The 72,089-nt window shown below is 40.0% G+C and overlaps 1 protein-coding gene across 2 annotated transcripts; it reads right to left on the bottom strand.

The window, feature by feature from the left end:
* Positions 1 to 34,254: 34,254 nt before the first annotated feature.
* Positions 34,255 to 37,489, bottom strand: LOC147420355 (uncharacterized). Of its 2 annotated transcripts, XM_086504644.1 has the most exons (3): positions 36,690 to 37,489; positions 35,187 to 35,284; positions 34,255 to 34,937 (listed from the first exon to the last, which is right to left on the bottom strand). In XM_086504644.1, exons 1-2 carry the CDS (start codon positions 37,392 to 37,394, stop codon positions 35,219 to 35,221), a joined length of 771 nt encoding a protein of 256 aa, XP_086360770.1. In that variant the 5' UTR covers positions 37,395 to 37,489; the 3' UTR covers positions 34,255 to 34,937; positions 35,187 to 35,218. The 2 variants fall into 2 exon arrangements, with proteins under 2 accessions (XP_086360770.1, XP_086360769.1); XM_086504643.1 differs by having other exon boundaries at positions 34,255 to 35,284.
* Between the last annotated feature and the right edge of the window lie 34,600 nt (positions 37,490 to 72,089).

Raw genomic sequence — 72,089 nt, 5'->3', positions numbered from 1 at the left:
TCTCTCTCTCTCTCTCTCTCTCTCTCTCTCCTCTCTCTCTCTCTCTCTCTCTCTCTCTCTCTCTCTCTCTCTCTCTCTCTCTCTCTCTCAATTCACCCCCCTCCACATACCCTCTTCCTCTTATCCATTCCCCCCCTCACTCACACACTCTCTCACTCTCTCTTCCCCACGGTGTAGGAACCCGCCATAATATCTCTCTCTCTCTCTCTCTCTCTCTCTCTCTCTCTCTCTCTCTCTCTCTCTCTCTCTCTCTCTCTCTCTCTCTCTCTCTCTCTCTCTCTCTCTCTCTCTCTCTCTCTCTCTCTCTCTCTCTCTCTCTCTCTATACAACCACTCACCACCCCCTCCCCATTCTGTTGACCTCCCCCCCCCCTTTCTCGCGCTCTGCTGAATAGGTGGCGGGCCTGAGCCACAACTCCCTCTCTTGCACTCTCATAAGCCCGAAGGCAACCCGGCGGGCACGCTCGTCCACACACCCCATTCTCCCTTTCTCGCGCTCTCTTGGTGACTAAGCCAGCTCGACGGCGGCGCCTGCAAGCAGCCCTTCTTCATCTCTCTCTCTCTCTCTCTCTCTCTCTCTCTCTCTCTCTCTCTCTCTCTCTCTCTCTCTCTCTCTCTCTCTCTCTCTCTCTCTCTCTCTTTCTCTCTCGCACCGAGCCCACAGGCCGCACAACACACAATTCTCTCTCTCTCTCTTATTCCACACACCCACCCACACACACACACACACCCTCACACACTCCCTTCCCTCCCGAGCCCCCCCCCCCCCCCCCCCCCCCCCCCCTCTTTCTCGCTTTCATCTCCTACTCACCCTCTGTGTCGTCAGCTCGGAGGCGCGCATCCAATCAATAGGAGCTCTCCCTCTCTCTATTACACACACACGCCCTTTCCGTATACCCACACACACACACCCCATCCCCCCCACTCACACACCCTCCTCACGCCATCTCTGTGTGGCAGGCATCGCGTAGAAAAAAACCATAATATAAAATATATAGATATATTATTTAACTTATACCCCCCGTTCCCATGCACACCTTGCCATACACACACCCATACATATACGCACGCACAAGTATAAATCTTCACATACAGAAGCACGCCATACGCACCCACAAATATATATATATATATATAAACGAAGGACATCGACGTCATCAACAAAAAGAAAGGAGGCGGCCAAGTCGGGCATCGCCAACACCAAAACAAGCAAAGGCGCCGAAGGCATGCCCCAGCCAACCCTGAAAGTGACGAATCCGCTACACCGATGCACCAGCTAGGCCGCCGTTCACCGGCATTGCATCCACGACGCCCTCTTCAGTCAAATCCGTAGGTTGTCGTCATTTTTCCAGTTTCAAACCAAATCTTGAAAAAAATCCCAATTTTATAAATTCTCATCTCTCTAGGTGATGGTCACAAAGGCCCACCTAGAGGTTTTCCTTATAATATTTCCCAAGACAAAGCAAGGGTCAACCACCCAGGGCCCACCGCCTTGCTTTGTCTCCTCTAATTATATTACCCTAATCTAAAGCAGCTAGCACCTATAAAAAGGCATTCAGAGGTCACTATCGGTGGGGGCAAGTTCATCAAAGGTCTACACTTAGTAGTATTTTGGTGGGAGGGATTGGCAACATTTGCATCACAAGAGAGGGGACTTAGTGTAGCGATTGTCTTTGAAATTTGTACTATGTAAAAGAAGCTATGTCTACATCTCGACTCCCATGGTCGATGCACACACACACTCACGTTAACAAGGTTTTTGTGTTGGTGAGTCATCTCTAGAGAACGCACCAAGTAGGCTCACTATCTCTCTATCACCATGATTTTCCACCTTGCCAGAAATAAGGTTGCTGTAAATATTGCAAGCAAATAATTCTCCCTCACACCCCCGAGGGTTTTCTTATAGCCCCAGCTATCCTTGGTCTTGATTTTCTTGTACTTATCATCTTCGTCCATTGCCTCCTCATCCTTGGTGCAATATGGAGTAATTGGGGCCAAGTTATCTTCGGGCTCTGCATCAACACATCCTGAACTAAGTCATATGGTTTAGCATACTCACCTAGTGAAAAATCCACGATGTCTATCTTTCGTCGCGGCTTAGATGCCTGCTTGCTAGACTCTCCTTTTCCTTTCATTTTCTCTTCCTTTTGAGAGGTTTCTTTCTGCCTGGCACGCTTCACTCCCATGGCATCCAATTCTTCTACTTTTGCTTTCCCTTTGTGCTTCTCTTGAACTGGTTCTTCTACCTTTTTCTTCCCTTTTAATTTGCTTCCAAGCTAATAACACTCACTGCTTGGTTTATAGCAGGTGGTGGGGGTAGCGGTGGAATAAGCGGTGGTAGTGGTGGTTGTTGTATAGGTGGTCGAAGGATTTGGGTCGGTGGAATTGGCCCTGGTTGCCTGAGTGGTGGTGGTCTTGCCCTTGGTGGAGAGATCTAATTCTGTCTCCCTCCTCTATTGAAATTCTGTCTTCTTGGATGTGGGTAGTAGTACATGCCATTGCCGTCTTTCCCACAATTATAGCAGTGGTACTCTTGGTTTTGCCTTCGTTGTCCTCTTCCTTGTTTTGGATTTCTGACAGGTGCATGCCCTTGTTGTACTAGATGCACGGATAAACTCTCGAGTTGGGCAGTGATGCGACTCAGTAGATCTTGCTGCTCTTTTGATTCCTCTTGTGGTTGGGCTCTATGAACGGTTGTTGTAGTCACTGGGGTTAGTTGGACTGAGCTGGATTCCTTTGACTCGTTGACTCTTGCTTGCATGCACAGCTTCTTGTCTTTAAGGCGGTCTACTTCCACTGCCAACTCATATGTTGCAAGAAACCTTCCTGTCACCTTCTCCTTAAGCGGCAACCACAGGCCAGAAATGAAATGGTCCTTCTTCAGGAAATTAGGCGCTCCTTCACCTTCCTCCAGTGAGGCAACCCATCTCTCCCACAAATCCACAAACTTGGACTCGTAGGTGGCATACTCTAGCAGACCTCCCTGCTTTAATTTTGTCAGTAGATGCCATAGATTTTCTGAGGTTGTGCCTCCACCAAACCTCTTCACAAAGGCAGCACGTAGTACATCCCATGCATTTTTGGTAGCTTGGGGCAAAGCATTGTACCAAGACTTGGCCTCTACTTTCATTAGTAGAGGAAAAATTTGTAGTCGTGACGCGTCGTCATCCTTGTTGGAAACCACACAAGCGATGTTGAAATCATCCAGAAAGTCGGTGGTGACGTCTTCTCCCTTCTTTCCATTGAACGTGGGGAAAGAAACACTTGCCATAATAATAACTCAGGAAATTACAAACCTTTTTTTTTTTTTTTTAACATTAATGACATTAGCGGCTCATAGCGACTTTTGAAAGGGTTGGGTGAATAGATTAAAACATGATATATCTGGATCACAAAGCTAGAACATAATAAAGATGCTTACATCAAAAGAGTGGTAGTAATCTAGAAGGGAAAGATGATGGGAAGTGGAGATCTCAGGATTTCATCAAGCATCTTGGCTCCGAATAGGAAAACAATCTTTTGCTGGTAGAATGTCTTCCTATCAATATACACGATTACATGCATGTGTTGCAAGAAATGGAAAGAAAATACTTCTAGCCTATTGTTATTATCCATGTCGGGTGTAGGGCAAGGATCTTGACCACTAGGGTTGCGTACCTCAGGTGTTGACGAGGTGACACCTTCACCACATGCTTCTAAATCTTGTAGAAGTCCGCACAATCCTCCACATTAGGTTCAAAACAGACTGGGCGAGAAGAGTCTACCTCAATCGGCTTTCCATTCTGCATGTGACGATGGCGCTTGGGTGGTTGAACTTCATTTGAACTCTCTAGGCCTAGAGAGAGTGTAGGCCCACTTGCGTCTACCAAATGCTTTAGGCTTTTGGACTTAGAGTTTGTGGTTGATGTAGTTGACGACTCCTCTCGGACCATTAGAGAGAAAACACTTGGTGCTACAAAAAATCTCATTGTTGGGAGAGTGTTGCGGTTTTCAAAAGCAAAACTCACCGTTCTTTTTTACTTCCTCTGTCGGCACTCATTGACAGAATGCTTTGGTTGACAGCAGTGATGGCACTTCATAGACTTTCCACCTGATGCTCTCAATTTGCGGTTAGCATGAGCAATACGAGATGGAGAATTTACCTCTTGGATGTTTATGATAGTGTATTCTGGGAGCAGCACTTCGATGAAGGTGGTCAATGCTTCTCCAGTCTCCTCCTCCTTCGTTCTCTAGTTGGAGAATTCCTTCAGCCATTCGTCCATAATTAATGATGTGCGTTGCTTTTAGCATTGTAAACTGAGGGTTTTCGAGAAGCCCTCCTCAGTGGGGGCACCAAATGAAGAGCGCAAAGCGCGACACGAACCCTGACGGCCTCGAAAACGCCAGGAGCCGATGCACGTCGCAAGCTGGTCATGGTGAAGCGAGCAAGGGGCAGACAACGGTGATTTGAAATACCACAGACTCTCCAGAGAGAGAGAGAGAGAGAGAGAGAGAGAGAGAGAGAGAGAGAGAGAGAGAGAGAGAGAGAGAGAGAGAGAGAGAGAGAGAGAGAGAAATGATAGGTGACAAATCCTAAAGGCACTCAGCAAGTACGATTACTTCCAAGCTACCTCTACACAGCAAAAGACAACAACCTTAAACTATGCGGTTTCTAAAAGAAAGTTTTGAAATCTAGGTGAACCTAGAGGAATTTAAAGGACAACTACACAAGATGCTCGTGTTTTTTCTTAGTTTAGGTCTCTTCGATCCCCGGCAGTGGCGCCAAATGTGGGACGCATGTCTAACCTCACCATTCTATCTTATTGCAGTATTAGCGAGAACCACGATTAATTTGTCAAACCATGGGATGAAGCTGACTCGACTAGTGCATAGAGGCTACAAGAGGTTGTCAATCTCTCGGAAAACAACTAAGAACTCGCATCTAACTCAAGATACACTCAAGTGACTGAAATCACCAAAAGCCAATCGCTCATCTCGACAAACAATTCACATCCGTTACAGCATCAAATGACATTCAAACATAACGAAACTTTTAGGACAAGTTTATAAGACCTAAGCACACATGCTTATGGTCTCAAACCCCACTTTAGGTCAAGTTCCAAAATCGTGATTATTAACAGCAGTGGATTTTTGACCTAGTCGTTTCGACCCAGAGTGCATCTAAATGCTTAGCAATGATGCCCCAATACCCCGCCTATGCTTAGTTTTTTATCTAAAAGTGTAAATTCCTAGTTATGATGAAATTAGGCCGCAGGTCGGTGACGCCAAAATCTACGAAATATTGTGAACTGCTTATGTCAATGCGTAGAGCTCTTACCTGCGGTTACAATGCAACAAACGCAATCACAATGTGACAACTGGGGAGGGAGTAGGAAGCGCGAGAAGGAGAGAAGTGAGTACCATTAGCTCACGCTGTGTATTTTTTATCCAAAACTTATTAAAAACTTACAAAAATTGGCTTTTATACCTTAGCCAAGGTTTTTGGGTGGTCAAAACTAATAATCTGGAGTTCTACCAAAGCTGGGAAATGACTGGCTGATACAATCTGGAAACTTGTAGCCCCGGCTCATTAATTACAAAGTTTATCCGGAAAAATAGGAGTTACAATACTTGTGATTTATCAAAATAATAAATTTTTTACAAGATAACTCCGAAAAATGGTGTCCGTGTTAGCTTGCTGCTAACAGCCTCAAGGAGATGTAGAACCCCCGCTGCAACCACAAGCAACCGCTACAAAACTACCTAAAGAGCCACAAACCAAAATGGCTAAAACATCAAGGTAGCCTACAGAGCCTGAAGATTGGCAAACAAACGATGAAGTCATCATACAGATGAATGAATATGCCAAGAAGATGCAGGAGATGATTGAAAAAATGCGAGAAGCAGTACTTAGCCATAGTGCTAAGGCAAGGGAGTTGAAAATGGTCATCAATGCTCTACAATGAGACCTAGAGGACAGGATGGATGTCATCAATGCTCTACAAGGAGAGCTAGAGGACAGGATGGATGTCATTACAAATCTACAGAGACAAATCCAAGAACTGAAAGCTGAAGACAAACAACACGAGCTAGCCAAAGAAAAGTAGCAAAAGGAAATGGAGGAGCTGGGAGAACTTTTAACAAAGTTATCATATGCATGCAAGACCAAAGACCAACAGGTGACAGAGGTAACGAATGAGCTCTTAACCACAACTCTGTCAATACAGAATGAATGCTTCACTGCAATACTTAGAGCAAAGGATCAATGATCAGGCAACATTTTTGCGATAGAAAAGGAAAAATCCCGCAGTTGCCTCGATCAAAGGTACAGACAAAGTCTACAAGGATTTGGAAAAGAAGAATAAGGATATCGAGCTAGAGCTAAAGCTAGAGCAATCACAAAGAAGAGACCTTGCACTGATGCGGGTACAACGCGAAGAGCAACTGCTCAAGGAGATAGCATAGCTAAAAAGAGTCAATCAACTGCTGTGAGAAGGACAGCCAGAGACACAAGAAGGGGTTGGTACCTCAAAGCAATCAAATGTTGAAATTCCATCAGTCTCTTTTGCTGAGCTGGAAACACAACCAACAAAAGGGGTAGGAGGAGAAGAAGAGTTTCAAGTACCACTCACAGATGCTGAGCAAGTGCCCATGGTCCAACTTTCTAAAGCTGAGGAAGATGCACTCAAAGAACAGCTTGCTCAGGAGATAGATGAACAATGGAAAGCAGCAATGGATTGGGATTTCCAAGTTCTCCATTCAGTCAACGTCACTCAACTCACTCCCAACCAAATCAATGCACAATGGCATCAACAATCATTTCCATATCCCTTAATCAAGGTAGAGCTTTTATAGGTCAAAGAAAGATTATACAAAGATATGCAGGTAGAAGGCATAGAGGATGTCCACCCCAAGTGGAGAAAGAGTTGGTTGAACAAGAATCCACGATATCTGATTCTGTTCACAAGAGCACCTACCGCACATCAGAAAGACCCAACCTTTTGTCCAGTACCACGGATAAGGACATGGCAAGCACTTGAAGGTCTGACTAAGAAGCGGCCTACATGGCTGAACTATCCAAGATTTCCAGCTCTAGAGCAGGGAACATCGACAGAGGAATACATGGTGAAAACCCTAATGGGCGCCATGACATTCTTCAAAAGCCTTCCTGATCTTTCATGTGCTATGCTATACAAGATCTTCCAAATGCTGGTCACGTGTATTGAAGCTTTTCACGAGCCAGAGTAAGCAGCCAGGTCTGACTAAGAAGCGGCCTACATGGCTGAACTATCCAAGATTGCCAGCTCTAGAGCAGGGAACATCGACAGAGGAATACATGGTGAAAACCCTAATGGGCGCCATGACATTCTTCAAAAGCCTTCCTAACCTTTCATGTGCTATGCTATACAAGATCTTCCAAATGCTGGTCATGTGTATTGAAGCTTTTCACGAGCCAGAGTAAGCAGGAGCATCATGGATGTCATTACTTGAAGATAATAAGGGTCACTGCTACAAGCTAAGTGGCCAGCTTTCCGAAGAATTTCTCTATCGCTTCTACGCCCGATGCATGTTCTTGCCATCTAGCAATATGTTGGCGTTTGAGGAAGCATTTTATACAGGGTTCTTCACTTGGTGAACGAAGGTATTTGGGCCAGTTATAAGCAACCTAATCTCCAGATTTGTTGGCTATTCAGCCATTGAGCTTAAAAACAGAGTTACCATAGAGTTCTTGCAGGTCTTGACAAAGAGAGAAGACTGAGATATGAGAAAGCACTCCATGCGCTTAAAGACCCCCTTGCCAACCATCAACCCAAAGATTACTTCAGCCCATAAAGCGTGTCAAGGGACGACACATGCAAGGAGGGGGGGAATGTTAGCAGCAAGCTAACTCGGATCACATTTTTCGGAGCTTTCAGTGTAAAAACATTTATTATTTTGATCAATTAGGAATATTATAACTGCTATTTTCTGGATAAAGATTGTAATTGATGAGCCAGGGCTACAAGCTTCCGGATTGTATCAACCTGTCTTTAGTTAGAGCTCCCAGATGATTAGTTTTGACCACCAAAACGCTTGGCTAAGGTATAAAAACCAATTTTTGTAAGTTTTGGTTAATAGAAACACAACGTGAGCTAACGACGCTCACTTCTCTCCTTCTCGTGCTTCCTACTTCCTCCTTGGGTCACATTGCAGTTGCGTCTGTTGCGTTGCAACCGCACGTAAGAGCTCTATGCATTGACATAAGCATTTCAAGGTATTTTGTAGCTTTTGGCGTCGCCGACGCATGGCCTAATTTCATCATCAATAGTAATTTAAGCTTCAAAATCATAAAATAAGTATAGGCGGGGTATTGGGACATCATTGCTAAGCATTTAGATGCATTCTGGGTGGAAAACGACTAGGTCAAAAACTCACTGATGTTAATAATCGCGATTTTTTCACTTGACCTAAAGTGAGATTTGAGACCATAAGCATGTATGCTTAGGTCTTATTAACATGTCCTAGAAGTTTCATAATGTTTGAATGTCGTTTGATGCTATAACGGTTGTGGTTTGTTTGCCGATGAGCGATTAGCTTTTGGTGATTTCTGTCATTTGAGTTAGATGCGAGTTGTTTGTTGTTTTCCAAGAGATTGACAATATCTTGTAGCCTCTATGCACTAGTCGAGTCAGCTTCATTCCATGGATTGACAATTATATTCGTGGTTCTCACTATGTCTGGAATAAGATAGGAATGAGGTTAGACACCTGTCCCACAGTCATGTGGAGGGGTGACTCTTGTGGGGGGGGGCGTGGGGGGGTGTTCTCTGATTCTCCTAGATGTAGGGCTAGCCCCCTCCTTTGTAGTACTTGCGTTGACTTTTGGCTCAAGCACCTCAAGTTGGCCAACGCCTTACCTAAAGGTTCTAGGCCTAAGGACTTTTTAACACTAAACTTTGGAGGCTTTAATGAAGCACAACCTTAGGTCTTTTAAAGCTCCATTAGGTGAACATTTCTCTTTTGTGGATCTCTCTCCATTTGGACACTTATTGAGATGCTTTTATCTCTCCTCTTGGTCCCCTGGCTGCTAAGAATGGGTCTAGCAGCACGTATCCATATCCTAACTCTTGTTCCCATTTTTCTACCCATATTAAATGATCATTTCAATATGAGAAAATCATTTGGGATAGGTAGATATTAGATTTTACGACATTACCTCTCTCTTGAAATCATAGTCGTCCTCAACTATGAGGTACAGAAGGTAAATCCTAGTCATTAATCCATGGTTTCCTAGAAGGTAAAGGATCCCTTTCTACCCTAAGAAATCATCCCAGAATGTATGACTAATTGTTTGGTGCTTGAGAGACTCAGTTTCCACAAGCATGTCTATTAATTAGTCCATATCATACTTTTGAAGTAGAGTGACAAATTCTACTTGGTGTTTGGGAGACGTCATCGCGCCACAAACATGATTCTAAGCATGCATACTTCTTAAATTTCTGCACAATAAAAGAAAAAGAGAAGAGTCTTACAAGTCAAAACATTGTTGATATAAATTTCATTTACATTTTCTTTTTCTAATGTTCATGTTATCCTCAACCTATGTTCCTTGCATCCATCTAGCATTTTCAAAACGATAATTATTGAATTTAATAAGATACTGTCGGATAACATTACCATGTCTTAGTACCTTGTCTTCATGTTGAGGGATGGATTCGGGTTGAAAAACCTCTTCTTGATCCTCGATCTCTGGAGGGTATTCAATTATTGCTTCTATTGGTGGATCTCCTTTGTCAGGACACCGGCAAGGCCAGACTAGACGAGGCAGGGCCGGGCTAGGCGGTGTGGAATGGGGAGTCCAACTAGGGCAAAGGGCCAGGGGCATGCCTATATAAAGGGTGGTTGGGTGGTGGAATCTCAGGCTCTAGTCACCCCTGTCTTACATCCTTTGTAAGGCTTGAGTAGGCTCACATGAAAAGCATTGTGTACAAGCCAATGATTGGGAAACTTGAATTGATAGACCATCTTGTTGATTGGCTTAAGAATTTGAAAAGGACCGTAGTATCTTTTTGCTAACTTAGCATAATACTTATGGTGGCCCGTAGGATTCTTGCTTGTAGTTTGCCTTAAATGAGCCTTGGGAAACTTTAGCAAGACCATATTATTTTACTTAAAATCTAAGGCTCTTCTGTGCTTGTTAGTAGCAGCTTTTTGCCTTTGCTGTGAGATAGATATAGCCTCTTTAATATTTTGAAAATATTCTTGTAGATCCTGGCTATACTCATCAGCAGCAGCGAAGATCTTCCCATGTAACTTTAGTAGCAAGGGACTTTTAGATCTTCCCTCGATGACTTTGAAAGGTGTCTTCCTTGTAGAAGTATGTACGGTGTTATTGTACGCATACTCTACAAGGGGTAAGTACTTCTTCCATTGTGAGCATTGATCTATTTCCGTGACATAGGTTTTTAGTAGATCTAGAATCATAAGGTTAGCTATCGCACTTTGGCCATCCATTTGTGGGTGATAGGCCAAAGAGAAATTTAACCTTGTACATAGGTTCTCAAAGAGACCCTTCCAAAAATTAGTGGTCATTCTAGGGTCTCTATTCGAAACTATGAATGTTGGGAAGCCATGGTATTTGAAAATCTCAGATATGAAGAGGGTTGCCATTTTGTCTCACGAACTTCTTGACAACGTTAGTGAAGCAACACATGGTTGATCCACTCCTCCATAGTCAAGAAAAGATTTCTCAATGCCAAGGCTCTAATACCATATCAAAGTTGATGATGCGGGGGGGGGGAGAGAGAGAGAGAGAGAGAGAGAGAGAGAGAGAGAGAGAGAGAGAGAGAGAGAGTTTTGAACCAACCAACCTTGGCATTGAATTGATATGAAGTACATGGGGGGCATGTGGTGCTTATATACTAGCCTTGGGGGCCATAACTACCCCCCTAAGCAAATTTCCCTACCCAAGATTTGACAAATAAGTAAGATGCATACCTATAGCCAAAATGAACAATAGGGACTACATTGGGCTATTCACTTGATATTGTATAACTTCAACAAGAATGAGCTTACAATCCATAACCAATGAATTGGCCATCACCATTGAGATATTTATCTAGACATAACAATGCTACACCCCTGCTACACCAAAAACTAAGAAGCCATTAATAGTGTTAGGATATCAACCTCCACAACCAAATGACAGTAAATTGCTATTGCATTCACTCAAAAAATCAAGCCACATGAAAGCCATGCACTTGTGCCCATTATAGCCTTTTACAATGAGCCTCCTAATATTCATGAAGTGGCTCTAGAGACTATTCCATATAGGGGAAAATCATACTCTCCTTGCAAAGTTTTCAGCCAAATACTCATGCATCATATATGTCACAGCCTACTAGATATCACTATTTGACGTGTGAGAAAAATTTGATGTTCATATACAATTCAAACTTCAAATCAAAGACATATGCACCAAAATGAGAACATCTATTGTTCCCAAAACGACAACCTCAACATGTATGTTGGACTTTTAAGCCAACTAGGATGAACACCCACTAACCCATCACTAAAATAATTCACTTTTCATTTAATAGACTAATAAGGAGTGGCTGAGGTTACTTCTCATCTTGTGCTCCACCACATGCTATGTGTGTCTTCTCCTTTCCACACTCATTGGATGCATGTTCCATATGCACTCACACATGATATTACAGATCGGAGCAGAAGGCTTGTGGAGAGCTCATCGCAAGTCACACACACACACACACACAGAGGAATTTTGAACCAACCAACCTTGGCAATGAATTGATATGAAGTAAAACGCGGGCCTAGGGTGCTTATATGCTAGCTTTGGGGGCTATAAGTACCCCCCTAAGAAAATTTCCCTACTCAAGATTGGGAAAATAAGTAAAATAAATACTTAAAGCCAAAATAAGCAAGTGGGATCACATTGGACTCTTCACGTAAGATTCTATAACTTTAACACCCTCTCTGGAGCACATACTGGACATTAAGCAGGAAGAAGAGGAGGAGGAGGTAGCACAAAGATTTAAAAAAAAAGATAATTCAACCACTTGAAGATGAAGATTATGAAAGTGATGAGTTCCCAATGGAGGAGCTTGAAGACCAACCCTCTATGGAAAGCACTCTAGACAAAGATGATGAAGAGGAAAGAAAGAAAGGAACCAAAGGAAAGCAGAAGGTGGGAGAAAGAAGCTCAAGATATTGAAATTCCAATGGAGGAGCCTGAAGACCAACCCAACCCTCTTTGGAAATCACTTAGGACATAGATGATGAAGAGGAAAGGAACCAAAGGAAATCAAAAGCTGGGAGAAAGAAGCTCCAAGAGATTGAAAGTCCCTCCACCTATCATTATTGAAGAACCTTCACATAGGGCAACCTGACTTCAAAGGCAGAAGGAAGCTTTTGAGCATGAAATAGGACTCAAAGGAGGGTTTGAATAATACAAGCAGCCAAACACTCAAAAGTTGCACAAAAAAAATCCAATGTACAGTACAGAGGGAATAGATCCATTGGCCAACCTAGAGTGGATTTATGGGCAAGAAGAGAAAGAGAGATAAGATAAGGATAAAACCAATGGAACAAGTAAAGAAGAAGCGATTGGAACTTTGGCGCCGCAATGGAAGCCCAAAAAATTTCTTCCAAACCCCTATCTCCTATCCAAGAAGAAACATAAGAAAAGATACAAGGAGTCTCACTAGAACCTCGTGCCACAGACACTATGTAGGAGCCAACCCAAGTAGAGAAAATAGAAGAGCCTGTACAAATAGAGCCAAAATAGTTGAGCAAGCCGTGATGCCAAAACAAAAGTTTGAAGATATAGATATAGATGAAAAAATTTAGAGGAATATCTGCTAGAGTAAGAAGAACAAAAAGAGGAAAGACAACCCAAAATAGGTAAAGCAATCACTCCTCTACCAAAATATTTAAAGGAAATAGAGGAGTATGTCTATTTTTCACATCACATCATAGAAAAGATGAAGATTGAGGTATACACAAGGGAAAGAAAGATAACTAAGGTGGAAGCCTCAAACCAACACCTTGCAGCTTGGCTTGAAGTAAAAGAGGCCTTTGTAAATCAAGTTAGTGCTCTATATAAAAAGTCGCAAGTAGAAATCACCAGCTTGGAGGAGACAAACACAAAGCATCTGGTTGAAATCACAGGAATGACAATACTTCTTAGAAAGTTGACCATTGCGAGTGAAAGCCATGCAAAACAAATGCAGGAGCTTAATGCCATAGTGCTGGATACGAATTCCCATGCTCTATGGATATAGACACAACTCAAAGTGGCCAACCTCCAAGCATCACATGCAATGGCAAGGCTTAAAGACTAGTTCTCACTCTCTAAGGGTCAAACCTTTTATATCAAGCCATGGAAAAGAGAGATAAAGATCTAGATACTGAGTTAAAATTGGAACAAATACAGCAATGAGAGCTGATCTCTCTCACTTTTAATACGAACAAAGAAGACGCTTATCAAAAACAGGTTGCAAAGTTACAAGCAGCTCCAAAGGTGGCCCAAGAGAAACTAAAAGGAAAACAAAAGCTAGCTAAAGAAGTGACTCTTGAGCCATTACCAAAGGAAGCTAAAGCTTTGCATTTCTTACAATATGAGGAAGTGACCAAAGACATAGCCTCATTTCTAGAGTCAGCTCCACTCAAGCTTGAAGTTGAGCAAGGACCCATACATAACTTCACTGTTGAGGCTGAAAAGTCCTTGAAGGTAAATATTGAGCAAGAGATGGAGTATATATGAAAGAAAGCAATGGCTTGGAAGCAACAAATACTACATTCTATCAATGATGCATAGCTAACTTCCCAATAGATCATAGATACATGGCATCAACAATCGCTTCCTTATCCTCTTGTCAAATATGAAATCCTCAAAGCCAAAGAAAGGATATATAAAAGTGTAAGAGATGTGTAAGTGTGATCAAATGATGCACTTTCCCCCCCAAAAAGGAGGTGGACAATTTTATGATTTTTGGCCTTCCATAACTCCCACATATGATCTTCAATTTGAGTGGAGATAATAGATCTGCAATCTACACGTCAAGCTCTTTCCATAGATATGCTACATGATATGGATTTGCCCACTAGACTTTAAATTCCATTTTGGGGGGGAATTTGAATTCAAATAAACTAGCCGTTTTGCTTGTTTGAATTCAAAAGCGTCCTTTGATTACTTTCTTAATTTTGAAGGTTTGCCTTTCTTAAACTACCAAATAAAGAGGCCATCCTAGACCCCATTCTCTTCCTATGGTTTATCAAGATCGTGAAGATGATTCTGACTTGCCTTTCTTAAACTACCAAATAAAGAGGCCATCCTAGACCCCATTCTCTTCCTAATGGTTTATCAAGATTGTGAAGATGATTCTGACTTGTATGCAGACATTTCATCAGGCTGAGCAAACCAATGCTTCATGGATGTATTTCCTAGAAGGAAACCAAGAATTGTGCTATGACTTGTTAAGGTCGACTGCCTAACAAAGTGCTCTATGGGTTGTATGTTAAAGTCATGTTTTTGCCATCCTACTACATGAAAACTTTTGAAGAAGCATTCTATATTGGTTTCTGCACCTTCAAGACAAAGATTTTTGGCCCAATCCTTGCAAATCTCTAGAAAAGATTTGTTAGTTATTTGGAATGGAGCTAAACACACTGATCAACATCGGTTCCTCATAAGAATTACCTGGACGTGTAAATCTACATCATAGAAAACCGAGGATAGGAGGGGCAAAATGTTAGCAGTTGGCTAACCTGTCACCACAATTTTGCACATTTTGAGCCCACTTTTGTAATTTCTATCTTTTTTTATATACAAATCTCATCATGTCCAAATATGTACATCTGAATTTGAGCTTGAGGATGTAAAGTTGAAAGTCGGGACCAAGATCTTCCAAATTTTATTTATTCTAGGTCCTCTCTAGTCCCCACTTACAAGAAATTGAGCCAGTTTCACATCCCCAATCTTTATGGTTAAAGTATAAAAACTAATTTTTGTAAATTTTTTGTAGGTTTTCATCTGAATAATAAGCGCATGTAGCAATTATAGAGCACTGTGTACTCTCCCTCTTCTGTCTCAAGCTCAAGTCACTCTCTAAAAAATGGTCCATGATATTGGAAAGTGGTTGAAAGGAGGATTTGAGGCCATAGGCATGTGTCTTTAGTCATTGCCTAGCCATCCTACAAGGTTGGTCACATTTGGCCTTTGTTTGCTTAGTGAATCAATGAGATTTGCTTGCACATGTCTTGCCTAGTTTTTGTTGCCTGACATGCAATTGAGTGTAGCTTCAAGTAGATAGGGATTGAGTGTGTTTTCCAAGAGTCTAAAAACCTCTTTAGCCTCCATGCATTAGTCGATTCGACTCCATCTCATGATTTGAAATTTATGTACGTGGTTCTCACTATCTCTAAAATAAGATACCAAGGCTTGACAACCACTATTTATGTAACCTGCTACATTTCCTTCTGCTATGCAACCAACTATGTACACTCGATCTTTCTCTTTTTCTACTTTTGGGTCCTTTAAAATAGAATATTTAGAAGCTCTTGAAAATATTTTGCATAATATTTTCTAATCTCAAATTCGATACTTGTGTCCTCCATAATTCAAAATAGTAAAACCACTTTCAAGAGTTCCATGCACAAATAGCCAATAACTAGCCCCTTGGATACATGAAAGTCGAACTTCAAAGGCCACACACTGAATATGAAAAATTGCATCTTTGTAAATAGGAAAGGTTGTTCTCCACAAAGTATCTTCATGCCGAGTATAGTGTGAAATAAGCTTAATTTTTATGTATCACTCAATTCCTTTTATCTGCAAAAATAAGGCAACATATCATGCATATAGATCATCCCAATATATACGAGCAATGGTTCTATCATATAGAATATTGAGAATGCCTCTTACAAAATGCATATAAGGATCTGAGGTGTACCTAAAAAATTCCTACATATCATGTGCTTTGAATAAACAACCCCTCTTTCCTAGATATCACTTGCTTTGAATCTAAAAAATCCTCTTTCCCCACCTATAAGCGTCAAATTATAACCTATAAGCACTAAAATTTACCCTTCTATGGAGTCATGTGATACAACTTCACATCTACAAAGTAAACCCCCGATCTCTAAGGGCTCCAATTTTGGGAAGTAAAGGTGAATTGCAATGTGTTGTTTTGGAGGTCCTCCACTTGTCCCCCCAGCTATGCTCTAAATGAAAAATCAAAGTGTTGACAATGAGCTTTGATATAAGATATATCAGTAGCTCAAGCTTTACTTTATGAGAAGCAAAGTGCACCATGCCTCCAATTTAAGACCAATTTTGAACATACAAAGAACCAAGGTTCATCACCTATCCAAGCTAAGCATAGGGAATTGATATAATGTCTAGCTAGGATCTAATATAATCAACTAAGTAGCTATTGATTCAAATTCTAATTTTTTCCTAAGCTAGGATCTAATGTAAGTAAGGTTTTTTCTAAAGAACTACTAATTGTTAAAGATATAATGCTCCAAGATCCACGTTATGTCTCAAATAGTACTTTATTTTATAGTATCAATATAAAGATCTACCATTTAAAAATTCAAATAGTTTACTCGTTGCATTCAGACACGTTAGATGTTAGAATTAATAGACCAAATTCTAACATTAAATGTGAAAATAAATAAGCAAAAATATTATATTGTATAAGAAGGTCATTACAACCGTTTCTCCATTTCCAAAAATTCTTGCATTGATGCAGGAGCTTGAGGTTCTTCATCTTTTGGAGGAAGTTTTCCTGTGAGAGGGACATAATTATCATCTGAGTGTAAAGTGGATTGTTAATTTTGAAGATCAGCCCATCTTTCTACATCCTCATGGATCCTAGACAAGTCTAGAAGCCCAGCCCCCAATGTTTTTTTCTCTGCAAGACTCTGAACTAAGCATATTATTCCTTTTTCTATTGTATCCTTCATGTGCAACCAAGAATCCATCACCACAGAGATCAACAAGCTTCCGATCTTCAAAGAAAAATGTATGAATGTAATGCTTCACCAACACTCATTTTTTGGCTTCCAAACAATGAAAATCTGACCTGCCTTCCTCTACAACTTGAATCAAAGAGCTATCAATCACCATTGGATTTTACTATGGTATTCTTCTTACTTCTTTAAATTCATTTTTTTTTCCCATGAAGGCAAGAACCACTAGGAATTGAATTGCTCCTTTGAAGATGCTAGTGGAAAATAATGCGCACCAGAATAATGATAGCTCACATTATCTCCGATACATTGAAGAGCATATTGAAATTTTGCAAGTTTAAGGAAGTCCAGAAATGCACGAAATACAAATATAGGAGCTGTGGAACCTCTTAAAATAGCTAGCGGCCCATTCAAAGCATTACTAAATGTCTCATTCACTCCACTACAAACTATTTCCACAATGCTTTGTCAAATCTAAAATGCAAAGTCCAATTGTTATTTTATCATTAAAGTGGCGCTTTAAATAGAGATTTCCTTCCATCTAGAGGTTGACAATATAGATTGACCATGAAAATTTTCTAGAATCAGTTTTCTCCTTTTGAAGATGAATTGCCAACTTCATATATTTTATTGTCTTATATAAAATAGCCATTTTCTTTGTTCCACACTTCATAATACTTTTTGAGATATTCCTCATATAAGGTAAATAATATTGTGCTATAAATTGTATCGTTGGTGTTATATATACATTTACTCCCTCCCAGTTTGGAATGGTGATGACTCATTTAAAGTGTTGAAGCCTTCAAGAAGTGCATCCTGAATTAGTTTGTCTTGCTTGAGTTTCAATTAATCTTACATATTAATCACAAAAATGTCCTTTGCGCTTTTGAATAAAAGAATCTTCTCATCTATTATTTCTTCATGAATGGATTGCACTTATGATTCGTCAAGACTACAAAAATATATAAATACAGTTGTTTGGGGTTTTTTGTTCTCCTCCTCTATCTTCTCAATAATTTATATCCAACAATTATAAACATCATCAAAATATGTGACCATGTGTACCTATTCTGCAATCCAAATTTTTCCTATATTCACTTTTGCATATTGTAAGAATTCCTAAAGTTAAATAAGAAAATTGAAGATTATACACTACTCACATGAAGTGAAAATTTCCTAAATTTAAATGAAACAATTAGGATTATGCATTTCCCTCTACAACTCCACTTGAAGCCTTTTGTAGTTGTCTTGAGAAGATCCAATTTATTGACTTCTTGAGTGTTTGAGTGTCTTGCTATATGCTAGTTTTACATACAATATTTTAGCCTCTTCATTTGCAATGGCATATATAACAATTGAGACAAATGGAGAAGCATTCAAAAACGATACAAGCCTTTCTAAGTTGATACACATCAATCAGTTTTTGAATTGTCTCTTTGTTTTTTTTGCTCACTATAGAGCAAAATGTTTGTGGCATAAATTGAGTGCTGTCTCATAATTTATCCAATGGTGATAGTCTTTTAGCTTACTCTCTTCTACCTCTTCTACTCCCAAAGAAGTCCCTTCTTATGACTTTGCATTTCAAGAAGGCATCAAAGATATACATGTTGCAGGCTTCATTGTAATACATGTAAATCCAAATAGTAGAATTTGAGAATGCCTTTGATCAAATTGATCCAAATTGTAGTGATCAGGAGCAAACAACAATTTTGAACAGGGATATCAAATTCTCTATACTATAAAGGAAAGTGCTCTATGCACTTATTCATCCCACCCTTATCTTTTTCTTGTCCTCTTATGGCCTTAGTTTCTAGAACATATGGACCCACAATTCTAAACTTTGAGCCTGAACCCTCTTGTGAAGACTCTAAAGTTGCACTGTCTACATAAAAAATAGAACCTCTTTTAGGAGCTATTTTTCATACTTTGGCTTGCTTCTTTGCTAGTGGTTGTGATGCTTTTACTTTTTTTTTCTCTTTTAATATAGCAAAGATAGAGCTTTCAAAATCACAATGATAGAGCTTTGAAGCTCATCAACAGTGAAATTTGGAGTTGTTTCTTCAATCTTCCATCGAGAAAACATTGTCTCCTCTTTTTTTAGACTTATTCTCAAATTCATATGCCCTTGAAGATAAATAATATTCTTGGTTTCCCACTCCAAAAATGTCAATGCACTCTACCTTTGAGTGACTATTAACTGTAGAGATAGGTGCTTCCACTACTTATCTAATGTCTTCAAACAAACTATTATTATCCTTTGTTGCAATAATTAGATGCCCCTTATGAAATCATGCATCATCTAAACCGTTTATATCCAAATACCCCTTCCTTAAATCATTGCAACTATAGTCAACCAACATTAAAACTCTTGAAACATTTCTTTTGGGATCCATCTATTCCTACAAAATATAAACATCAAGCATTAGTACAACATATTGTATTTTTGGTATTGGATTGAACTTTTAAATACAAGGTTTCCCACTTGTTTGATCTATATCTAATCAAAGATATTTATTGAGGATTAACTACCTGTCAAAACTATTTAGAGTGGATGGTCCGTTGATACATAGATAAAAGTAGGTTCCACCACTTTTTCAACCAAAGATCCATTGAGACATATATCAAGATCCACCACTTGTCTAGCCTATAATCCATTGTAATATGCATATTCATTGAAGCATGGAGAAAAGAGAGCTTCACCACTTGTCTAAAAAATCTCTATTAAAGCATGGAGAGCCACAAATTTCACCACTTGTCCAAGATAAGCTCCATTTAAGCATAGATAGCCACAAGGTGTAACACTTTCCAATTAGGCTCCATCAAAGCATATAGAGCTAGAAGGTCCACAATCTAAGTTAGGTGTGGAGAATTGATGCAAGGTGCACCACTTGCCTAAACTAATCTCTATTTAAGTATATAGAACCACAAGGTTCACCACTTGTCCAAGCTAAGAACCAATGAAGCATAGAGAGTCACTAGATCCATAGTTTAATCTATACTAATACAGGTCCACCACTTGTTCAGGCCATGCTCTAATGAACAAGTGGTGGACATTGTATCATCTCTCTATGCTCCATTGAAGCATAGAGAGCTTCAAGGTCCACCACTTGTCCAAGCTAAACTCTATTGAAGCATAGAGCTCCACAAGCTCCACCACTTGTCCATGCTCCATGCCTCTCGGATCACAACAATAAAAAATGCCTATCACGTCCGTTCAAAAGTAGGGATTATTTTCTCACATTTTCACATACAGAAGGGTATTGATAAAGTGACCTTGAATTTTTTTGTACAAGTTGAATAGGAAAAGGTCCCTTTTATTGGTGAAAAATTCACAGCTAAAGGGTTTTATAAATAGTTTTTGAATGCACGTGATATGTATGTTTCAACATATAGTGACCCCCCCCCCCCCCCCCCCCCCCCCCCCCACTCCACGCTAAACTCCATTGAAGCATAGAGAGCAACAAGGGCCACCACTTGTCCATGAGTAATTCCAATGAAGCATAGGGTGCCACAAGGTCAATAGTCTAGGACAAACATAAAGAAGTGATGCGAGGTCCTCCACTCTCAAGCTTCATTCAAGCAAATAGGGCCACAAGGTCCACCACTTGTCCAAGATAAGTTCCATTGAAGCATAGAGAGCCACAAGGTCCACCCATTGTCCAAGCTAATCTCCATTGAATCATAGAGAGCCACATGGTCCAACCTTAGCTTCATATAAGCATAGAGATCTGCAAGGTCTACATTCCAAGCTAGACATGGTGAAATGATGCATGGTCTACTTTTCCAAGCCTAAGCTCCATTGAAGCCTGTAGAGACACAAGGTCCACTGATTGTCCAAGATAAGTTCCATTGAATCATAGAGAGCCAATCTCCACATTCAAATTTTATTATGAAGAAATTATACAAGGGTCTATCACTTGTTCAAGATAAGACCCATTAAAGCATAGAGATTCACAAGCTCCATTCAATCATAGATAACCATAAGGTCTAAAGTCTAAGTTAGGCATAAATACTTGATCCAAGGGTCCATCACTTGTCTAAGCTAGGTCCTAATAAATCATAGAGATCCAAAAGGTCAACGACTTGTCCAAGCTAAGCTCCATTGAAGCATAGAGAGCCACAAGCTCCATAGTCTTAGTTATTTATGAATAATTGATGCAAGGTCCACCACTTGTTCAAACCTAAGCTTCATTCAAGCATAGAGAGCCACAAGGTCCAACACTTTTCCATGCTAATATCCATTGAATTGTAGATAACCACATAAGTTCCACCTCTTTTCCAAGCTAAGATCCATTGAAGCATAGAGAGCCATAAGGTTCACCACTTGTCCAAGCTAAGATTCATTGAGAAATAATAGCAACAAGATCCAAAGCCTAAGTTAAGCATAGAGAATTGATGCAAGGAGAACCACTTGTCCAAGATAAACTCCATTGAAGCATAGAGAGCCTCAAGGTCTACCACTTGTATAAGGTAAACTCCATTGAAGCATAGAGAGTCACTCTATTATTAAGAGAGAAACAAGGTTCACAATCTAAGATAAGCATGGAGAATTGATGCAAGGTCCACCACTTGTTCAAAACTAAGATAGAGAGACACAAGGTCTACTTCATGTCCAAGATAAGCTCAATTAAATCATAGATATCCACAAGGTCCCCAACCTATTCTCCATTGTAGTATAAAGAGCTGCAACATCCATAGTCTAAGCTACACATGGAGAATTGATTTAAGGTCCACCACTTATCTAATCCTAAGCTACATTGTAGAATAGAGGGAGTTGCAACTTCCATAGTCTAAGCTATGCATGGAGAATTGATTTAGGTTCACCACTTATCCAATCCTAAGCTCCATTGTAGAATAGAGAGACACACAATCCATAGCACTTATACAATCTAATCCCCATCGAAGCATAGAGAGATGCAATCTAAGCTCAATTGGAGCATAGAGAACTTCAAGGTACACAATATAAGCTAAGCATGGAGAGTTGATGCAAGGTCACCACATGTCCAAGCCCAAGGTCCATTGAACCATGGAGAGCCATAAGGTCCACCAATTATCTAAGTTAAGCTCCATTAAAGCATAGAGCGCCACAAGGTCCATAGTTGTAAATAAAGCATAAAGAATTGATTCAAGGGCTCATCACTTGTCCAAGCTCAGATCCATGAAAGATTAGAGGCCACAAGGTCCACCACGTATCCACGCCAAACTCCATCAAAGAATAGAGAGCCATAACGTCCACACTAGTAATTTGGGCATGGATAATTGATGCAACGTGCCATCACTTGTCCAAGGTAGGCCCCATCAAATCCTAGAGACCCATAATGTTTAGTACTTGTCCAAGCTAAGTTCCATTGAAGCATAGAGATCCAAAAGGTCCACAATTTAAGATTTGCATGGATAATTCAAGGTCCATCACTTGCCAAGCTAAGTTCCATTGAAGCATAGATACCCACAAGGTCCATAATATAAGCTATGCATGGATAATTCAAGGTCCACCACTTGTCCAAGCTAAGTTCCGTTAAAGCATAGAGATCCACAAGGTCCATAATTTAAGCTATGGCATGGATAATTCAAGGTCAAGGTCCACCGCTTCTCCAAGCCTAAGCTTCATTCAAGAATAGAGAGTCACAAGGTCCGAAGGCTATGCTCCATTGAAGCATAGAGATCCACAAGGTCCACCACTGGTACAAGCTAAGTTACATTGAAGCATAGAGGTCCATAAGGTCCACCACTGATGTCCAAATATTCCAACAAGAATAGATATCGGATCTAGAAAAGAAGATGCTCGATAATATTTTTTAGCCTTTGTAAAAGTAAATGATTGTAATTATCTTGCCAAAAACCATTGGCTCTTTGTTCACTCTATAATTATAAAGATTTGGGACTATAAGAATAAACCAAGGCTAGGGACATAGCCTAAATGAATGACAACAACCCACAAAAAGGTGTGACATATGTGGAGGGGATCATCCCACCTAATGGTATACCACTCAACCAAAGCCACAATGTGTGCTAGGGCAAAAACTGCCTCGTTTGAATGATGGTAGAGTAGTACTCAACTACACTCAACTAGCATATGTGCCAACAACCTATGAAAAACCAGTGTTTCATGGATGGGAACACGCTCATGTTCATAGAAATTCAAGAGTATGATTCAAAGACCATTCTCACCAGACAAGAACAACTAATGGTTGGATCACCAGCAGAAGGTCCAAGCTTTGAATGTGGAGGTGACCATTGGGCACAAGGTTGTCTAAACAAGGGTCAACAAATATAAATATTTGGATTCTACAACAGTTTTGGAAGAAGAAATCTACTCCAACATTGTGCTAGGAATCTAGACAAGGGAAAAACAACAATGAACGTTGTGGAAGTGATGCCTTCTTCAAGCGGATCTGAGGTAAAACCCACAGATCCTATAAAGGTAATGCCCTAAGCTCAAGCTCAAGAAGCTACCAAAAATGCACTCATTGAGGAGGAAAACATATTGCCACCTTAAACAAAAATTGAGAACATATCGGTGAGAACTGGAAGAAAATCATGGAAATCCAAGTGAGACAAAATGAAAGCAAAAAGGCTAAAGGAGAAAACCACCCTAGAAACCAAGTTGTAACAAGCCAAAGAGCACCTGAAACAAGAAAAGGAAAACAAGGAACGAATGAAAAAAGAGAAATCAGCCACAATGTCATTGGGAGGTTCGGTCTTGGTTGAGAAAGTGAATGAGCACTTAGATGCCATGTTGCAAGCTTACAAGGCAAAACTAAAACCCAATCAGACAATGGAACAAATATTTCATAGATATCCAAATCCAAAATTTGAAACAAAGCGGATGGAAATGTGCAAATAGCTCATAGAGAAAGCTCAAGCTCTAATATAGAGAGACACCTTGAAAACTCCAGAGAAGGTAAATCTTGTGCCTAAAAAGGTAAATTAAAACGTGCTCGAGGAAGAAAATACAGTCAAACATTTAAAATGCAAGGATTCTGTGACCGTTGTGGAAGGGATCATCTGCCCATACATTGCACTAAGAATCTAGACAATAAAATCAAACTTGCAAAAGTGGACTAGGAAGAACCATGGACTATGGTGGTTGTTACGAACACAATAGATGAGGCCAAATCTCACGATATGCCACCAATTCTTGAAGTGGATGAGTCGTAGCCACAATCCTTATGGGAGAAGATCAAAAACCAAAAAGATGGTAGTGCTACTTTATAGTCAGCACTTATCCCTGAGATCAACATAGATCACAATTTTTTCCAGGGAGACATGCAATCTCTACACGGGGATTCCAGGTCTATAGCATCTGAAGAGAGAAAACCACACTCTCTACAGACTTTTCCATCTTTCATAGGAGAACACAAAACAAAATATGAGGTTAGTGGTACCTTCTCAGTGGAAAGCCACACCAAAAATAATGGATACCAAAGGCTTGCACGAATTGACGTCTTCTCCTATACAATGCACACTTTATCTCTCAGAGTTGCTAAAAATTAGACCGTATCTATGGGACCAAATGGGAAAACACATGGAAAAGATAGGGTTGAAAATCCCTTCACATGACAAACCCTCAGATGAAAACATGGGTAAAACTCAATCCAAGAGACCAAATTTAAAGCATGTACTAGTGCATAAGGTGGGTGACTATTACAAAGGAGAAAAAGGGAACACCACCTTACCACTAGAGTACAAAGAAGTAAAAACAATAGCCATACTTGATAGTGGGGCTGGAATAGCCATTGCTACTAAGGGAATCTAGGAGAAATGGGAAAGGCAGCTCTCAAAAATATGCGCATGAAGTTTCAACTAGCAGATGAATATGAAGAGATACCCTTAGGTATTCTAGAACAAGTTATTGTATACTCTTGTAGAATTGAGTATGAACACACGTTTGTTGTAGCTAACATTGGAAAAAGCAGCAACTTTGAGTTTATTTTGGGATGGCCATTCATGCGTCAACTCAAAATGGTTCAAGATTGTGGCTATAACCACTTCCATCTCTGGCATAAGGGTGTCACAACTAGGGTTAGCACGAAGGACCATAGTTATAGAGACGTAAATCAAACCCCAGTGGAAGATTTTGATGTAACTACGGATTTCAGAACACAATTGCCTTCTTAGTTGATGAAGCCAGCACATGCTTGGATGTGAGGAGTATCCAAATGGGGGAGCCTGGATTGCATCCTAGAGAGATTAGCAGAAGATGAGTAATACATTAAAGAGCCATCCCCTGAAGATTTGTTTGAACCTTTTGGATGGGAGAAGATACTAGTGACTCTAGATGTGTGCATAAACAAAATAATGTCTACAAAGTTCTGCGATGAGAATGGCTATGGCATAACTCCCTATTTTATGATAAAGATGTTGAAGAAAGCTAACAAAGTCTGTGAGTATGAAAGAAAAAAAGGTGAGACCGATAGCTACGTCATGGAGCGTGATGCCAAAGTGCAAACGAAGGAAGTAGAGAAACCACAAGAACATGCCTTCATTGACATACTTGAAGAATCGACAAAAGCTTTTTCAAAGAAGTCGACTCTAGAAAAACCGCAAATGAAAGCAGATGAAGGAGCAAAGTTTCCAAGTTCAATGTCAAATGTTCAACAAATGCAAGATCAAGAGAACAAGGATAAGGAAGAAGATCGATTGTCTTCTACGATGATCAAATTTAGCATGTGGAGAAACAAGGCTCAAGATCACATGTTTAGCCGTGATAGATCCTTATTTGACAAAAAATTTAATGTCTTATGACACATGGATAATGATGGAAAAGCCATCAATGACCGAGCTAGAAGAAACAGTGTACACAAGTTCTAAAACTGCAATTCCTACCTTTGGGGTGACAGAAGCCGTACTCAAGTTAAGTATTGGGGACTACAAGGATATTTTCTACATAATCAACTCCCATCGTATAAAAAAGAGTCTAGTTTTGGTGGAAAGTTGGAGGAACATCTTCTTTTGACCACAGGGAAAAGCTCCATCAACAACACCACCAAAAGTCCTAGAAGAACCTCAAGTACATGCAAACAAGAAACAACCAACCATCACGGAGAAAGGTAAAGCTAAAGCAATCACTAAAGTCGATCAATCTTGTAAATCAACTTTACCTTCAACAATTCTCCACCATCAAGCTTCCTATATAGTGTCTACGTCAAAATCTAAACCATCAACAATGCAATGAAAACCCAAAAAAAAAAGTTTATCAATCAAAGTTTCCATCACAACAAAGCCTCCAAAAGAAGCCGAAGAGTATCAACCAAGTGTTGGTATCCAAAGAGCATAGAAAAGTCAATGACCCGATTTGAAAACATAAAGCACAAGTTCAACCTCAAAAACAAAAGGTGACAGGGTGGGTAGCATCAAATGAGTCAATCAGTGCTTAGGGCTACTTCCAAGGAAACGATAATGTTTAGGCCAGAAAGCCTAAAGTAATAGCTTGGACCTATACACCTCAACCAAAGAGTTCTACAAGGATAAATTTGAGCCATCAATGGAAAACAAACAACTCAAGCTGGAGAAAAAACAACGGCAAAAGACAAACAAAAGGACCTCCAAAGCAATAAGCAATGCGACAAGTTTGGGTACCAAAGTCAGATTTCGGCCAAGATACCCAACAAAGACAGATGAAGCAACAAATGATTCCAGTCAAGATACTCGAAACACAAGGATTTTATGAAGGTAACATGTGAATATGGCTACCCTTTGCTGTAGCTCAACTTGGAATAATGAAGATCACTCATGTCACACAAGGCTCCACACAAAGGCCATCAATGTCAGCCAAAAGCCATCAGAAGCCTATCACAACCAAGGGTGATACAACCTCCAGACGGATACCTCGTCTTCAACTACAAAAGCAAGGCTTTTACAATGGAAATAATCTAATATGGATACCGAAGCCTAGTGTCCGTTAAGTAATCGATCAAAAGGAGAAAATGCAAAGGATATTCAAACAGGGACCAAAGACAAGGTGGGTTCCAAAATCTCTATAGATCAGCTCACTGCAATTAACCAAGATGGTTGCTTATAAAATTATTTCTTAATCAACAATAATACAAGAAATTGTGATCCCCGTTTACCAATCACTTTGTAGGACTGTTTGTATAAGCGGTCAAGAAACACACCTTAGTACTATCAATTATCTAGAGAGGATAGCCAATTTACAATTGTTAATCTTGTGCTAAAGGATATGCTAAGCATGTACGTTATCACGAGGAAATCCAATTGGAATGTTTATCTCTCCAATTGGAGTTTGCTTATATCATTAGACAATGCAGGTTGCGACTAAGTGTAGCCTCTTCTTGATGAAGAATCATGTTAAGTCAAGGACTTCTACTTTACTGATGAGTTACATCAGCTAGTTCCTTTCATGGAAAGTGAAAAGAGGTAGTATGTTTAGATACATCTTACTTATAGTAACTCATTTAGCATACTCAAGTGAGTTCTAAATGGACTCTGTTCTCTATGTTGGATATGGGCCTGTTACACACAATTATTGCAAAGGGACAACAATGTAGAAAATCAAGATGCTCTTTTGGATTTCATTGGACCTCCTACTAAACCGTCTTCCGATCAAATGGACAACTGGATCCATGAAGGATGCCACTGCATAAAATATTAGTGTTCTTATGAAGATATTATCACCACTTCTGTTTTCAAGGATAAAAGCGCTTCTCCAAGGGGAGAGTAATGTCATGCCTAGGGTAAGACCGGGCATAACAAGGGCCAAGACAGACATGTGGTCAATGGGTGCTATGTTTGGGGACAATTATGAGCCTATATAAAGCGAGGTTGGGTGGAGAGTTGCATGGTCAAGTCCCCCATGATCTTAGATTCTCTATGGATTCATTAGCTCATGGTTCACAAGGTGATAACATCATCATCAAGATAGTGAGCAATGTAATGACATGATTCAGAAGTGGTAGAAGTAGAAGGTTCATTGGGGTGGTCGTGGTGTCCTCTTCTTCTTGAACAAGATGAACTCGTGCTTTGCCTTTGTCTCTTGAGTTATTCTTGAAGGTTCTCTCCCTTGGTCATTGATCTCCTTCTTGATCTTTCTTGAAGCATCAGAAAGGTGGGTGTCATGTCTTCTTGCAAATACTACATGGGTTAATCATGTAGCAGTCCTTTGTGGCATGGTTGGTTCTCTCACACTTTTTGCATTTGTTGGATGAAGCCACAAATGCTCCTCCAATATCCCATTAGGAAGAGAATATACTTTAGGAGGGCCTCTTTATTTGGCAATCTAAGAGAGTCAATCCTTAGTATTAAGAAGGCAATCAAAGAACAAATTTTGAGTTCAAACAGGCAAAACAACTAGTTTATTTGAATGTAAATTTTTTCCCAAAAATGAAATTTAAAATCTAGTGGGTAAAGCTATATCATCTAACACGTCTATGGAAAGAGAGATTGAAATTTGAAATCTCTACTCAAATCGAAGATCATAATCATATGTGTAGGTAGGACTCAGGACTTATGAGAGGCCAAAGATAATTAAAATTTTCCACCTTCTTTTTCGGGGGGGGGGGGGGAAAGTGCATCCTTTGGCCACTCCCACACCTCTCTTACACACCCACCATTCTTGCGCACATGGTGTGCACTTATTTTTCAAAATGTTAAGAACCTACATAATTTCATGGTAAATAAAGAGGCCCTCCTAGACCCCATACTTTTCCTAATGCTTCTTTGGGTCCATCTTCTTCTCATGGTCTTGAAGTGAGTTGATTGTGTCCTCCAAGCTAGGTACGGGATCCTTTTCCATAAGGATCATCACTATTTTCTCGAAGGTATTATTGGGTACAACTTTGAGAAGAATGCCCACTTTATCTTCATCATCAATAGGGCATTGTATATAGGTAAGTTGAGTACATATGCTCTTTACCCTATTGAATAAGGAAGCTATGTCTTCTCCTGGTTCCATTGTTAGTGCATAAAATTGCAATTTCAGTGCAATTTTGGCTTTTGCTCCAAAGTGTTGTTCTAAAGTTAGCCATCAAAGCATCTTGAAAATTTTTACACTCATCTAAGTAGTGAATATAGTTATCTAGAAGAGATATAAAAAGAATGCTGTCTACGTGTTCCTCTCTCTCTCTTGATATCTAGCAATGGCCGCCCTAGTTTCTACTCTATCATTTTTCACTAATGGCTTCACCATCCCCCAGATTTTTCTTCATTAAATACCCTTTGATTGTAGCTTGCCACGTATGGAAACCTTGTCCGTCATATTTTGTTCGAGACTCTGCCCATTCTGAAACTTGAAAGGTCTTACCAAGGAAAATGTTTATCTTAGCAGTGTCTAACATATTACAAGTGTAGAGCACAAATGCAATTGATATGCGAGATGCTCATCCTTGGGAAATTTTTCTGATAAAGGTGAAAAAGGTACAACAACAAAAGATATGATTCTCTGCAACCTTTAATCAAGATTAAAGATTCAGGCATGAATAGTTTCATTAAAAAAAAATTCAATTGGTTTAGATTAGAGAAGGCTTTTAAAGTATGGTCTCCCTTATAAGACAATGGTGTGTACCTCCCCTTATTGCAAGTGGTGCTTTGCCAACTCCAACTACTGTTGAAAAGATCCTTTTTTGACTTTGGGTTCCTTGGACCATTGGGAAGCCCAATTGTGAGAAGAAGCTCTTTTTATGACTTTGGGTACCTTGGACCTTTGGGGAAAGGGGACTGTATTGGGGTTGAAAGGGAAAGCTTCCAAAAAAGAGCCGATGCGGGATTTTAATTAAGCGGCAAGGCTTGAGCAGCTATGGACTTGCAAATATATATCACAAGAAGTTTTGGACAAATTCTCACAATAATTCCCACATTGTGACTTACCTCAACATCATGAGCTTCTGTGAGGGAGACACCGCATACCTAGCTAGGTACGATTGGGGGTAGGGGACCGCCGGCCCGGTGGGGGGGCCGGTGGTCCCCTGCCCCCAATCGTACATACCATCGGGCCGGCGGTCCGCTGCCCCCAATCGTACCTAGCTAGGTATGGAGTGCCTCTTGAACAGAAGCCCATGATGTTATGCATTGTATGAAAAACAGTAGCTAGGTACGATTGGGGGCAGGGGACCGCCGGCCCGGTGGGTTGGGGGTAGGGGGCCCGGTGGGAGGGCCCACCGGGCCCCCTACCCCCAACCCACCGGGCCGGCGGTCCCCTGCCCCCAATCGTACCTAGCTAGGTATGCAGTGCCTCCCGAGCAGAAGCTCATGATGTTCTGCTCGTGATGTTATGCATTGTATGAAAAACACTGAAAAAGACTTCTGTTTTCGTACACTAGAAAATTTCCAAATCTTCTTGTGCGGTTGCTAGCTATTAGATTGCATAGGTACGTGGCAGTGGGTATGATCGGCTTAGCCGATCACGCATACGTCGCCCATGCACAAATTAATTTTGTTTTAACATATGAATGTGTAAGCAACAATCATGATCAATCAGCACGCGCAAGCGAGATGGTTAGCACTGCCTTGTCTCATAGCGTAGGTTGCAGGTTCATCTCCACTGCATCGATGCGCCCAGCTGCAGTGTTTGAGCTTTTGATATGCTTCATCATTTAGCAGGTTCAATCAGTTCAAAAATCGAGCGACCAGATGGAGTCGTATTTCCATGTCTGCAAGCATTTCGAGATCTATCTCAACCCGCAATGAAAGCCAAGCCTTGGGCGAGATAAACAAGCAATGAGTTGCAGGCTTGATAATGATGGAAGCCGGGCCAAGTGGAGGTGGTGTGCATTGGTGAATTGAAGAGAAATCCTTAAAGAGTATATAGAAGATTTAGAAATTTTCTCATGTAGGAAAACGGAGTCTTTCTTATTTTTCTCAGTGTTTTTCATACAATGCATAACACCATGAGCTTCTCCTCAAGAGGGACCACATACCTAGCTAGGTACGATTGGGGGCAGGGGGGAACCCCCCCCCCCCCCCGGCCGGCGGTCCCCTTTGCACCCCCCAATCGTACCTAGCTAGGTATGCAGCGCCTCCCTCACAAAAGCTCATGATGTTGAGGTAAGTCACACTATGGGAAATATTGTGAGAATTTGTACAAAACTTCTTGTGGATGAAGCCAATGGAAAAAGGAGAGCAGCTTTTATCCAGGGATGGCAAGGCCGAGAGCACTCAAGGGCATGCGGATTAGAGAGATTTCACAGCAATAGGCAGGGATCAAGACCGAGAGTAGTCAAGGACATGTGAGAGTAGATGCGTCTCAATGTGGTGCGTTGTATGCTTTCGATGAAGCTCCAACTTGCCTTGGACACAACTATTAGTGTTGACTTTGGTGATTTGTCATTTGGCTAAAGATGGTTGGCCACCATTCAAAAGAACTCGTGCCCTTTGGGATATTTGAAAAGCTAGGGAAACTACCTAGTCTGGGATACACATGCATAGCAAGAATGATTCCAACCAAGAGATGAGAAGGGAGGAGAGCATCACTCGATCTAGCGAATAAATAAGGCTAATAAATGGTATTAACCATCATGCAGCTTTGATACCACATGATGAGATTATGAATTAATGAGGATGAGTATTAGGTGATTAGCATAATGGGGTTAATCACAAGTTAAATAACATTGTCAAGTGAGCTCAATGTAAGTACAAATGAAAATAGAAATGCATTAGTACAAAATGAAGCTTGCTATATAGGGCTTATTTATATAGCCAAGAGAAGGAGGCTTGAGTTGATCCAAGCAGTGATGTAGGGGTAGCAACTAGGGGCTATGTACGTTGTTTAATTACAAGAGATTTTAATTGATTAGATAAGGGAGATTCACATGGAGGAAGAAAGAATATGTGTTAAGTTAGCTATGGACATTGATAGTCCTGTAGGGAATCAAGGATTCTCATTTGAGAGGAAGGGATAGGCAAATAATGTAGCAAGAGAATTGAGCTAGAACCATCTCAAATATGAGAATGTTATATGAGTCATTGTGTGACATGTAAGTGAGAGAAATTGATGTGTGATCTATATAGAGCTTGTTGGAATGAGTAGGGGTAGTGGTACATATTGAATGATTAGGTAAGATCAGTGTTCGCAAAAACGTGGGGTTTAGTGTATTTTTAAATGGCTAAAATTATAAAATCTCAGTTAGATTTTGAGCTTGAAGAAAACCCGCAAAATTTTACAAGTTTTAGTGTAACTACTGGCAAAATGCTTCAAATTTTGATTTCAAACCAAATTAGTTTTAAGTTTTCCCTTATTTTCTTAGATTAGGAGAATTGGTTTGGCAAGCCCTAGGTAAGAGAGACCCGTAGACTATTGCAAGTTGTATAGCACCACAAATAGAACATTTTTATCAGTATATAGTCCATCTCTTGCTAGTACTAGATTCCTAGTTTTCTTGAGAATTTCTCCTTGATACAAAAGCACGCGTACGAGGTCACTTCTCTAATTGAGATGTCAAGAGATGTCTATCATACCCAATCACATGGTGTAGATTGCAAGATGTCTATGCTCACTCTTTAGGCTTTTCAAATTGCTTTTAAGGCCATCATGACTTATATGCCCACTTAGATCTAGTGTTGTACATGGCATCTTAAAGAAGTCCTTGACAAAGGTAATGCAAGTAGATAGAATAACTTTTTTATGAGAGAACAAAAAAGTGTATTGAAAAGTAGATAGAATAATTGTCATTGAAAACATTTGAAAAACAAGGTGCGATAGACTAGCAAGAACACCAACACAAGCACTTGCTCCTAAAAAATTCACAATTGAAAAGATAGCATGAATGGGGTGTACAACGTGGTGGCCTTACAAGAAATACTAAAAAACAAGAGTTGAAGGCTAGGTAGTTTGCTTTGATAGCAAAGATAACAATTGATCAAAACTTTATTGGTGCAGCTATCAACTTAACCATTGACCAAGGTAGTTATAAGCACGAGTGCTGATGAATCTTGTGTTCATCCATACGATATCAATAACTTCAAAGGAAAAAGGGTTGCCGTTGTATGTGCTGCTTTGTAGAGGACACCCAAAATTAGTAAAGATATCATTCTCAATGTCAATAGCACATGCAATGTTTGCAATAGCTTGGAAGGAAGAGAGAGAGAGAGAGATTTTATTATTGTCGTTGGAGGTCAAATATGTCTTATGGACCAAAGATATATGTGATCTACTTTGTGGGCTTGATAAGTGACTCTTGATGCTCAAGGATCATTGTGATGAGAATCACAATGGAGAGCCCACACTTGCTAGGAAAGGAAAGTGTACATGTGTAGGTCTAAATCATGGCAGAATATGAGAGGGAACCAAGTTTCAATGTGAGCAAAAGCTAAGCACTCTAGCAGTGTATGGTAATCAAGACTCTCGAACTTGCAATACACATAATGTGCATAGTCGATGGGACCCTTCTCCATTGTCGCAACGTTCAATCTCGCATCAAAGGGAATGGGAGTTAAGTCAAATGGTTGTGATAGTGTGTGGGATAGGCTCAAGCATACAAGGGTGAGTACAATTTCCTCTTTTTAAAAAAAACAACGTTTTGTAGTTTGGAGATGGTGTAATGTATGAAGCATGATTGACTGGATTCCTCCCAAGCCATAATACATTGGTGTTGTAGAAAAGCTCATTCAGTTTGGAGTCCATTCAATTGTAGGAAGTCCATGTGAGGGGTTTCATCTTTATCATATACTCCACACGCCCAAAACCTCAATTGGGGGGTTTGTTTGTGTGTGTGTGTGTGTGTGTTGGTTGGGGGGGGGGGGGGTTCTAGGAAGGCTCAGTTAACACAAGTAAACAGCTTAGTGTTCACAAAAATCTTTCCAATGACATCTTATCTTTGCAATCAATGCATTTGAAGCACCTAAATGCTAAAAACAATTTTCTACTGGCGTCATTTTTACATTTGAAGAGGGTGAAAATAGCAACACATACTGAAGAAGTGGATTACTTTCCTTGTTTTTTGGGGTGAGCTTTAGGGTAGTTTTTGGGTGAGCTAAAAACACAAAATGCCCACAAAAATCCACAACATGGAATCATCTTAGATAAGTCGTTGACACAAGTTATCATTTCTTTATGTGATGAATAAATTTTTGAATTATTCAAATTAATTAATAATTGGTTGATGATGTAAATTTAACAAAGCTTTGAAGCATAGAAAGTCACATTTGAGCAAAAATAATCAAGTTTCCCATTTTCAAAAGGAGGAAGTGTTGCACACAATGGTACAACGTTTCAATACGTTTAGTTGTCTTTCTAATGTATGCAATAAGACACAAAATGTAAACAGATAGACTTAACAAAAATTTAGTGCAACCATGTGCGTGCGCGGCGCACACACACAAATCAATGGTGAGCTAAGTCCCAAGGACTTAATTTTTTGATCATAGATACTAAGTTGGTGATTAGATACAAAAATGTAATCATACAAATTTATATTGTGATATTGATAATAAGCTTTTGATATATACACTCTAGAAATGCTCTAGACCAATGGTTAGAGCTACATGTTGGGTTTTGGTTGCGGAATCTCTATGAATGCCAATGATAGATGGCTTAAATAGCTTTTGCCTTGCAAACCGATGTAGATCGTGAAATACCACACAATCAATGAAATCCCCTCGATTGGAACAATTTTACCCTGTACGAGATATGGTGTCTCATACAAACATTTTCATCTTCATCACTTTTTTGTGTCACCTCAAAAATCCACTCCCCTTGAACTACAATTCTCTCACTTTTTGTGGTAAGTTCACATTTGCCTCCTTATGTGCACACCCAAACAATCATCTTCATCGCAGAGAGATTCGATTCAGCTCTTGTTTAAAATCCCACTCAACTTCCTCTCGTACCCAACCTTATGTATCAAGCTACTTCGCCAAGAAAAAATTTATCCACTTCATAGGATTCTTGGGTAGATGAGTTTTCTCCTACATTATTAGCATTACTACTCATCTACTTACACTTAGTGTATCATAGTAGCCAAAAAGGGTTCTGAAAAAGCAATGTACCAACTTGAAAAGGATATGTGACCCATTCTTTGACAACATGGTTAATCTGCAAATTAGAATGCTGGAGGCATCACATTAGAACCTCAAAATTGAGTTCTTAGACTATTTACGAATGGCTCTCTCTATTTTATATATTATATAGCTATATATATATATATATATATATGAACATAGATACATATGTGTTGCGCCTGTTTACGCCCTAAATGTGCACTAAGTATGAGTTCAAAGTGTACATATGTATGTATGTATGTGTTCAATATTCGTTTGTGCTTGCTTAAGCATGATGTATTACCTTTGGTTATATTAGAATGACCTCCCCGCGCTTTAGGCAGGCACCCGTGGCTGTTGTTGCATTTCATCCCTCATGATTTTCTCACAAATTGCTAGCACCTGTCATGAAAAGCACATCAAATTAATACGTGACTTCATCAAATTAATCCAAGATAAGTTTGAATTTGTCTAGGTATATGCGTTCTTCAGCCTGCTGAGATCCTTGTTTGATGTTAATGATAGTCACATTGTGCCTTCATGTTCTTAACTACAGTCACATGAAATGAATGTTGTTGTGCAAAGATTTAGCTTGGTTACATATGCTTTTATGTAATAGAGAGCTCAATAGGTAGATTTTAACTATCAATGATTCCTTAATCAACTTATTAAGGCCAAACACGTTGCCATAGTTTGCTTCGATGGGATTAATTGCCGAGAGAGAGTAAATTCACTATAAATTCCCCATATAAGAGTTGTTGGAGCATGATTGAGTACTGCATAATGCTCTCTTCACGGCATGTACATTGTATGCCAGGTGTATCACTCTCCCAACTTAAGCAGCGCTTGAGTATGTGCGCAATATACTATAGAATGTCCCCCAAACATATCTAGTAGCTTACACATGCCAATGAAGTACATCAAACATCATACAGGTTGCGGGAGCGGGAGCGTAGAATTGGGTGGGTCATGGACATATCTACCATGTATTGTGCGCTTTGCATGTTGCATTTGAAGTTTTGGAGCACCATTCCGTTCAATTTGGGCAAACACAACACACAAAAATTGGTGTCAAAACACGCTTTTGCTTTGCACAAGAAGTGAAAAGAGCAATGCTGAGGCCGAATTTTGCTTCCGTATATGAGCTTGTAAGTGAAGACATAAAATTGCATGTTACTAAGAATGAGTATTGATGAAATGACAAATGTGCAAGCTTGAGAGTGGAGGGATTGAGGTTGCTCATCACAATGGCAATCTTGCCATTTGTTAAAAGACACCGGACTAGCGATCTTAAGGTCCATCTATGTTGTTAGTGGTTCTAAGGGGACCCCTCTAAGCACGCCATATAATGTGATGAGCTTCAATGACTTTTGATGCGATGATCTTCCATAGTAGCCAAAATATTTGAGCGAATGTTTTGAAAGAGCAACATAATCCAAATTCTCACTATGTTTTCTACCATCTCAAAGATGTTGCATAGCAAATCACTCTTAACACGTTCCTGTTCTCCCCATTACTAAAATCGACGACATTGTGGCTGGAAAGGCATTGCCTTACTGGGAGATGGATATAAGAAATTCACATGGGTTTACTATCTAAATTATTATAGAAGTGCAACTATAACACCACAAGTTCAGCTTAACAAACACCACAAATCCTAGATTTATTAAAGCTTACATAAAACATTAAGCATTTGGCCTCTCTCTCTCTCTCTCTCTCTCTCTCTCTCTCTCTCTCTCTCTTACACACACACACACACCCCAAAGATGTGTGTGAATATCAAAAGAGCTTGTGACTAGGCAGATACCTCTTCAATGGCTTCCACCATGGCAGCTTCTTTGCGAGGGCCTGTGATTTTACAGCTGCTCATGGCATAATTGATGCAATTTTCAATGTTGGGAATGCGCTGGCGCAGAAGAGGAGGGATGACTATGTCCTCGGCTTTGTAGGACCTGTTTTGGTCCTGTTGGGGGAGGGAGTCGAACTGGACATCAAGGTTGTCGGTGAAAAGAGGGATGGAGAACAAGCTATTCTGAAACACGGATGCAGAGGGGGAGGTGGCAAGACAGGGCATGGCGACGGTGGGCTGTGCAGATGGCGGCGGATGCGATCGGGTTGGCGAGGATGCCCTTGCTGCATTCGGTCGGGTCGGTGAGGATGCCCTTGCTGCATTTGATCGGGTTGGCGAGGATGCCCTTTCGACATTCAAAATGGGGCTACTGTGTGCATGCGGCATTGGAGAGGAGGAGGAGGACGCTGCCTGATGCAGGTTAGGGTTTGTCCAGGAGGGTGATGCCTGCTGACGAGGAGGGCTAGCTGGCCGAGGCGGAGGCGAGCGCGGTGGGGCCAGGGTCTGGTCCGTCAGGCCGAAGGCGGGGAGATACTGCAGAACTGAACGCTGCAAGGAGGGGGAGGCTTGTCGCAGAAGCAGGAGCTTGACGTCCATGCAACCAGCGCATAAGCAGTTCCGGTCGCCCCTCCCGAGACACGGCACCATGTCTTCGTCTGCCATCGCTCTCCTCTCTCTCTCTCTCTCTCTCTCTCTCTCTCTCTCTCTCTCTCTCTGTGCGCGCTCAAGCGCCGCGTCTACCCACTAGTTTACTAGACGAGTCGATTGTTTGCTCCAAAATAAACAAGGTGAGGACTCACGATGGCCTGTTCAAGGTAAGAGCGGAGGAAAGATTTATCGAAAGTAGGCCTTAATCACTGTGCAGTTGTGTTGTTATAATATAAAATTGTATTGTCCATATACAGGTGAAATAAAAAGATCTATTTAATATTATAAAATTTAAATAACATTTAAGGTAAGTCTTAATCAAGTTATTTTTTATTTTTTTTTAGTCAATACTCGCTATTCGCAAATGGCTTATATATTATGAAAGGACCCCAACAATGAGGTAAATGGTGCACATTGCACATCAGTATTTTGAAACAAAAAAAAACAAAAAAAAAGTAAAATAAAAAAACACATTAAAAATCAAAACAAAAGAATATTTTAGTGCTTTCAAATAAGCATAGAAAATAATTAAACAATTTAGTGAAGTGATTTTTTTTGAAATCCTCAAATGAGAGAATCATTTATCTCAATATCTCAGTGTTTGAAAGGTGTGTCTGAGCTTAGACTTAAGCCGATTGAAAATCGAGATTAGTCGGTTGCAAAGGATGGCAAAGGAGAAAAAACCCAATAAAATATACTAGAAAATAGTTCAAATAGTTTGCAAATCTGAAAATTTCTACTAGTATTTCCATTTTGTATTTGTATAAGGAGGAAACTTGCCGCTTAAACAAGAAGACTTTCTTGAAGACTGCGTCATAAGATCAAACTCCTATGAATATTTTGTTTAATGTTTTGATCTCTAAAGTCATTTTCAAGCATGCAGACAAAGTAAATGCTACCTTGGAGAATAACTTTCTATTCCAAAGTTTTAGCGTTCTATTCACAAGACTTTTGAATCCCTTAGGGACACTTGTCTCTCAAAGAAGGTGATGTAAGGAAACAAAAGGGACAACAAATTTATTTTACAAAGACCCTTGCCATGTGGCACTCATTCAGCCAAAGAATCCAACGGCCTCAGTGTTGCAACAACTTTGCACAATGAACCCTATGGCCTTCCACCACAGGCCAAAAAAACTGAGAGCCAAGGGTGAATGATCTCGACCGTCCAATCTACTAGAGCGTGATCCGATGCTTGCCAACTCAACGCTCACAATCCCAACAATGGTGACACATCAGCAAACGTGAAATTTACGTCATAGTCATTGTAGCCCTCCTCCGATGGACCATTGATGGCCGAAAGGTGTCGTTTCTCTCGTAATCAAGGCTCCCCCATATGGCTCCCGACATCCGCTAGGGGATCACCTTGATTGTGGGTCAAGGTCACCATGTGTCCTTCCCCTCATATTTTGATTACACTATACGTGGTACTTGATTTAAAAAATGCTACAATCAAGAGAACGCAACTTGTGAGCCTCGAACCCTCAACCTTGGGGTTACATCACAAAGGTCTCACCAACGGAGCTATGCTTCTTGGGTGTATTCTCCTCCCCTATTGGGGGGTGGTTCCCATGGTTTCCCCTCGAGGGTGTAATGTACAACAATGTACTGTTGTAAATACATGATATGTGTATAGTTTCTCCCTACTACCTTCCCCGCACTGATGGTGAAAAATGCTACACTAGACCTCAACATGCTTTCACAAGGTACCTTGATTACAATAAATCTAAGTCACTTTTTGAATTCCCTAGCTTTGCTAGTCAATGATGTCATTCTACCTAGCTTCTAAAATGAGACAATTTAATAGGTCTCCTAAGACATTTCTAGAACCTTTTTACATGTTCGTATAATTTGTAATCCCATTGAGCAATCCATGAAGCCCACCTGATAAAATGTTTATCTTTGCTAGCAGTTTTAGAAGCAAGGAACCTCACAAATTATTACGATCCATTCAAAGAATGAAAATTCTTCCTAGTAAAAAGAGCTACAATTTCTTATTACTAAGCTTGGCCACTAGTATTTTACGTTGAGGAGAAGGATAATTTCGTTCTTCTTTCAAGAGAGAACCACTAGCAAATTTGCACACGATTAATTCTTTGTTCTCATTTTCTTCGTAGAAAATTGTTTCCCATGCTTCGAGACAAACACCCATATAGAGGATGAGTAGGGGACATTCTAGTTTATCCAATTGAGGCATCCTAAAACTTGTTAAATTTTTGTGACATTCTTTAGCTGATTAGGATGTCAGCAATCTTGATTAGCACATGCTCTCATAGTTCGATGCATCCTGTCATAAAAACTAATATCTAATTCTCTTAAATGATTTTCTCATGTTAAACTGATCATTTAATATGGGGAAGTACCAAGGAAGAAAAAGCTAGAATATTGGTTAAGCTGACATATTGGTCACAGTAGGGATCCAAAGGAGGGAAAATAGGGATCCAAAGGGGAGGGGCATCTGCAAAAGACAAATGTGCAACAATGGGCTTCAAAGACCCTAAGGTTTAGCCCATTAAGACTTCCAAAATGCTAAGGTTCCAAAATTCAAAGGTTAAGTTCAATGGTCAAAACCTAGGAAAGATTGGATGCTTGTGGGAAGACTCAAAAGTCTTCCCACATCCCTATCTTGGAGGGGGCGAGCCCTTTTAGTAGGGGATGAGAGAGAAACACGCACACACTAGTAGGCTCCCTTTACACAAAAGGAATAGGGGACACATGTAAGCTCCCTAGCCCAATTGCCCCCAAGATGCATTCAAATCCTACTGGATGGCCATAGAGGTGGACCAATGAGAATTAGGCTAGAGTACATTTAGTTTAATTCATTTAAAAACACTTGATAAAAGAACCAATAGAAATTAATCTCTCTAGAAGACTATTGGATAGTCTCCCAAGGGGTCCAATGAACATTCAGCAGCCCAATGGCTTGCCTGATTCTTGTTGGACAAAAGACTGAGGGGTCCAATGAGAGTTTAATTGCTTTATTTAAATACCTAAAGCTCTCACAAAAGGGAAAAGGGGGACACATGTCACAAGGCTATCACTTATGCTTCTTGATTATCATTGGCTAAGCTTTGCAGGGTCCAATGGGATGCTAGCATGAGTAAAATTCAAGAGGGGTCGACCAAGCGAGAGAGGGGGCTGATTTTTGCAAATCACTTACACACTCACACAAAAACTCATGTGTGAAGTAAAGAAGTCTCTCTCTCCTTCTCAGGCTTTAATGGAAAGCTCATCATCTACTCCAAGCTTGTGAGAAGGGAGGCCTACACCAACAACTCTTGGCTTTGTGATGCAAATCCAATCAAGATCCAAGCTCCAATGCATGCTCATCTCCTCTACCATGCTAGTTACTAAGCTATACTAAGCTATTATGAGTGATTATGTGAGGACACATACTTCTTTCTCGTAAGAATACTCCTTCTTCCTCTCAATCTACTCTCATACCCCGCTAGCTCTCACCATCTTCGAAGGTGTGTGAGGTCTTGGGTCTGAGACCGTGAGGGAATTGATGTTGTGGTTTTCAAGTGTAAAGCTTGGTGCTTGAAGCTTCCATCTTCATTGCACCAGCAAGTTATTGAAGGAACACAAAGTATTGTATTGTAAAATGTCTCTCTTGATGGGGGGAAACCTATAATACAAAGCCTTTTGGAGGGGGGACCGGCTCCATGTAAATCTAGTCCTCAACTTTTGTCAATAGCTTAATTTCTCTCTCTTTTTGAAGTATTGTTCATGTCTATCTAGCTAGGTGTTATGCTTCTTGTTGCTCTCTCCATCCAAGCACTCTTGTTGTGCTCATTAGGAAGCTATTCTAATGAAATGCTCACTATGTCTATGTTATTTTCAGATACAGACAAGTTACTAGACCATTAAATGTTACACATCTATTGCAAATCGTTACGATCCCCAAGAAATCACCTTCTTCCTCTACAAAGATGCATATAGCATATGACAAAACTAGTCCTATTTTTATCATCACTTATGGATTTCTTTTAGGTGTTTGATATGTAATTTCATACTCTTGGAGTATATTAAGATATCATCAAAATATACTAAACATAATTCTTTGATAGGACAAAATATCATCTCGAACCATACCTGGCATTATAAAAGGACATTCTTTAGACCCATAGGCATGGTGGATATCGATTGAAACATACCGTGAGGTACACCAAACACTATTTCAAACTTGTTTTTGGAATGTACCTTGAATTGTCATAGTCCACTTTTCAAATCATGAAACAACTTTTTCTTTGTTGATCCTCCCGATGTAAACAACAAGAACGACTGCCAAATTCGGGCACCTAGGCTGCTAATTACTAGATCAGTTAATGGGGTAGCTGGCATACGGAATAGCCAACAGAGAGCTATAAATAGGGCCCATTACTTCACTTGCAGGGACCGAGTATCGAATCCCTGATTTCCCAATCCTAAGACTAGTATTACCGCACCCTCTTAGCCAAGAGCTATTCATACTTTGTAATTCTCATTAAGCTGAAGGCTTACTTCTCTCACGGACTACATTTCTATACAATCGTCTGATATAAATAATACAACTTCAGTTTCAATGTTAATCTCTTTTCAATTCAAGTCTTATCTTTGAGTTATTGTTTGGTTTGATCTGAAGTCTCTTGTCTAGTCTGAACTAACTCTAACTACCAATGTGGAACTGCTGTTTGAAAGTATCCAACTCATTCCATTTTAACGATCATAGTGGCTTGAGCTAATTTGCTCTTGACATTTGGATTATCTCCACGTTGGTGTTAGAGACATCAGAAGTAGTCATGCTGCCCAGAGGAATAGATGAGGCAGAAGGCCAACTACGAGGTTCACACATAATATGAAGTGTGTTGGCACAATACCAGAAGAGTTAGATCGAGGCTCTGAGACAGAGAAATAACCTTGGAGTGAGACCGATGTTGCTTCAAAACTAGGAATAGTTGATGAATCGAGGGTTTCTCAACATTCATCTCATTCCAGGCATCATTCAGCAGGACACAAGTCACCGAAGAAAGTTAAAGATACAATGACTGAAACAGAAGAAGACAATGAGTGGGAAGTTGATACCAATTATTACAGCAAGCAAAAATCTAAGGACAAGGAAAAAATTTCTTGAACCAAAGCCAGTCACGAGCATTCCACTAATCTGAAAATATCATTTCCAATATTCAAAGGGGGCAAAAAGGATGATCCTGATGTTTATATTCAAGCGTTTGAGCAGTATGCTGAGCTTAAGGATATCAATGAAGATGAATGGGAAGACTGCAAGCTCAGATCATACAATAAGCTCATCAAGAATTTCACGTTGGGGTATTCAGATAATAAAGGGGATGAAGACATTCTATTTGAGCTTAACAAGATCAAGCAGGGAAAGCTATCGGTCAAAAGTTATCTTGAAAAAATCAAAGGAACTAATTAGACAATTACAAGAACCTCCTTTTGAAAAGAGGATGAGAGCTTGGTTTCTGAATAGGTTCATAAGTAAAAATCTCAGGGAATATGAGGTGCCAGAGCCAACCAAAAAGTTTAATGATCTGGTGCAGAGGGCACTGAAACTTGAGCAACAAGCCAAAAAGGAGAAAGGGCATAAGAAGAAATATTGCAATGATAGTGAATCATGCACTAAAGAATCGGACTCCAAAACTAGTTCTAGTTAGGGATTTCATTAACATGTTCACAAACACATGAACAAGTTAATAACATAATTTGTGTTGTGATCACATCTACATTCACACAACTTTTGCAATGACCGGCTTAAACTTGGTCTACCTGTAAACCCTCCCGGATTTAGATATTCCTAGTGGAGCTTGCCAAGAATATCTAAGTTCCGGTGGGCTATGTCATAACTATAAAGAGTAGACGATTAGCCGCATTTTTAGCTTTTTGGGAACTATTTTCTTTGTTTAGAACTCCCGGTTGGCTAGGAGGGTCCTTTTGGGAAGAATGTCCTTACTTTAGGGTCGATTATCTTTCCTTATTGGCTCGCCTAAGGCTATTGAGCCACTAGTCTTCAGTTCTTTGAATTGTGGACAAAGTGTCTTTCGTAGCTAATACCTCCGAAGATTTAGGGACAAATTGGAGTCACTTGAGCTTGTTTGCATTTGAGAATTATAAGTAATTTATTTGTTGCTTGCTCCCTTATTCTATTTTAAAAACGATTTGATGGAACCAAGAGTCATGCTTAGGGGCTAGTATTGGTTCTTGATAGTTGATATGATCCATGTTAAACAAGGGTCTATTGTCTTATACTAAAGTGTTGGGAAAACATAGATCCTTGGTTTGATTGGTGTAAAGTATCCTTATTTGGGTATGAAATGCATCCTTCATTGGGTGCGCAATGTGCATTGTATGTATGCTACCAATTTCATCTATCTTAATTTAAAAACACACATTTATATGGTTAAAGATTACTTGCGTTTATCATGCTATGATGCTGGACGAAAACATTGGCCCTGGTGATAGAACCCAAATTCAACATAGCAAAAAAAAAAAAGGCACCTGGATAGAGTGGCAATATGCAATTAACATTGGTGATCATTTCATAGATTGGGAGTGTAATCTATGCACATAACAAACTCTAGTAGGGCACCTCGACTAAGGGAACATTTTCTAGGTGGACCCAAGAAACAGGGTTGCACATGTACCCACCCCAGTGCAACTACAGTGGTCAAACTCTTGAGGGAAGAAATTCAAAAGAAAGATTCAAAGAAACATTACACATCTACTACTAACGTTTCAGGGATGCCAAAACATAATGGTTACAATCAACAAACTCCGGAAGCATCATCGGCTTGCACTCCAAATCCCAATGTGCAGCCAAAAAGAAATATACCCAGCGCATCTTCATCGAAGCATCATTTTGACTTGGGAAAGACATGTGTCAAACTTCATTGCAAGAAAGCTTACGTAATGGTCTAATCAATGATGCATATCTTGATCTTGCTGAAGTGATTTACTTTTCATGGAGTGTTATGATGATGGTGTACATTGAACATTGGAAGAGAGCATGGTAAAATTGATGAGTTTGGATGAAGGTTTTTACTGCCCACATACCATGCTATGCAAAATGATCTATTGGAGAAATGATGTGCTCAAGTAAAAGAACGTATGCAAAGGGTAATTCTTAGCAATATAGAGATTTTTGGATGTACTATAGTCAGCGGCATTTGGTCCAATGTACAAAGAAAACCACAAATTAATTTAATGATTGTTTCACCTAGGGGCAAAACATTTGTTCCGAATGTGGATTCACATGATTTAGTTAAGTTTGGGATCTATATTGCTGATGTAATTGCTTATGTGATAGAGGAAGTGGGTGCTAAACATATAGTCCAAATTGTGATGGATAATGCAAAGAGCTGCAAGAATGCCAGCAAAATCTTGAAGCGTCGATACCCGCATGTTTTTCCTTCTTGTTGCAATACACACGATTTGAATATTATATTAAAATATTGGTATAAACGTGACGATGCCAACTGGTTTCCTTCTATTATCGATACTGCTCGTCAGCTTGTGAGATTTATGCTCAAAAAACAGAGAGTATTAGATATTTTTTTGACGTCGCATGTCAGTTATGTTAAAACTCCTTGCAAAGATTAGATTTTGCACTCACTTCTCCACTTTTAAGTCTCTTCTTCAAAACAAAGATGCAGTCATAACTACATTTACATGTATGATATTTCATGGCAGGGAGAGCACTCATAACAAAAAAGTGAAAGAGAAAATCAAAGTCTTGCGGGCATCATTTACAAAAAGAACTAGATGGAGTAGTGTGATGGATGTGTGTTATTTCATGATGTAGGTTATGTATGCCATACACAATCTTGACTAGAGGGCGCCCAACCTCCGGAAAGTATGGATGCAATGGTGGATTGTTCAAAGGAGTTTGAAGTGTCCTAAAAAATTAGAGCATTCGGTGGTGGAAAATCATTGGTGTGTTCCATTCTCTTGTCAACAAAGGAAAGCCCTCTTGAAGTACTTTCATGCTAGATGGATTGGAGCGCATACACCATTACACAGTGCTGCTTACATGCTAGATCTTGAATACTAGAATATGGACTTGATGTCCAATTTTGAAGTGGCTCATGATTTTTACACAGTGGTAAACACTTTCTATGCCAAGAAGGTCTATTTTCAAACTCCCTTGTTCAACAAATGGCAAAAGAGCAGCCTGCATGGAAATGGTGGATGATGAATAGTGGAGAACACTATGCTTTGTTGTGTAACCTTGCGATGAAGGTTTTAAGCCAGTGTTCTTTGAATTCAAGCTCAGAAAGAAATTGGAGCATATACAAATATATTCATAGCACTACTCGCAACCGACTTCTTGTAGATCAAGCAAATAAACTTTTTTACATGTATTGCAATGAAAAAATTCTGTAGCACGTTGAAAGAAAAGAATATGAAGAAGATATGCCCAAGTGGATGTACAATTGTGATGATGTAGAAGATGAACACTTTGACGTTGGACTTGTGCTGTGCACAATCCTTGAGCTAGAGGAAAATCTCGATATTGACTTAGGCGAGCTCAATCAAGCATGGACAAAGTAGACATAGATGAAAGAATCTTGAAAATTGATGAAAATGAAGATTAAGCAAAAATTTTATTGAATATGTGAAAGGGTGTCATATTAGTAAAAGATTACAATTAGTTTTTGTCTTCGAATAGATTTTGAAATACACTAGGAGTTGCCTTTTGCGACCCCAAATGGTTTGTATTCATTAGCCATGCCAGGCATGGTATATAGGCCTTCATTAATTGCTACAATGCACAATGCGCATGTGGACATATTTTGCATTTGTCTCACCAAGCATATAATATGGTAATAGTGTCAACTTCTTACACTCACTATTGATGGTACTAATCTTACCAAGGGGTTTGAATTTGCAGTATTTGAACAGTGGATGTTGTTTTCGACCTCTACATAAGCATATGATTTGGTTTTTGAATATGCTTTGATTGAGTTTTCTAAGTAGGATGTATATTCTAGAATTCTTTCATCCATTTTTCTCTTCAGACACATGACAAGTTCATGTAGGAGCAAAGAATTTTGGGATAATAGACTAGTAGTGTACCATATACATTTTTATGTACTCGTGCGGATGCATGTGCACACGGTGCAATGCGGGAGAGGGAAGAGGAGAGGAGCAAGAGCATTGTGTGGGTGGAGTAGGCCTCAAGAATGGTGAGGAGCTCCTTATTATTTAGTATATCAAAATAATATGGTAAGTATGTATATTGGGCAGGCAATCAACTGCCCAATTGTGGGCAAAGGTGTAACGTCTTTATCCCAACAAACTCCCGCTTAAAGGTGATGCATCGATAAGTGAATGCTACTAGCTAACTACTCGTATGTACAAAGAGACTAGTGAGAGACTCTCTCAACCTACGCACATTAGCTTCCTCAATCTATCTATATGCAGTCATATCGGCTCTAGGTATAGACGAGCATGCTTATCCACACTAGAGCCTGCATGCAAATCCCATAGACAACTCTGTATGGTCTGCAAAGCTTTATTCTAGCATCATGCTAGTGTCAATCACTATATGATTGACAAGCCCTGCTACAAATGCTCTCACTCTAGCTGTTAGGTCAGGCCTTGACACTAGTAAATCATACATGAGATGCCCAAACACTGATGAAATCTATACAAACTTGGTTTTCCTATCCTCACATGTGTTATGTGCATGTACTGCTCAGGACTACTCATCGTGTATGGATGTGTCAATGCCAACAGGGGGATGGTTATGTCCCTCTCACCCATAAGAAAAACCATGTGTCCTGGCATCAACTCATCAGCATCTAGCATGAGCATATCCACACCCGTATCTTTTTTTGTAGTGTCCTCTTCCTCATTGCACCGCACATGCACACTTGCACTCTTCGCACCGCGCTTCAACCAAAGCTCCCATTAGAGAAAGTGCTAAACCACGCATGCTGTGGTGTGACATGAAAAACTACATCCTCATCTAACAACCAACAGGGAGAAGTGTCACCTCTAGAAGACATGTAAGGAGGAGGAACACTAAAGGCAAACATGACATCATCGTTATTGGCATATGAAGCCATCACTCTAGCATGTGTCAAGACCTCATCTTCATCTCGCATACATCTCCAATGCTGCCTCATACATCTGAAATAGTGGCACCTAATATGCCCTGTGTGACCACAATGCCAACATCTCATATATTGGCATGAACAAGACCTTTGTCTCTCACAAGCCAAATTTGTAGGCTTTGAAATGTCACACATGTCTACTACCGTAAGTAAATGTCAAAGTGGGAAATCAACTCAACCACTACAAAACCATGAAAAGAATCATCAATTGCATCAAAATTGATGCTCACATATGCATAAGACAACTTCACAATCTGCTATTTGCAACCATACAGTGTGAGACAAACAGCTCAAGTAAGAAAAAAGCGCATAACCATGTACTCAAGTAGTGAGCAAACATGCTCAAAATGCACCACGAGAAAATTTCCTACAAAAATCTACCAAAAACCTGTGAAACCTATGACTTTCTATAATCCATAATCACACAAGCATAAAACATGGCTAGAATGTGGGAGAATTTCGGCAAAGTTTCCCCTAAAAACTGAGTTCAAACTCAAAAAATCTCACCAAAACCGCATGAAAACACACTCAATGTCTCAGTAAATAGATCCATTGGTAGTGCATCTATACTGATGCACTACCAAAACCCTAGTAAACTGGCTCACTCCTAAACAAGTGGCTCTATGGATTATTTTTGTCCAAAGACACAATAAACCTGTGAACTTGTTTCATGCGAGCTATACCTAGCTCAAGCTACATCCAAATATGTATACATAGCATAATCACACAAAACTGTGCTAAAACCACTCTCCAAAATTCCCCACATAGTCATACATGATCACTATCTATGCCGCATAATTTGCAACCTTTGAGGAATGTGCAACTTGTGAGAAAAACCACCTGGAAACTGACATGCACTACCTTGTCTGTCAGAAACATGTTGATAAAAAACCAGACACAAAGTACAACTAGCCACCTGTGGTCATAAATTCCGTCCAAGAACCAAGCATACTTGAGGAAAAAACCGCTTCAAAATGGTCCATTGGAGTTGTATGTGTCAATATGTGTGGCCGAAGCAGGAAAATGGGAATCTGTCAAAGCCAAAATGCTGAATTGAGGCTAGGAGGGGTCATCAAGAAGACACTACAAAGCCGAGCCACTCCGGATGGGGGCTAGGGGAGAGCTCATACCGCTCTCTCTCGTTCTTGCACTATCAAATCCGAGAAAAATCTTGTTGATGCTGCCTTCCGTTCGCCAAGGAGGACGGAAGCACACTAGTTGAATCACCAAATACGTGTCAAGATCGATGCTGGATCCGATGTTGAAGCCACCAAGAAGAACATGAAAGCTAGTGTGTGTACACACTCTTGGAAAGTGGGAAAAAAAATATCTACTCTATTGAAGCTATCGATGTGTGTGTGTGTGTGTGTGTGTGTGTGTGTGTGTGTGTGTGTGTGTGTGTGTGTGTGTGTGTGTGTGTGTGTGTGTAGACACACACACACTTTGGCTGCAGCAATGTGGACACACACACACACACACACACACACACACATGCCTTCCTTGCTTCAATTTCAATGTTGCAGCCAAAGTGTGTGTGTGTGGAGACACACACTTACACCTACCTTGCTTGCTTCAATTTCCAATGATGGAGCCAAAGTGTGCACAATGTTTGTTTTCTACTGCTCTACACCCAGTCCACACTGAGCTCCCCAACTTGCTCAATGCCTTCAACTTGCTTTTGATTTTCAACACAATGTCCAATTGCTCCAAGCCTTGCTCAATTTCTTGGCCAACTAGCAGCTTGATGTTGCTTCAGAATCTCATCAATGGATTAGTACTACAACGTGCTTGCCCTCAAGACCATGCACTTGATTGACCTGCTTGACTTGCTCACTTCAAATTTTCACACACAAGAAGCAAATCGAATAACTCATGATTCTATGTTTGCAAATTCAATAGAGGTCATTGTTGCAAGTTGCATATTTGACAAAGCCCCCCAAGCTCTAACTTTGATTGCTCTACTACAAACTCATTTGTTGCAGATCTATTCCTCCAATGCCTTGAGCTACTTAGTCGATCCCCTATTGCGGGTGCAATTTACTTGCAAATTCCTAAGCGTCACCTGCTCGGTTCTTTGCTCATTATTTTGGCTACCTATTGCAACTACGATTCCTACAGAGATACCTTGAAGGTCTCAATATTTCCTCTTGAGTACAAGACGAGTTGTCACGCCAAAGGGAAAGGGGGGGGGGGGGGGAGCCAAGCTCCACAATCCGCCCATCCTCCTTTCTCTTGTAGGACCGGGGCCGAGTGCTCTCTCTTCCAACACCACTAGGCACCAAGCTCCGTTTGAGATCCATAGTTTCTCAAACGCAATCATTAGCAATCATTGCCAATTATTTGATACCACTTGTGGGTGCGCTTGTGCGGATGCATGTGTGCACGATGCGGTGCAGGAGAGGAAAGAGGAGAGGATCAAGAGCATTGTGTGGGTAAATCAATCCTCAATAATGGTGAGGAGCTTCTTATTCCTTATTATACCAAAAGAATAAGGTAAGTATGTGCAGTGGGTGTGGGCGGTCAGCTGCTTGAGCTTGGGTAGAGGAGTAACGCCTTTACCCCAACACACCCTGCAATTATAGACCTACATGGTAGGGTTTTTCTTGGCACATATTGTTAGTCACAAGGGTGCAACATGGTGTAGGAACTCATGGAGTTCCGTTTAGCCAGTGTGCATCAAGGTTTGTGAGGGTCCCTCTCACTAATATCACTGAGTGTTTATAGTTACCTCCACATACAAGTACATTTTGTACTTGCTGGATGTCATACTTCTTGACGTCATTTTATGAGACATATGCCACATGTGGCGAATATGAGTCTCTGGGACTGACATTAACGGCTCTTTACTTAATTATGTGTCATGACAAAGTCCCTAGGTGCTAGTCAAATCCATTTTGCAGATCATTTTAAGAACATAGTATCAAGAACAATTTCAGTGGCCAAAAATTGTCGAGTACTTAGAAAGACTTAATAAGTTTACAAGTACTACAGAACAACATTATTTGATGGTTGTTTACACATATATGACATTTTCTTGACTCGCCCTTGATGAAGAATTTATGTCCTCAAAAACAAAGGTGGGAATCTATTCCTAAGAGCATGAATGTTTTCCCAAGTAGTACCTTCCATTGGCGATAGGTCACATGCTCATAGTATAGCCTTGAAAGCTTGATTGTAGGAAAACATTTATGTCACAAATAGGTCCAACTATTGATCATTCAAATTATTGATTTTTATTAGGCTAATTCCCTGAGTAGGAATTGCAGATATAGACTCAATTTCCTCATTTAGAAATGGAGAGTAATCATTCTAGGTGTTTGAAAGGAATTTCTTAAGGATTAGGGGCATTAAATTTTGCTCAGAGTGAGCCCCTTGGTAGAGGGTAGACTCCAATGTTCACTTAAAAACCCATGCATATTCTCATAGCATAGCCTTAAAAATCTTGATTACACAACCAAACTCAATCTGAGAAAACTTATTGTCACTAATCCTTAAGCAATTCCTTTCAAACACTTGGAAGGATTACTCTCCATTTCTAAATGAGGAAATTGAATCCAAACCTATAATTTATGCTCATGGAATTAGCCTCATACTAATGCAAATCAATAATTTGAATGAACAACACTTGAGTTTGCTTGTGACACATAAAAAAGTTTGATGCCCTATGATGAGGTCCCTTAATCTCTACATGTGGAGTAAGTACCACAAAAACCTTTACATACTAAAGATCCATGTGTGGAGGTTGTGGTCTTGTGTCCAGCAAGGATCCTCCAACACTACTTAGCTCCACACTATGATGAATGTTATAACAGGATATTCCTTATGAGATTATCCCCTATGTGAAACTATAAGAGGAAATCCCAATGGGTGCCTTCAATTCATTTTAATTTGAAGAATTTTCTATAAGAAGGATAAAAATTTTGAAAAACTTAGAAGGGAAATACTTAAAAAGTTGTGAAATCTCCCAAGAAAAATAGATGGAGTCAAAGGATGTGGAAATTTAAGCATTTAGAGGAGATAAACTCTAAGTCATTCAAGGATGTGGAAATTTAAGCATTTAGAGGAGATAAACGCTTAGTCGTTCAAGGATATGGAAAGTTAAAGGCCCTAGAAAAGGTGAAATGCAAAGAGTTTCAACTACCTATAAAAGAGAAACCTTCCACGCTATTGTAGTTTTTCACTAGAATTCCTCTCTCTCTCTCTCTCTCTCTCTCTCTCTCTCTCTCTCTCTCTCTCTCTCTCTCTCTCTCTGTGGGACGCGTGTCTAGCCTCACTATCCTATCTTATTATAGTATTAGCGAGAACCACGATTAAATTGTCAATCCATGGGATGAAGCTGACTCGACTAGTGCATAGAGGCTACAAGAGGGTGTCAATCTCTCGGAAAACAACTAACAATTTGCATCTAACTCAAGCTACACTCAAGTGACAGAAATCACTAAAAGCCAATCGCTCATCCGCAAACAAATCACATCCGTTGCAGCATCAAATGACATCCAAACGTAATGAAACTTCTAGGACATGTTTATAAGACCTAAGCACACATGCTTATGGTCTCAAATCCCACTTTAGGTCAAGTTCCAAAACCGCAATTATTAACAGCAGTGGATTTTTGACCTAGTCGTTTTCGACCCAGAATGCATCTAAATGCTTAGCAATGATGCCCCAATACCCCGTTTTTTATTTGAAAGTGTAAATTTCTAGTTATGATGAAATTAGGCCGCGGATTGACGACGCTAAAAGCTACAAAATATCGTGATGTGTTTACGTCAAGCTCTTACCTGCGGTTGCAATGCAACAAACGTGACTACAATGTGACAACTAGGGAGGGAGTAGGAAGCGCGAGAAGGAGAGAGGTGAGCGCCGTTAGCTCACGCAGTGTATTTCATTATCCAAATACTTAATAAAATCTTTACAAAGTTGGCTTTTATACGTTAACCAATGTCCCAAATGTGTAATGTCCGACGCCCAAGACCTTTAAAGCTCCACACTTATCGTATCTGCAACCTAGGTACACTAACTGTCCTATTCTTTACATCTTGGAACTCTAATTGAGCCCGTAACACGTTCCAATTATCGCAATGGCTAAATAAATTGGGAAATTACAATACATGGCCATTTTGGAAAAATGTGGAAAGGGTGTAACTCCAATCTTCACTGCTTCTTCATATTCATCTTCAACGTGCATTCGTAAGGCTTTGATCTTTAGCAGCTTTTGTTAACTGACGTTGACTCAGTTAACATTCCCCCCTTCCGATTTTAGTGCCCGTCCTCGGGCACTGTTGAAAAGTGTCCGTGGAGGTTGTGGACGGTTTTTGATTGGGTGTTGATGAGTTGATGGTCTTCATTTGTCGTTGAATTTTTTGATGAGGTTCAATTTGCTACAGCATCTTCATTCGTCAAATATGTCGGTTGTGAGTGATGATGTTGCATTTGTCCATTGTGATAGCATAATGGTGAGGCTGCTGTTTATTTATGAAAAGTGTGTACAAGAGAAGTGAAATGATGAGGATCTAAATTAGGGTCTAATACCTAGATGACTAAAGGGAAAAAACCCAGTGGGAAAAAAGTACCTTTGGGATACGCGCATTATTGGAGTACTTATTAGCATGGGAAATATTAATAAAGTGCAGCAAATATGAGTGGGAGCATGATGGAACATTGGTTTGCCTGTTGTAGTCTACTTAAGGTGGATAGGTGGAAGCAAAAAGAGTGTCTAATGCATATGTCTAATGGTGGACATTCTATTTATGCTTAACAGAAGTGCATGGAAAACAATATGTTGTGCAAGAAGGATTTTGAGGGGTTTTTCAGAAAGATGGTGTAGCTATAAAAGCATATGGCATGGCTTTGCAAGCTGGTACCCCTTTAAGAATGGTTTTTGTTGACGAGGATATGTGCTCTCATCTTACTGTGCATTGTGCATGAGTGTTGGACTCTACGACACGCCACCAACTGTAAGTTAATAGACTTTGACTCCTATGCTCATCTCATTCAGCATGAGGGACATGACTTAGATATGCTCAACTCTTTCAGCTTGAGAGTAAGCCTAATAACTAAGACTCTTAGCACAGAGTTTAATATGACTTGAAGCTTTGGGACTAATGCTTTGCTAATTTTATGGCTCAGCAACCCGACTCTGACTATGCCAAAGAGTGTTTTTTGCACCCTGGAAACTTGACTTTTTACATTCTTGTGCTCACTACAAACATTTCTTCAGGTAAAAGTAAGCTTGAATCCTCAAAAAGAGGATTAGTGAAGGACCAAGTTGGAATTGAAGGTTTCTTTTGCAATATCTGTTTTATCATCTTTGAATCTGCATTTTTGTTGGTTGGGTTGTTCTTCTTTGACTGTGAAGACTCCATTATCTTGATTCTCCAATTAGGCCTGTTCATAGAAGTCTTTGATGTTGTTGTAGGCCTCTGTTGATCGTTGACATTTGACTTTTGACTAGGAGCATTGGAAGACTTAGGAATCCAAATCTCTTGATGACCTTTGTTTCTCCATTGTTGACTTTGCTTTGCTCTAGGTCTTGTTGAGTTCTTGAGATCTTCATGTAGGTTTGATGTAGTTGCAATTGTCTTGTGGTTGATTGGTAGCCAAATCTTTGTATATCCTTTGTAGAATCCTTGTCCAAGAGGAACATTCTTTGAGATCCATCTTTGTTCTGTATCCTCTTGAAAGTTATGGTTGACTTTAGCATCTTTCAATGTTGTTCTGTTGTATACCTACTGCTTAGGTATCCTAGAATATTGTCGAGGTTGATACCATGTGGGCCTTCTTTCTTGGGAGGGACTTGAAGTTACTTCATATGTCCTAACCTGTGGTTTTGGCACCCATATTTGTCTGTTACCTCCATAGTACTCATGTTCCTTTAAGCTCCATTGTGATGCTATCCATCCCATGTGTTTGTCTTTTTGTGTTGATTTCCTGACTTTAATCCAAACCGGATTATCGACTTTGACTAAACTGTTCGGAACAAACACTTGTTTGACTATCTTTTTCTTTCTTGAGTACTTTGGTTGAAATATCTTTGCTTTTCTGGGTGTCTCCTTAGAGGTTTTAGTTGGGTCAGCAATTGACTTGAAGTTTTGAAAGCCTGACTTGCTTGAAGAAGTTGATCCATGAGGGTTCTTTGATGTAGAGGCATATGTTGTCACACCTTCTTTGCCAATCGGTGGAAGTTCCACTTTAGCTTTACCTTTGTCTGCCCGATTTGTCTTTGATTCTTGTGACTCTTGCAAATCTAAATCTAGCATTAACGGTACCTGTAAATGTTGTTGGCTACCTCTTGGAAAAGAGAGATTAACATTGTATCTTCTTTGTAGGCCTTGTGTTGGTCTAACCACTGATGTCCAAGGATGACATCTGCAAGCATTTCCTTTGAAGGCTTTACCTGAAATTTTACCTGCTCTTCATGATTTTGGATGTTAAGGGTAGCAACCATCTCTTTTTGACTTGTAGCCTTACCCATGATTCCTTTGTTACTTGGCTTGCCCTGAGTAATCTCTAGAATGCTCTGAATGTTATCTGGAACCATATTTCACTTTGCTTCTTTATCCAGTAGAGCATTGCATCTGACACTTGCTCCTTTTGTATTGCTGAGAACTACAACTATTCTCATTGGAAGTTCTATTGAAGATCTTTGTCTTGATTTTTCCTGGTCTCATCTTGATCAAATTGTGTCTCTATGGAGGGTGACTTGAGACTCTGTCTTCCCTGACTTACATCAGCTAATTCAGCTAGCAATGTTTGGATCTTTGGACTTCCTATTGCTTCTTGACTTTTTGCAACCTCATTCTTCTTGACTTCTGGCTTTGGTGGCATTATTTTCTCAATAGCTATCATAGTTGCTTTTTGCTCTATTTGATCTACACTTGCTATTGCCTGATTTTCTTTAAGCTCTTCAGCAGTTTTGTTCGATGGAGATGAATCATCTTCAATAAGCTTTGCTTTGGCATCGGTCTCCATTTTAACTATGCTCGAGGACTTTGTGTTGTCGTCTGCCGGCGACTAGTGTTGGTCTTCATTCTTTGTTGTTTGTGACGACTCCGCCATGTTTGCATTTTGTATCTCTAACATCTTCTCGGCCATTGGCATTCCCATTATGATGTCGTATTCTGGCATATCCTTTGATGTAATCACGTGGAATTGAGCTATGATGACCTGTGAACTTACTTCAATGGTGGTGGAGATGATTCCCCAGCATTCTGCTCGTTTGTTTCTAGATATGCTCACAAATTCAGGAGCATCTTCCAGCTATGGTTGGCCATATCTTTTCCAAGTACGAAAAGACATGAGGTTCTTGTCTAACTGAAAATCTAGCTTTACTTTGCTTGATAGCTTTTCTTGGTTTTCACCAACAATATTGCACTTGATCGTCTCAGGATTCGTGTCTGAATTGACTGCTTTTGTTGTGGCAGTGTCCTTTGGTTGAGCTTTATCTGCATCTTCTTTTCCTTGACCACCTGCTTCAATTGATGTTGGCTCGTTTTGTTGTAATACCACATCTTTTTCTTGCAATTGTTGAGCATTGTGTGCCTGAATTTGAGTAACTTTTGATCTTAGAAGATCCACTGTACTTTCTGGCAGAATATGTCTCTTCGGAGGAGATTTTGGTGGTGACCTTTGTGTAGCCTTTTGGACTTTAGCTCTCATTGATTTTGACTTTTATGTCACCTGTTTTGGCAGCTTGAGGCTTTGCATCATCTTCAGATAGTCCTTGACTTCAGGTTTAGCATCTATAGGGACTTGTACAAGGTCATGAACCTGTTGAGAATCATTGCCATTTGCATCTCGATATGCATATGCGAGTTTGGTCCCATGCAATTGCTTGAACACTATGGGATTTGTTGGCTTTTGACTTTGACTCGTGGAGATCAACTGAAACTTTTGTCCCGGATGATCTTCATAGAAGAATTTTTTTGCAGATTTTGATGGTTTTTGGTCAATGAAAAACTTCCAACAACCATATGATCTTCCAATGGTTTTTGCTTTGAAGGGGTCTGCTGGCTAGAAGTTCTTGGGCTTCTAACTGGTGTAGCATTTTCTGGTACTAGAGCTGAGCTTGATGAATTTGCAGCTCCCCCCTTCCTAGGGTGGTCACTATAGTGTACTTCATTGTGAGAGCTCAAAATTGTTTGGCTCTGGTTGAGTCTCACCTTTTGGGACTGTTAAGGCACACTTTGGATTTCATTGTTGACATTTGGCATCTGTAAACCTTCTGCATAGTTTCCAGATTTTTGGGTTTACTCGGGTAATATCCTTCAGCTCTTGAGAGGATGGGCTATAATAGATTCTTTCCTCTGAAACGAACCATCCTTTTTTATCTATCATTGGACGCACTTCTGTGAGTTGGTATGTGGGCCGTTCAAACACTGGTTGATCCTTTTTGTACAGTTTCCCTTTTTGGTCTACATAGTGTGCATATGAATTATGTGTACCATACAAAGCTAACATCATTCTGTTTGATGTGTCCCTTACACTCGTGAATGATTGCACACTTGTGACAGTGGATGCAAAATCATTTGCAAATTTAACAGTCTTTTCAACCTTCGATGATCTCTCAACACCTTGACTAAATTCATGCAAGAATTTGTTGTTCAAAGGATCAATTTTAAGCTTTTTAGGTGCATGTGCATCTCTATGCTCATTTTGAATTTGCAGTGTTTTGAATTGTGCTTCTAATGGTAATGCAGAATCATTTGATTGCAATTAAAGTGACAAGTTAGATGCACTTACATTGAGATTCGCATTTCCAAATTTCTCTGTACATTGCTTTGCAGTTGATATGTCCTTGTTGTCTGGATTTCTTGGACAATCTTCAGAAAAATGTCCACCTTTTCGTCCATAATCTGAGCAATATGCCATGACTAGTGGCATTTAAACTGGCTCTGTCATGTCAAGCTCTTGCTGAGGAGCTTCTGTTTTTATGCTTTCCAAGTTGTTGGCAACTTCTTTCAAAACACTGAGCATCAAGCTGTAGATTGCTCCATCTTGACCTTTGTACCGTCTTTGGCTTGGTTCTCCAATTAGATTGGCTTCTATTGGTTGATCTATTGGATCTATTGGTTGATCTATTGGATCTTGCATTTCTAGTTCTCGACTATAGATCTGACCACTGTAGTCCATGTACAATGATCTTGATTGCATACGCACCAACTGTATGTTTTCCTGACTTGTGCAGATTTTTGGATAACCGCTTGGGTTGACTTTCTGAACTTCTATTTGCACTTCATCTTTGAGCTTGCAATACTTGGCTCCATTGAAGTCTGTAAACATTTGGTAGTTCTCTGAATCTAGTTTTACTTGATCAATAGGATCTTGGCTCCTATGCTGCTTTTGTTGTTCATCAAGTATCTATGGCCTTTTGAATCTGTATACAAGACTTTATCTCCATTGTAGCCATAAAGTTGTAAAATCTGCTCTATTACACTTGTACCTGTGTTACCACTGCTATTGGCTTGCTCTGTTGTACTTGAACTCTCAGCTCAAGATGAGTCCATGTCGACTGGTTCTATAAAAACTGTCTCCTATTAGATTTTTTGATATTGATTAGCAAAAAAATTTCATGCTCGGGTTTGATAAAACTGCTTTTGCCAAAGTACTTTTGGCATTTGATTTCTCTTAGACTCACAAGAGTTGATTAACTCTAGCTCCAATGTGTCGGAATTGATTGCACCCTTTGAAATGATGAAAATCTAGGCCTTGAATAACCTAACCTGCAGATTAGATTGTTATCCGTTTTTTCCACTTGACTTGAATTCAGCTCTTGTCAAGCTCTCACTTCTTTGCCTGCAACCTGGTTTTTCAATCTGAGCTAAGTGAGTCAGCAAATGAGATTTCCAAATTCTATCCTTGCAAGGAGCTAAAGGACTAATCTGCAACTTGAAACTGAGTTAACAGGTACCAATTTGGATCAGATGGAACCCAAAATTTACCAGTGGCCTTGTATTATGTTGTTCTAACACTACACAAGCTCAAAAGTCCAAAATCTTATTTCTGGGGCTCAAAAGTAAATAATCCCGATTATTTACTTTTCTCAGTTTCTACAATTTTTAGGCTTGTTTTGCCAAGTAATTACCTTGTTGTGGTCTTTGGACAAGTTTGGTTGAGTTTGATCAAGATTTGTCCAAGTTATCAACTGTTTAGTATCCGTAGACTCTGATTCCAAGAATCTGGCTTAAGTCTCGATTTTGTGATCCAAATTTCACCAAATTTGATTTGTGGAGTCTACTTGATGTGCTTGACCCTATGGTATACTCAGTTGTGCAAAATTTCTCAATTCTTGAGCAAACGTAAACAATCGCGATTATTTACTTCTAAGAATTTTTTTGTAACTTTTTGCCAAAATGTTGATACAAACTGGTTAAGCAACTCAAGTTAAGCTCCCTATCCAAGTTTCACCAAGTTTGATAATCCTTGTTCAAATGGTTAACAGTTTTCTGTCCGCAGACTGACTTTATAAATCTGGCCACAATTTTCACTTTAATGTTCCAAATCTTACCAAATTTGATTTGTGTGCTCAATATAACATGATAAAACTGGTGGTATGCTTAGTTGGTCAAAAAAGTTAAAAAATATGACAAAAGTAAATAATCACGATTAGTTACTTTTGAAAAAAAAAATCATCTTTTTGGTCATCTAAGCATATACACTTGTTTAACACTTCAATCTAAGCCTCTGAGTCAAATTTCACTGAATTTGGACAAATTTACCAAGTCAAACTCAATCTCTCGACAATCAGTACAAATTTCAGTTTTTGGCCTGTTTTGTGATCCAAACTCTATGAGCCTTCGCAAAAGATGTTTGCAATCATGCTTAGAGTCTCTGGTATCAACCTTGGTCATTTTTGAGCTAAAAGTGAATAATCATGATTATTTACTTTTGAGCTAAAATGAACATTTTTTGCACCTTTTTCAATACTCAGTCTTTTAGTGACATGTTTTAAGCCTCTGAGTCAAGTTTCACCAAATTTGAACAAAATTTGTTCAAGTTATCAACAGTTTTGTGTCCGCAGACTCAGTTTTTAAGAATTTGGCTTAAGTCTGACTTTTGTGATCCAAATTTCACCAAATTTGATTTATGGAGTCTACTTGATGTGCTTGACCCTGTGGTATACTCAAATGCGCAAGATTATCAATTTTGTAGCAAATGTAAATAATCGCGATTATTTACTTCAGCTAAATTGCAAGTTTTTGTTCCAATCTTGACACAGATCTATTAAGCACCTCAACTTAAGGTCTCTGGCCATTTTTGGTCAAATGGTTATCAGTTTTCTGTCCCCGCAGACTAACTTTGCAAATTTGGTCACAATTTTCAATCCAATGATCCAAATCTTACCAAATTGGGGTTGTGTGCTTATTACAACATGGTAAAACTAGTGGTATGCTGACTTGGTTAAAAAAGTTGAAAAATGGGACATATGTAAATAATCACGATTATTTATAATTGGTAACTTTTTGCATCTTTTTGGTCAAGTGATCATGTACACATGTTTATCACATCAATCTAAGTCTATGAATCAAATTTCATCAAGTTTGGACAAAGTTTTTTTCCAATTTATACTCAAGTTTCAAAAAGTCAGTACAAACTTTAGTTTTTTGCCAGTTTGGTGATCCAAATCTTTTTTGCCTTTACAAAAGTTGTTTGTACACATGCAATGAATCACTAGTATGAACCTTGGTCAAATTTTAGCTGAAAGTAAATAATCATGATTATTTACTTTTGGCCTGAAATGAGCACTTTTTTGAACTTTTTCACTAGACAGTCTTTTTATGAACTATTTTAAGCCTCTGAGTCAAGTCAAAACTTAATTTGGCCTATAATGTCAAGAAAAAATAAATAATATGAGTTTTGGCCAACTCTTGAAATTTTTACCTCAAAGTGTCCTTGAGCTTACCCACTGGTTCATAGAACTTTTAAGCTTACTCACTAGTCGGATTGAGTAGTTTGGAGCCTTTTCGTGCTATTTTTAGTCGTAGACCTGAATTTTTGCAACTTCCAATAACAAATCAAAATGATTCTTTCAGAGAGAGCAATGTTCTAAAATCCATCTCGGATCCTACTTACCCTACTCCTAGATTCTCATGCAATGGGGTTGTGGAAAGTGTTCACAAACACTCGTTTTCTTGTCTTTTATGGTTTTTTGAGCTTTGATCTTAAGACTTGTCTTGTCCATCAATCATTCTCAAAATCCTAATCTAGTCCTACAATACTAAAGGCACTCAGCAAGTACGATTACTTCCAAGCTACCTCTACACAACAAAAGACGACACTCTTAAGCTATGTCGTTTTTAAGAGAAAGTTTAACTCCAGGTAAACCTAGAGGAAGTTAATGGACAACTACACAATACGCTTCTGTTTTTCCTAGATTAGGTCTATTCATCCCCGGCAACGGTGCCAAATGTGGGACGTGCGTCTAACCTCACTATCCTATCTTATTGCAGTATTAGCGAGAACCACGATTAAATTGTCAATCCATGGGATGAAGCTGACTCAACTAGTGCATAGAGGCTATAAGAGGGTGTCAATATCTCGGAAAACAACTAACAAATCGCATCTAACTCAAGCTACACTCCAGTGACAGAAATCACTAAAAGCCAATCGCTCATCGGCAAACAAATCACATCCGTTGTAGCATCAATTGACATCCAAACGTAATGAAACTTCTAGGACGTGTTTATAAGACCTAAGCACACATGCTTATGGTCTCAAATTCCACTTTAGGTCAAGTGTCAAAATCGTGATTATTAACAGCAGTGGATTTTTGACCTAGTCGTTTTCGACCCAGAATGCATCTAAATGCTTAGCAATGATGCCCCAATATCCCACCTATGCTTAGTTTTTTATTTGGATCCATCGTGTGTAAGACCACTCAAGTAAAAAGAGCAGAACAGACCCTAGAAGTAGACAACATTCATTCAATCATGTCTATACCCATCCAATGCACTCTTACCTTGAGAGAACTGTTAAAACTCAGACCATACTTATGGAATGATTTACAGAAAACCCTAGAGAAGGTGGGGATAACGGGGTTAATCTCCAAAAATTTAGAAAATTTGAAAAATGAAATGGACAACAAAGAGATTCAATCAGTTCCCATGAACAAAGTCAAGGAAAATTATGAAGGAGAGGAAGGAAACACCACCCTCCCAGTGAAATATAATGACGTTGAAACCATGGCGATACTGGATAGTGGAGCTGTCATAGCCATAGCCACTAAAGTAGTATGGGAATCCTGGGGACAGCCAGCCATTAGACAAACTTGAATGAAACTGTAGTTGGCTGACGGACACATTGAGAGACCATCAAGGCTGCTTGAAAAGGTGGTAGTCAATTCCTGCAGTGGAATTGAATATCAACACACTTTTTCCATAGTAGAATTTGGAAAAAAACTCAACTATGAAATCATATTGGGAAGACCTTTCATGCGACAGGTACAACTTATCCAAGATTGGGAAAACAATTATCTGTACTTGAAGCAAGTGGGATCTATAACAAGAGTAAATCTAAAAGATCACACTTATAGAGATGTCTTGAAAACACCCATCCAAGAGTTTGATTAAGTCTCTTCGGCTGAAACTAAACTCCCGTCTTGGTTAAACAAAGACACTCCTATTTGGATGTGTGGAGCTTCACAAAATGGAAGCTTAAGATGAGAAGAATGTATCCTAAAAAGGGACTGCACAGACGAAGCCTATGTACCTGAACCCTTTCCAGAGCATTTGTTTGAGCCATTCGAATGGACTCAAATTTTAGCGACAATGGATGTATGTGTGAATACGTCTATGCCTACTCAATTTTGCAATGAGGATGGCTACGACATAATTTCCATCCAAATGATTTCAATCCTCAACATTGAAGACAAAGATGAAGAACCCAAGGACTTAATGAAAACTCAACAAGTCTTTTTGAGCCTCTATTACGATGCAACTGATGAGTTAGATGAACACTCAGTACCTCAGAAGGTTCGGGGTCAGAAAAAGAGCATACGAGAGCTAAGCTACTCTTAAAAGGAGGGGAGGAAAAGTTTTTTGACTTTCCAAAACAGAAATCAAGAAGACAAAAATGGTATAGACGAAAGAGAGACACCAGAATTGTGAAAACATGACTTATGCCATCAGTCTCCAGTAAAACACAATTCCTGATGCAGATAGATACAAATGATTGTGTCAAGGAAAAAATCAACTGGCAGATATCCTTCAAACAAAAACTCAAAAATATCTCAGACATCGAGGAAAACAAGAAAGGATACTCAAGAAAAACCACAGGACAAGAAACCACTCATGACCAGAGTTGAGCGGAAAAAGAAATATCAAGAGTTGAAAAAAGCTCTAAAGGAGATATACACAACCGAAATGGAAACCACGGAAGAGGATGGTAAGGATGTAATGCGTGTTCCATCTCATTATAAAAAGTATACTCTCCAAGATCGTAAAATTATAGTCGAACAACCTGTTAGGGAACTACAGAAACAGGGCGAGTCTTACAAAGGACCTGAAAATGCTAAAAGGATAGACTTGGCTAAACCAGGAGAAGAGCCTAGACCGGCTTACACTGCGAATGACCTAATAGAAGAAGAAGAAGAGCTCTTGTTGAGCTTGTTAAAGGAATACCAAGATATCTTCGCTTGGTCTTACAAGGATCTCAAGGGTGTTGATCCAAAAATATGTCAACCTACCATACCCATGAGAGATAATGCCAAACCAAGTAGACAAAGGCCATACACATATAATGAAACATTTGCCAGGAAGATAAAAGAAGAGAGTGAAAAACTAAAGGAAGCCGAATTCATTTACGAAATTGAGCACACAGATTGGGTGTCTCCAATTGTGGTAGTACCCAAGAAGAATGGAAAATTACGAGCGTGTGTTAATATCAAAAAGGTGAATGCAGCTACCATTAGAGACAACTTTCCTCTTCCGAGAACTGAGCATGTTTTAGAACGAGTTGCAGGAAAAGAAGCTTACAACTTCTTAGACGGCTTTTTGGGATACGGCTATGCATAGACACAATTTTTCAACTCATGCACACAGTCGTCCCGGAGTACGCCATCTAGGAGGGGTGGAAGGGCACTAAGTACTAAGAAATTAAGGGCAATGTTTGAAGAGGGAGGAAAAAGTTTGATGTTAACGTGTGACTTTTTGCAAAATTACCTAAAATGCCCTTATAATTCATCATCAAGGGAAAATTCACTGATATTATCTTCTCGATGAGTGTAAATAGTGTATATACTATCAAAAAATCATAAAAAATAGTCATTTTTTGGGTATTTTTCATCATTTTTATTGATAATGAGGCTTTAAAATAGAAAAATCCAACACAAAACAATAAAGCTGTGTTTTTCAATGGATTCTCTTAATTATTGGATTTTCACTTTACTTTTTTAGAGCATTTTGCTATTTTGTTTGATTTTTTAAAATAAACAGATTAAAAATTATTAATAAATAGCAGGGAAGCTCAAATGGAAAAATGGAAGACACGATGGTGATATAAAAGACAAGGCGGACAAGCACAAAAATTTTCAATGAAATCAAAAGATGAAAGCGGGAAGCCTACATTAGGCGGCCAGGCCTACTTTTGTAAAATTCTTGCAGAATGAGCTAGAGGAATCCGATCAAGGAAATTTTTGAGTCTAACATAGATTTCATGGCCTAATAGGACTAACGGGAGAATCTGGGAAAAATTGGTTCGGGAAGTCCGGGTATAGATATCCAAGGTAGTCTAAAACCACCTCATTTCCACCTGCAGCCTTTGCAGAGAGAGGTTTCGGCCTCTTTCGCGCGACTTTTCTGGAGCCCACAGTTGACCATTTTCAGCGCCGTCTCACACGAGACATGAGGGGTAAGTTCTTTACTCGTCAATGATCCATTTTGTACGGCCGGTAGCTAATCTAAAGCCCTAACAAAAATCCTAGAAACCGAGCAGTGCACGAAAACCTATGAGCAAAAACTGACCATAGCGGCCTGCCAGCTTGACCAAATCATATGGGATTTGAACCATAGCATGCCCTAACATAATAGAACCTTTCTATCATCAGTTGACCATTCGGCAGGGGTCGAGGGGGTCCCCAATAGAAAAGCTAGGTTTTTGGCAAATGCCAGAATTCTGATCTGACTCCACAGATGGCTTGCTTATGAGGTCCATATACAATGTATATGATTGGTTTGATGGATTTTATATGATTGGTTTGGTGAAATCCATCAAGCAAAGCCCTCGAAAAGTAGAAAACGGCTCGAAGGCTACAAAGTGTCAAATTCGACATACGGGGTCAAACTGACTCCAAATGAGCCAGAATTGGACAGGTTGTTTCACGACTATGTTGCGGACAAGTCCAAAGCCTCAAAGTTGACTGACCAACCCAACAGGCAGTCTAGTCACAGAAAACAGTGATTTCAGAGTTGACAAAGCACAAAGTGATGCCGGCATGACCAAACTTGACCAAATTCAATTTAGGACTTGTTTTAGGTGTATAAAATATGTCTAGGTCAAAGTTTGTAAGTTTTGCAAAAAAATTGTCATTGTTGTAAATAATCTCGATTATTTACTTTTGCATCATTTTTGCTTGGAAATTGTCCCATCACCTCACTTATCATGTGTACACACCTATTACATGCCAAAAATCAAGTATGACCCAAAATGAGCACCCATTACTTGGAAAATTGTCAAAAAACGCAAAGAAGTCTTTGCAAGGCAATTTTTGGGTTATGGACAACATTTCTTGACCCAAATCACCTCATATCTCATACCCAAGGTCTATACAATGCCTAGAACCAGATTGTACCAAAAAATGTCAATTTTGGAAGAAAAGTTAATAATTGCGATTATTTACTTTCTAGTCAAAATTGGAAAGTTTGGATATTTTGCCATCATACATCCAAAGTACATGATGTGTTAAGACCACTAGCCAAGTTTGAACCAATTTGGAGCTCAAAATCTCAAATTTCCTTTATATCTACTATTTCAGAGACCTAAAGCCAAAATTTGGTACCATTTTCACCCTATGCATCCAAATGAGCCCATATTTCACTCAGAGCATGTATTTGGTATATACTTCAAGCCTATGAAGCCAAGTTTGCAAAAAGTTGATAATTTTGCTCAGCTATAAATAATCGTGATTATTTACTTTGGTTTGCAAATATTTGTTTTAACTTTACAGTTTTGTTCCTTGCATGTTTTTATGCATCTATGCTTGTTCAGAAATTGATTTGAAGCAAATTGGACCAAAATTGTCGGCATTTCACCTAAAGGACATTTCAGAGAAAATTCTGACAAATCTGCTAACTTTACACTCTATTCACTAAACAGGATCCATGCAAGCAGCAGAGAGGGCCAAGAAGAAGCTCAACCAAAAGAAAAAGCTACAGGAACTGCTCGCATATCAGTTGGATCCAGAATCAGTCAAAGCCTCCAAGGCAGCTTATCTCTCCAAAGAATAGCTAGAAGAGCATCATACCACAGTCTTCACCGACAGGTTCAAAAGTGAAGTGGGACATCAAGTGGAGTTGCAACTCTTACAAAAGGAAGTCTATGATGTAGCCGCAAAGCCAGAGACCAAAGAGGCTAATCGCAGGTTGGGACTCAGGGATTTCTACGAACAGGAGCCTTGCGGAATGGATTTTCAAAAAGCGTACGAGCTTTTATCCACCATTAAAGAAGATGGATCTGCGCAGATCACTGACCCCCAAGGAAAGAAGGTCGAAGTGGTCATCACTAAAGATATAGTGGCAAAGGCACTCCGACTGCCTCCAAAAGGAATGACCATGAGAGCAAGAGACAGGAAAAGAGCCGGAACCTTTACCAAAGAGACAGCCGCGGCTACCTTTACCGATTTGATTCACAAATAGGTGGAAGAGCCAGCCAGATTGTACCATCAGCACTTCCACTTCTTGGCAAAAAGGCCACCAAGGTACACCACGCTAAATCACGCGGTTGCCACCACATTTATCCAAGTTCTCAAGTTGACAACCAGGCAACCAATGGACCACGTGCATATGTCCTGACCACCTTGAAGGGCACCAAGAAAGAAGGCAAAATCACTTACTTGGGTGCGCCAGAAGTCTTGATGAGGATATCATACCATGCCATTGGCATGACCGACAATCTACCACCTGCTCCTGATCAAAATACATGGATATTGGCAGCACAACCCTCTCCAAGAGCTACAAGGTTAGAAAAAAGATCCTATAAGTCCGATGAAGAAACAACTGACAGCTCGCCGAAAAGGCACAGCAGCGAGAGCTCTGATAACGAGGAAAAGAGAGCTCATGGAGAAGAAATGAAAAGAAAAGTTGTGGCCGCCCACCAAGAAGAGCCCACATAAAAACAAGCACGCTTTGAAAGAGAGAAACAACCTATCAATGTAGTAGACAAGCACAAGGGAAGGACCCAGAGAAATGGGTGCCTACTGGACTTAAAGGCCCAAGGACGAAGCATCATACAAGAAAAGAGGTTGAAGATCCGACAGAGAGATTGGAAAAAATGTACCAAGAAGCTGAAGGAAGAAAAAGACGCGGATAAGAAATCCAAAGAGGCGGAGGAACAAGTGACAAGCCAAGGAGACGGCTAGAGAAGAGGCACAAGGACAAGGTTACGAGTCTCCCAGACCCACCTCAGCACCTATAGAGCAGCAGGACCACCCAATGCCAAGCCCACCACCATCACCTACAGGCAAAGACACCAATAAAGAAGCGGAGCCTGAGACAGAGACAGAATCTACACAAGAGGCTGACAAGCACGAGAAAAAAAAAAGAGAAAGAACCAGAGCCGGAACAAGAGAAAGCCACCGAACCTACTCAAAAGCCTAAAGAGAAAAAGGCAAGTGAATCTGCACAAGAGGCCACTACTACCCAAGAGCAGCAACAACAGAAAGAACCGGAGCCAGAGAAGGAAGTGAGCCCTGCACTTGAAGAGACTACACAGTCTGGGCCATCACCCACTACTTCCACTCACTCAGAAACCACCAAGGCAACAAGGCCTCAAGATGACAAAGAAAAAGCCCAACCCTCTACCTCCACACAAGAAGAACCAGCAGCTACGACGTAGCAAAAAGACACATATGAGGCTGCAGGGCACATCTCAGCTTGCAAGACAAGAGGATTGATAGTCAAATGATGAGGTTATACTGCAAGTAAACGAATATGCAAGGCAGATGCAAGACATGACGGAGAGACTCCGTTCAGCAGCACTTAGCCACAGCACAAAGGCCAAAAAGCTTGAAATGGTGATTGACGCTCTCCAAGGAGAGTTAGAAGACAGGATGACTATCATCACCGATCTTCAGAGGCAGGTGCAGGAGATGAAAGCAGAAGCTAAATAGCATCAGCTAGCTAGAGACAAACAGCAAAAAGAAATGGAGGAGTTAGGCAATCTGCTCACCAAATTATCCGATGCCTACAAAGCAAAAGACGAGCAGCTGGCAAAAGTTACAAATGAACTTCTTACGACTCCCTGTCAGCTCAAAAAATTCAAGTGCATTTGGATGTTGCAAATGCCTCTTTATAGTACTCTAAATAGAAAATCAATGATCAGGCAATCTTCTTACGGAAAATAAGAGAAAATCCAGCCGTGGCCTCGATCAAAGGTACTGATGAAGTGTACAAGGCACTAGAAAAGAAGAACAAGGACCTTGAGTTAGAGTTAAAGCTGGAGCAATCACAGCGCAGGGACCTGGCACTGATGCTGGTCTAGAGAGAAGAAGAGCTCCTGAAAGCAATAGTAGAGCTCAAAAGAGTTAACCAACTCCTCAAAGATGGAAAGCCAGAAACGCAGGATGAGGCAGGCACTTCAGAGCCGCTGCAGATAGACATACCCTCGGTCTCATTTGTTGAGTTTGAGACATAGTCCACAACAAAGCCAAGTGGTGAAGAGGATTTTCAGGTTAACATCACAGATGCAGACACAGTGCCTATGGTCCACCTGTCAAAAGCTGAAGAAGACGCACTGAAAGAGAAGATCACTCAAGAGGTGGATGAGCAGTGGAAAGTTGCAATGGATTGGGAGTTGAGAGTTCTACACTCTGTCAATGTCACTCAACTCACTCCCAATCAGATCAATGCGCAATGGCATCAATAATCCCTGCCATACCCTCTCATCAAAGTGGAATTACTACAGGTAAAAGAGAGGTTGTACAAAGACATGCAAGAAGATGGCGTAGATAAAGACCACCCAAAGTGGAGGTTAAGTTGGCTGAGCAAGAATCCGAGATATCTGATTATGTTCACAAGAGCACCTACAGCCCTGCAAAGAGATCCCACATATTTTCTTGTACCCATATTAAGGACATGGCAAGAGTATGAAGCACTAACAAAGAAGAGGCCAACTTGGCTTAACTACTCCAGACTGCCAGCTCCAGAGAGAGGACAAGCAACAGAGGAATACATGGTGAAAACCTTAACGGGCGCCATGTCTTTCTTCAAGAGTCTACCGGATCTCTCCTCCACAATGCTATTTAAAATCTGCAGAATGTTTCTCACATGCATCCAAGTTTCTAATGAGCCTGAGCAAGCAGGAGCCCCATGGATGTCATTTTTAGAAGGTAACAAGGGGTTATGCTATGATCTGAGTGGGCAACCTTTTGAAGAAGTCCTTTACGGCTTCTATGCCAGATGTATGTTTTTACCATCAAGCAATATGTTGGCATTTGAGGAAGCTTTCTACACTGGATTCTTCACCTGGCCAATGAAGATCTTTGTGCCCGGGATCAGCAACCTCACATCCAGATTTGTAGGCTACTCAACGGTGGAGCTGAAGAATAAAGTAACCATGCAATTTCTTCAAGTGCCAAACAAAGAAAGAAAAATCAGATACCAGAAGGCACCGGATGCGCTTAAAGACCTCCTCGCTAGCCATCAACCCGAAGACTATTTCAGCCCATAAAGTTGTGTCAAGGGACGACACAGGCGAGGAGGGGGGGAATGTTAGCAATGAGCTAACACGGACATCCTTTTTTGGAGTTCTCTTTGTAAAACATTTATTATTTTGATAAATCGGGAATATTGTAACTCCTATTTTCTCGGATAAACTCTATAATTAATGAGCCGAGACTGCAAGCTTCCAGATTGTATCAGCTAGTCATTTCCCAACTTTGATAGAACTCCAGATTATTAGTTTCAATGACCACCCAAAAACCTTGGCTAAGGTATAAAAGCTAAGTTTTTGGATAAGAAATACACAGCGTAAGCTAACGATGCTCACTCCTCTCCTTCTCGTGCTTTCTACTCCCTCCCCGGTTGTCACATTGCAATTGCGTTTGTTGCATTACAACCGCAGGTAAGAGCTCTACGCATTGAGGTAACCAGTTCATAGTATTTTGTAGCTTTTGGCGTCGTCGATCCGCGGCCTAATTTCATCATAACTAGGAATTTACACTTTTAAATCGAAAACTAAGCATAGGCGGGATATTGGGGCATCATTGCTAAGCATTTAGATGCATTCTGGGTCAAAAACGACTAGGTCAAAAATCCACTGCTGTTAATAATCACGATTTTGGAACTTGACCTAAAGAGGGGTTTGAGACTATAAGCATGTGTGCTTAGGTCTCATAAACTTGTCCTAGAAGTTTCGCTATGTTTGGATGTCATTTGATGCTGTAACGGATGTGATTTGTTTATCGATGAGCGATTGGCTTTTGGTGATTTCAGTCACTTGAGTGTAGCTTGAGTTATATGTGATTTGTTAGTTGTTTTCCGAGAGATTGACACCCTCTTGTAGCCTCTATGCACTAGTCGAGTCAGCTTCGTCCCATGGTTTGACAAATTAATCGTGGTTCTCTCTAATATTGCAATAAGATAGGATGGTGAGGTTGGACATGCATCCCACACCAAGCACCTTGGACACTACCACCATAACATAACTAACTCCCATAACAAAGAGACAAATCACCATAACATAAGAAACAACCATGTTAAGTGCCTTGGGAACAACAACCATAACAAAAAAAACAGCCATGTCACAAAAGAACCTTAAAGCAAAAAACAAACTACCATGTCAAATACCTAGGGCACTTACACCATAATAGAAACATTTGCCATGCCAAGCAAAAGCTTCCATGTCATCATATGTCAAGTACTTTGGGCACTACCATATAGAAAAAAAAAAGGCATGACAAAAAAAACCATAACAAAATAAAGTACCATGAACAAAGTTAACCTACCCAACCACATGTATCTCTTCAACTTTTTCATTTGCTATGAATTTATCCACCTATGAATGTACCAATGCAATGCCTATACATATCTCCCTAATACACGACTATTCTCACGTTTGCAGATTTAATGTACTTAAGAATAAGTTTAGGGATACCTTGAGACGATCCACCTCATCTTTTAAAACAAGGTGAGTAGCATCAACAGCTCCCTCCATGTTGGCTTTCAATATGTGGAGCTCCTACAATTTCCCTTGAAGCATTGCCGCTACTGGAGTGCGCTTGTCTCCAAGGTTGACCGAGAAAGCGTTGGGCCTCTGGCTATAGACAAGAGCTTAGCATACATTCAAACTAGGAAAAAAGAGTGCAGATAGACTTAATTAAGGTTTAATACACGTAATATTGGTGATTAGAGAGAGTTTAAGAGAAAATACTACAAATAAGAACGCTATTAATTGATAAGGCGATAAGAAACATGGAAATGAGACTCAAGAGATGTCGTCAATTGACAAGTGATACAACTTAAGATTTTTTATTGCTCTTCTACAATTTCGTTGCATATGCCTACTTCGGCATGCCCTTTGAATTTCAACCCTCAGATCAAAAAACTTCCCCAAGTAGCACCGCCGTCGAGTCCTCCCGTGCTCTGGCGCTTCTTCAAACCTTCCTTGATACTCTCCAACTGCTCTCAAGAATAATCATTAGCTCTCTGTCGTGCATTCCCCCAAAGCCCCTCCATCTATAGGTGTCGTGCAGCCCTTTGTTCTCTAGCACAAGTCCACCCCTTGTACTTGACTACCGGCTCTTCTCCACCTGGTGTCAGCCGACTGCCAAGCCTCACCATATTGATGCTAGAAAAGCGAGAACCACAGACATAAAATGTCAATCTGTGGGACATAGTTGACCCAACTAGTGCACGGAGGCTATGAGAGATAACTAATCTCATGGAAAACCCTAGTCTAAGCCATTCCTACCTATCTCAGTCTCAAACTTTCTTACCGCCGCAATCTTGTTCCAATGATTTGGTATAGCTATGAGTCTCCAAATGCAACGAAATTTTATGCCTAGCATGAGCAGAGTACCTTTAACACTCCCGTACTCAAATATCATATCTGACACTCGAAAAGAATTGCACCTAAGATAAACAACCTATTTCAGGTCAGTCAAATTCAGACTCTGAAGCACTCTATAGCTTCCGCTAGACGTGCTCTACTTATTCCTAAGGTCAAGAACCAATTTTGATGCGTGTATGGTGCATAGGGATCAAAATCATCTTGTAGACAACACGACTAAAGTTACACTTTTATCGCAAGAAACTTACGTTAAATGGACGATCTTTCACCTGTGAACGCATTGGTATGCTTGGAATAGCAATGCAACAGCGTACAAGAGAGACGTGAAGAATCAAAGAAACAGTAGACTCACGTTGAGCTTTTGCATTAAATGCTTACT

This window comes from Adiantum capillus-veneris, chromosome 28 (genome assembly GCF_014529385.1).
Source record: "Adiantum capillus-veneris isolate H3 chromosome 28, ASM1452938v2, whole genome shotgun sequence".
NCBI lineage: Eukaryota > Viridiplantae > Streptophyta > Polypodiopsida > Polypodiales > Pteridaceae > Adiantum > Adiantum capillus-veneris.
Note: the sequence above shows the minus strand (reverse complement) of the source record. Positions and strands in the feature narration are given on the sequence as shown.

Coding starts and splice junctions, on each gene's coding strand:
- LOC147420355 (XM_086504643.1), bottom strand. CDS start 37,394: ATGGCAGACGAAGACATGGTGCCGTGTCTCGGGAGGGGCGACCGGAAC. Junction 35,285..36,689: donor TGGTGGAAGCCATTGAAGAG/GTATCTGCCTAG, acceptor TTTTCATGACAG/GTGCTAGCAATTTGTGAGAA.